We start from the raw sequence: 72,089 nt of genomic DNA on the forward strand, positions 1-72,089 counted from the left end.
AGAAAAATCTGAAACTATTACAGACTCTCCTGTTGCTGGAGCCCCTCAGCCAGTTGAACAGGCAGAAAATAAGCCCTCTGGAGAGGGGAGACGAAATACCAACTTTGTTCCTGGTCGGCCAAACAGGAGAAGGCCGCCTTATAGACGAAGAAGACCACCAATGAGAAGAGTCCATCCACACCTAAACCCATTCTACCCTTCATTAAACAAGCCCAAAACAACTGTGCCCCCACCAACAACTACCATACCAACAACAACCACAACCACAACCACAACTACTACTACTACTACAACTACTACTACTACTACACCTACCACCACAACTACAACACTTGCTCCAACCACAGCCACAACTGTTGAGACAGATGAAGATGAAGGTGAATTTTATGAAGAATATAATTACAAAGATAGTGACAGTGTGGATGAGACAGAAGAATCAAACACTGAAACCCCTGAAAAATATATCCATGTAGGTAGTTCTGTAGATAAATATAATTTACCTAATCCAAACACAATTGTTACTCCAAAGCTACAAAGTACCCCTCATACAACTAAATGGACTGATGAGGAAAAGGACACAGAGACTGTATACCTAAACGAATTAGAGAGACAGAAAGTGGAGATTGGAAAACAGACTGAAGAAAAGGGCAGAGATAATAAAAATCTTGCAGAAGAGAGTGAGAGTGAGGTTATAACAGCAATGGAAGGGCAAAAACACCACAAACTAGACACAGAGGGCAGTGAAAGAGACACAGAAAAATCTAAAAAGGAGTGGATTACACAGAGCTACAATTCAAAGGATAGCATCCGATTAACAACCCAAAATAGACCAAGACCTAACACTCGACCTTCAATGGAACAAAATACACCAACCCAAGCAAAAACCTCATCTTCCAAAGTCATTACTTCACATTCAACAACAGGCAGAACAGGACAAGATGTCACTCAGATGGAAAATACAGAAGTGGATAAGGCAAAAGCACAGCCTGAGATCCACAGTTTCCCCATTATAGAGCCAGTTCATCCCTGGCTCCACCAGTACAACCAGGAAAGAGAGCGAACCACCTCTTCCAAGATATCCCAAACACACCAAGACAGAAACACCGGAAAACAGAGTAAAGTGAATCCGGACCGGCATTCCCAACTTCCCCGCGTACCCCCGACCTCCCGATGGCCTTCACATCATCATCATCATCATCCTCATCCTTACAATCCCCTTTACCCTTCCTGGCCAGGTCAAAGAACATTTCCTAATTCCAGGCATGGTAAATGATTATTATTACATTTTGTTTTGAATTAGGTGTAATGACCAAATGTGATTGATAAAAAGCGTAACAGATAAATCGAAGAAGAGAGATTATTATATTAATTTGATCAGCTAATATACTAAAAAAAATGCTATTTATGTTGACTTTTTTATGTTATGATATGTCCTTGTAACCCTAATTGGCATGCAGGGAAATATATTTGATCAAAGGATTATTTTCTGCTCCTAGGTACTGGGTCACACCTTGTGCCCACGCATCGACCATGGCCTTTGCCTCACCCCTGGGTTCACAGTCAAGTTGTCACCAACAGACCAGAGATAACAGCTCAAACAGTGAAGCCCACACCTACAGTTTCTGGATCATCTGGAAACTCTAGATTGACAATCTCTAGTCCCCACCCCAGGCATCATTTCCATCAAAATCATCACGTTGATAGCAGGACCCAAACCAGAGATCAACTGTTTCTATCAAGGCTGCGGAACAGATACAGACAGGTATGATGCCATGCCTAGTCTCTAAATGGTTATATAAATGTTATTATAGTTATTATAGTATACACATGTACCATAACTTTAATAACCAACCAAGACTGTTAATTTGTCCTCCAGTATGTTAGATTATAAACTCAGCACATTTAGGGGCAAATGAAAGCATTGGCATCCACAGTGTCAGCACACTTGGGTGTGACCTATACATATTTGGTAATACATACAACATCGCTATTCAAGGAATTGCACTACAGGGCTTTCACACGAACACTGCAAGTTTGAAATTGCACAGAGAAAGGACATTATTTCCAGTGAAGAGAACAGCTGTGCTCTCTCAGGCACTATGCCCATTTTCTGCAAGGTTTAGGGGCAAAAGGTCAGGCAGATGTTATGATGGCAATATTTTTACTGTAGATAAGACTGGTGGAAAGGTACATTTTTTGCATCTGTTTTTATTTCATCAGTTATGTAACTCTAGAATCTGATCCAACTGAGATTCGAGTAAAAATGTCAAGCACTGCAGAAAAAAAATCAGAGGTTAACGACTAGCTGTTGAAGAAAAACAACAGCTAGTAGTTAAAGACACAGGTGCTGGCTGAAATTGACAGAGCTAAAAGAAAAGTGAGTACTGAACTTAAATTTATCATGTGGGAGAAAAAAAATACAAAATATATATAATGGGTTGATAATGTTCCTGTAACCTATTTACTGGATGTGATAGAAGGTTGTTGTTTGCTAACACAATAGCCAAAGCGATGTATAAAGCAATATTATATAAAGCATATAAGCTTATTTCAAAGTGCTTCTTCCCCTCTCTGGCCAAAAATCAATTAGTGCAACATTAAATAATTGATATCAGGGTGAAAAAAGTAATTTTTTCCCTACAGAGAATCAGTACGTTTGGTTTGGACTACAAAGTTCTTAATAATAAAGAAAAAAACATGAAAGTTGCACACACCATAAGCAAGTTCATGATATGTTTGTTAGGCTTCTGTTAGCATAGATATAGCATATAGAAATGGTGTAGGTTGGTACAATAAATACATGACGATTTTCATTTGGGTTTTTCCAGGCACAGCTCGATCGCATTGCTCAGCTAGGGAGGATGGTGACGCCCAAACCTCGCATTAGCAACCACAATCCTTCATTCCCTATCACACCCAAACCCAGCCCTCCATCCCGACAGAGACCCTACACCCCCAAACCACTAGTACCCACTGCTTCCTACACCCTGCAACCTCTAAACCCTGCTAAACCTTCATCATCCTCATTTGCTGGTTTCATCCCGACCCCTCGTACTCAGAACCCCACCACCCCAGGGTATGGAGGTCAGCGGCCTGTTGGAGGTAGGTGCATAATTGTAGAGATTTAATTTATGTGTTTGTAATGGAAAACAGCATGTGTATTTTAATCAGTAATAATAATGTTACTTGAACTATATAATTGTGTCTGTGGCAGGACGAATCAGCTCTCAGGGTCCTACAGCTGCACCTCCTTTCCCATGGGTATTGGGAGCTGGGGGTGGTAGGGTGAAGCCCCGCATTACCACGGTAACCACAGCTAGTGTGTCTGTGCTGGCAGAGAATGATGTGGTTCTGCCTTGCAAAGCAACAGGGAATCCTGAACCTAACATTGCATGGACCAAAGTCTCCACAGGTAAAGAGAGACAGATGGAAGGAAAAAGAAAAAGAAAGAGAATTTAAATGTTTCCATCCTCACTTATCCTTTATGTTCTGCCCTTAGGTGCCACCATCCCAGCTAACACCAAGCATGGTCCTCGTTTTGAAGTCTTCAAGAATGGAACTTTTGTAATCAGAAAAGTCCAGCTTCAGGATAGAGGCCAGTACCTCTGCGCGGCCCAGAACAGGTTTGGATCAGATCGGGTGGTGATCACCTTAGCAGTTCAGACTGAGGCACCTAAGATCCAACCTCCCAAGTCCACAGAAATAGCAATCTACTTAGGAAAAAGTCTAACACTTGACTGCCTTGCTTCTGGAAAACCACCAGCCCAAATTTCCTGGATTCTTCCAGACAGAACATTTATTCGTGAAATTGGAACTGTTCACACCCTCCTCTCTCCAATGTCTCTGCTTCAAAATGGAACCCTGCACATGCATTCTGCCAATTTCTCGAGTAAAGGGGACTACAAATGTATCGCAAGCAATGCAGCAGGTGCTGATACAATTACTTATCATCTCCATGTGGCAGCTTTGCCTCCAAGCATCAGTGAAGGAGCAATGGATGCTGTGACCATTCAGCCAGGTAGAGTACAGAAATATTAAGCCATAAAAATAATCCCTAGTCTTCCTGTACCAAAGGTCATCCCTGTGATATAACTGACAGTAAAATGTTCACATCATATTTGAGTACGCTAAACTAATAAAATCATATCCAACTAGGCAGGAGTGTATACGTCCATTGCTCTGCAAAGGGTGAACCGGTGCCGGCTCTGAAATGGATACTGCCAGCTGGTGTCCATGTGAAGCCATCACAGTTTCTGGGACGCCGGCTCTTTGTCTTCCCGAACGGGACACTTTATGTGAAAAATGTTTCACCAGCTGATGCAGGGGGGTATGACACCTACATTTCTTTAAACCTACTTTCATGTGGTTGAATATGTGCAGTTACTCTACACAAAGTCAAGGATCTGGTTTTAGTTGACCTACTTAGATAATTAGAATTTGTTCTTTACTTCACATAGATAAATAATACTGTCAATTTAGGTGTTACCCTCTAAACTTTGATGTCAGACAAATTAAAGTTTGTGTTTTTTAAAAGTAAATTTTTTCTAAAGCTTGTGAAATTGGCAGTATAAGATATATACATTTTTTCTTAACCAAAGTTTAATGGGATGCAGTCATGGTAAACCAGTACATACTAAAAATGCTAGCATTACTTTTGACATTTGTGAACTTAATGTTCAATGTTCGGCAACACACAATCATACATTCATGACAATAGCTTTGGGGGGGGGGGGGCTCTTGGGATGGCAGCATAGATTGGTCCACCAATTTGGTCCAGATAGAAATGTCTCATCTATCAACTAATGGATGGATTACAATGACATTCTTTTTTCTTTGGGAATCCTCTGATTTTGCTGTCATTTTTAGTGATATTTCTCAGCAACTAGTGAATGGATTGCCACAAAATTTGGTACAGATATTCAACACCTCAAACAGTGCTCGTGGTGCTAGATTTCAACGTCTATTGGATGGATTCAACGTCTCAACGTCTATTGGAGGGATTGGCATAATAGTCGGCACATACATTTATGGTTCCCAATTGATGTATCCTGATGACTGTGGCTCTGTCTTTACCATCAGCAGGTTCACACTTTTGAAGTATAATCTATAAAATCACCAGTATTAAAGTTCAACTCTAAGTAGGGAGACTTTTCAGTTAAAAATCCCCATCTGTTTGTCATGGGGGATTTTGAACTGGGAGTTTAAAATGAGTCTGTTTACAATTGATTTTTCCACAGATACGAGTGTGTAGCCACTAACACTGTAGGCATTGCCAAAAGAACTGTCCAGCTGGAGGTGAAGATAGATTCCCCGTCCCTCACCTATCAGCCTCCTCCTCTTCCCATCCCTCCAACCCAGCGCCATGCTGTGCCATCCCGCAAGCATTCTGTCTCAGCTATGTATGGTTCTGCTGTCTACCTCCACTGTCCAGAGTCTACTGGATCCACAAGAGGGACCATCTGGCAGTTACCTTCTAATATCATCATAGAACACAGATACAGGTAACTGAAATGCTTAATTTTATTACTTTACTTTTTTTCAATTAATTAATGACAAAATTCTATATTGAACCTATATATAGATAATTAAAGTAACTGCTGGCTGCTTTTATCTCAAACTCCCACCCCCAACCCCACCATATCTGCCATCAGTCCAGAGAGACCTATTAAAGTTTTCCGTAATGGGACTCTGAGAATACTTCAGCTAACGGAGCAGGATGGTGGAAATTATCTGTGTGTCTTTCAGCGGCCTAATGGGGAGGACATGGAGCTTTTCCAGGTATGAAAAGGATAGGTAATGACTTCAGGCAGGTTCATTTTTCTGCCAACTGTTTTCCATTATTCTCTGTGTCATTTTTTGGATGAGAACACATTTTGTTCATTAGGAATTTCTGCCTTGTTAATGACTATCAAAGTCAATGTTATAAAGAAGTCTAACTTGTCTTTACGCCTTTCCTCAAGAATAAAAGATGTGGTCACAGTTGACAATAGGATTTTCTTTTTTTTGTGGACTGACAAAAGCTGAACATTCAGTGATCAAACTTCAGTATGTCTCCATATTTTCACACACAAGTATACAGCTGATTTGAATGATAATTTGCATTATCAGGTGGAGGTGTTAATGACACCTCCCAGAATTGAACATGTGAGGACTGCACAGACCAGGGTCACCTTTGGAGAAAATTTTCAGGTAACTATGGAGAGCTTCCTATAAGTTTACTAAGTGTTTAAAAGTTTTGTTTATTCAATTTTATATTTTTATACATTATACTTTTAACAGGGGTATCAGGGTCTCATTTCCTAAAAGTATCTTAAAGCACCATTTTGCTCACTAACAAGCTGTAAACACAACAATGATATATTAACACCTTATAGAGCTGATATTGTAAAGATTGTCCATTCATATATCCGCCGCAAACACTGATCAATATTAGCATTAATTTTGCAGTTGTTTTTCTGTCCACCTGATAAAAGTATAACTTCTCATTCGAGTTCTGTTATGGCCTGGCTCTTTAGCAGTTATGCAATGATCACCAGCTAGTCAATAGCGTCTAGTTGATGAGGACTGTGAGAGTGAACCAAACCAGTCTGCAACAAAAACAGTAATCTGAAAGACAGTAAAATGCTCTGTGGGACTGAGGGGAACTGTAGTCAGATGATACTATGAACAACCTGTTCCATATATAGACATTTGACCAATTGTTAGTGTAAAAGTATGAATAATATAAATACACAGTAATCAAGTGAGTAAACATATAACCCTGCAAAGAATTCAACTGTGTCAGTTTGTTTAATTATTAATGCAAATAACAACTTCAAGCACTACCATCAGTATCATTAAGATGAAGATAAAAAAAACATTAATTCATGTACTTATTTTTGAACCTCATCCAATGGCTCTCTTGCTCTTTTGTCTTCTCTCAAGGTTGATTGTGTTGCAACAGGCCTCCCAGATCCAGAAGTTTCCTGGAGTCTCCCGGATGGAACCTTAATCAACAATGCCCTTCAGTCTGATGACAGTGGTCTTCGCAACCGGCGCTATGTTATTTTTGGCAATGGAACTTTACTTCTCCAGCAGATGGGCAAAAAAGACGAGGGTGACTACACCTGTTATGCTAGAAACAAACTGGGCAAAGATGAAAGAAAGTTGAGTGTCAAAGTGGAACCAAATGCTCCACAAATTCAATTAAAATTACAATCACTGGTGACAGTAAAACTGGGAGCATTGGGTAAATTGAATTGTCAAGCAACTGGGGAACCTACACCAAGAATCATGTGGATATCACCCCGAAATGATGTGATACCAACATCATCAGACAAATTTCAGATTATGGACAATGGGATGTTAGTCGTAAAGAAAGTGACACTTGCTGATGAAGGAAAATACGTGTGTGTGGCACGAAATTCTGCAGGTGATGATGTTAAAAACATGAAACTTGAGGTTGAACCTCAGGAACCCTTTATCAATGGCATAAAAGGGAGGAGCAACACAAAGATTTGGGGGATTTCCTACCAAACAGCTCTTTTGGACTGCAGGGTGGAAGGGAAACCTGAACCAAGAGTTTGGTGGCTTACTCCTTATGGCCACTCACTCCAGACACCCTATCTCGGTGGTCGCTTCCAAGTCCACCGAAATGGGAGCTTGGAGGTGAGAGGGGTGAGGAAAACAGATGAAGGGAGGTACACATGCCTGGCCAAAAACCATCAGGGTGAAGCCTCACTGTTAGTTGAATTAGCTGTGGCATCCGTAGCTGAGAAGCCAAGTTTTGCTGTTCCCAATATTGAAATCGTACCAATGAAGCAAGACGGTGGGGATCTGAGCCTTGAGTGCCCTGCTCGCGGCAAGCCAAACCCAGAGTTTTCATGGATGCTACCGAATGGGACAATGTTAATGCCTGGTGTTAGACTACAACGCTTCAACCATCATCTGGGTAATGGGACTCTACAGATCTCTCAACCTGTTGCAAGTGATAAGGGAGTGTACCGCTGTCTAGCAAAAAATGTAGCAGGACAAGCGGAGAAACGTTATGCACTGGAAGCGGGTAGGAAACCGGTGATCAGAGGATCCACAGGTATGTCTTGTATCTTACATATATGAAGCAGCAATCTCTTGAGTTTGGAGCATGCTGAGACTAAAAATCTTTTGGGAATCAATCAGATATATGGCCATATTTTCTTAAATGTATCGTATTTTTAGTTGTACCTCTACTTTTTGCAAGGAATCTACTTACAGCACCATTGTATTTTACTTTTTCAGGTGGGATTAAGATCACCTATGGCCACAACATCAATTTACCTTGCACTGTGGACAGCTGGCCACAGGCATCAATCATGTGGACCCTACCCAATGGACTTGTTTTGGACAAGCCTCAAACCATCGGTCGAGTATCTTTCCTCCCCAATGGGACCCTCCAGCTCAGACAGGTTGCCACCTTTGACAAAGGGACATATATCTGTAAAGCCTCCAACTCTTTTGGATCGTCAACTCTATCCTACCCACTTGCAGTCATGGTTTTTCCACCACACATCACCAGTACACTGACCTCCATCACCAGAGTCAACAGGGGATCACCAGTGACGTTAAATTGTGTTGCGACCGGTACTCCCAAGCCGGATATTTCATGGACGTTGCCTGGACGCACCACGTTGGTTCCACATAACCGGTTCACAGTGCAGGGTGGGATCCACATGACAGAGGAGGGCAGTCTGGTAATACAGAACCCCGTGCTCACAAACTCTGGCATTTACAAATGCAATGCTAAAAACGCTCTTGGGACAGATTTTAAATCTACATACCTACAAGTTGTCTGAGAGACAGTCACCATGCTTTATTTTGAATGAAGAAACTCTCACAGCAGAAATCAAAGACAGGATGAGGATTTGTCCATCAGGATTTAAGTATCTGTACAAGTGCTACAATGAGGATGTCCAACTGCAGTCAGCTTGAGGTATGAACAATGAAATGTTATGCTTGGGCTTTACAACGAATCTTCACCTGAAGTGCTTTTGGTAACTGCAGTTTGTCAAGTTGTGGTGCAAATATTACAGAAGTCTTTTAAACCTGGACTTTAGCTGATCATAGTGCCCTTTCAGGTGTGCCTCTCTGGCCTTTACACACCGTAACTTCACTTTTCATAAAGTTGTATTTTACAGTACAGAATTATAGTTAACAGTACAATTTTACTTTAACTTGATTTGATTAATTTGATTTGTTTGTTCTGGACTCTGCTCTCTGGGGATTGGTATATCTAAACGTTATGATATATATACCCCTTGGATGTAGTATTGTCTGTCTGCTGGTCAATTACAATTTAGAAGTGTGATTTCAAATGTACTGTACATGATAAATTATTGAATGTTCATGTTACAGAAAAATTACTTTTAAGTGTTCCCGCAGACATTTTATTTTGGGGTTTACAGCACAGTTGAAATTTTAGAACTTTACAATTTATCAGCAGTAATGAAGGGTGGAGTCATAAATCTTACACATGTAATATATGCTCCATATGTCATATTTCTTTTAATGAGCAATTACATTTTTCTATGAGAATACAAATATCCCTTATTGCTGCTCTACGGTGTGTACTGGCAAATTGTTTACTGTATGTATCAATGTCATTTATTCATGCTCATAATGGTATGAAAAAAATATTTTGTAATGGCTACATTGTCAGCCAGCAGTAATTAATATTAACAATATTAATAATTGAAAGGCACCAATACAAAACAATGTATTATTTCAGTAATGAATATGTAAGTTTATTTATAAGTAAAGAAATAAAATATACAAATATATATTGTTGTTTTTTAGCCTTGCTAACACTACTGCAAACTGTGGCATCACTCTCACAGTCTGTTACAGTTTAAATTTATTATGATCAATTATTCATACAATGAATTATTTATTACCACCTTTGGAAACGTGACATCACGTCTTTTTTCGGAATGGAGTACTGGAAAGTTTTGTGGCATGGAAACATAATGTGACCACACCTTAAGTCTTATCTTTCAGTCAGTTGTCTCATTTTTCTAAGTTAAAGTAACACAGCCTAATACAGATTTTATATTATGAGTATTCACAAATGTTTCCCAAATCTTCTTTCAAGGTGTAACTATGCTACAAATTGGAGTTTGTGTGGGATTTCAGAAGTAAAGCAATTTTCTGTCTTATGTTGGGTTTTCAGTATTGAGGTCATAAATCATAAGTATCATGTTATACAAAAAACAGCCAAAAGAATACTCAAGTAAATTTTGTGTTTACAGGAATTTGTGATTTATGATAGTGTACACCACTCTCTGGTGCTTCATGAACACACCAGTTATCATTTACTGCTATTTCCTTAAAGGATGTTCCCAGCATGCATCATATTAAAGTAATATTGGTTGCTGGACCGTTTGGTGTTATATAAGTTGGATTTTTTAAATAAGGTTTGACCAAAAAAATCCACGGATATGGCATACTGATTTTTATCCTCACATAGACTTGATCTCTTATTTTATCCATTAATATTCCTGTTTCAGCTTGAATGGCAGCTGCTGTTTATCAGGTGATATTTCCTTGTGTGTGCAAACCTACTCGGCAATAAACCTGGTCCTGAACGGAAGAAGGCAATAAATCACCTGTGAGCATTATTTGTTCACATCAAATAAGGGGATTGAAAATTAAAATAAAATAAAAACTTTGTTGATTGACGTTGACAGATGAGAAATAGATGTTATTAGACACAATTATGTAGCATCAAAAAAACGTGTGTGTGAAACCAGGGCATTGTGTGTGTGTGTGTATGTGTATCCAGATGTGTATGTGTATGTAAATGCTGTTCTATATTTCACTGTTGGTTTGTGTTCACCAGAATGTGAATGTCCTTTTGAGATTCACTTTCAGACAAACGGGCCTTTCACTGAGAAAGAAGGGAGTTTTGTCAGACACAAGTGTTAGGATTGTTCAACACATCGCATATGTGTGTGTATGTGAGAAAGAGATTATGTGTGTCTCTTTGAGAAAGGGAGTATGTCTGTGAGGAAGAAATTGTGTCTGTGTGTGAGGGATTGTTCAACACAGTGAGTGGCGTGCCTGCCTATGTGTATGTGTGTGTATGTGTGTGTTTGTGTGTGTGTGTCTGTGCAAGAAAGACATTGACTTAGAGAGGAAAAACAGAGCAAGTGTTTGGTATTTCTGTCTGCATTTCAGTCTGATATCAACAGACAGGGAGTGTGTGTGTGTGTGTGTGTGTTTGTATTTGTATTTGTGCACAAGTGTGTGTGTTTCTCTTTGCTGGAGTCAAAATGGAAGCAAAGCAGCTCAAACAACCGGCAGCATCGTGTACGGTGAGTGACACAGATTTCCTTTCTCTTCTTTAATATTTCTTTGCATACCTCCAAAACATGAGTTTTTCAAATATAATGAAAATGCAATCTGATTCTAGATATGTCTCTTAATCTAAATTAAACATAATTTGCACCATTTAAAGATTGGAAGATATTTGTGATGCTGATTACAGTGAGAAACATGCTAATTGTGAGATTAGGAAGAAAGATGGAAGGAAAGAAGCTATCTTGTGCTGCAGTGGTAATATTATTTTAGCCATGCAAGCTGCGTGGGTCTGTAGAGATGGCAATGTTGGTCTGCTAATCCACCACTTTGATCCAGACCGAAATTTACCACAGCAATTATTGGATGGGTTGCCATGAAATTTTGAGAGAACCCACTAATCCTCTGACATTTCCTGTTGCCATGAGGGTGATGTAGTTTTTGACCAAATACCTGCAATACTAAAGATATTCTCATCAGTTTCAGCATATCACACTATCTGAACTTAATCTTTTTCTTGAAATATTTAGATGGAGATTTATAACCTATAATTACTTTAAAATTCAGATGTTCGAGTCCAAACATTTGCCAACATGCCACAAATGTCAAATTCAAAACTTCCAAATGTGCATGCAAAGGTCTATGAATGTCTATGAGTTGGCTTTTGTTCTTTAACTTTGACTAATTTGACTTAATTTTTTGCTAAACCACAAGTTAAGAAGTATTTCAGCAGATACACTGTCACATGTTGAATGAGATAACTATGTATTATCCTCTATTTTGAGGTTATTCAGTCTATATTCACCAGCAGTTTTCCTACCTGTTTGATAGCTGCACATCACAAACTAATGAAGATGTTTTGAAGATTTTGTGTCAGCCCTGTGCTCTTTGTTAGCTTATACCAAGCGCCCACTTTATCAGCCAAGCAAGCAAGCAGACAGGCTGGTATTGATTCTACATTACAACACCCTCTTGGTCTGACAGAATAAGAAAGGACAATAACAAACTATACAATCAATATATAATCTCAGAAGAAAGAAACTGTGACTGTATATAACAAGCACTGTGTTTTCTCTGCTGTCTTGTTGGGGTATCAAAACTGTTCTAAGTCATTATCTCCATAATGATCCTATATTAATATATTCATGTTGGTTTGATTGTCTTTATTGCTAGTATCCTTGTCTTTCATGTTAGCTTAATCAGGTCTGGAATCTGGCAATACTACAATCCCTTTGGATTAAGGCCATTTTGGTTTATGGAATGTGATAATATGATCAGCTGATCAGATCACATGACCACATAGTGTGAGAAACTCTCTTTCACTTTCTGTCTCTGCTGAAAGCCAAGAAGAAATGTTTCACTGATAGGTAAAGTCTCATTGTTTATATTGACATGTGACTCTTGTGGTGTATTTTAATCATCTTGCATCATTATAATGGTGCAACAGGGAACACTTAAGTGCAGAAGTGGAAGAAGAACTCAAAGCCTTTATTCAAGTCATTTTAGTAGTAATAGTCAAACATGTTTAAAGTAGCAAAAGCAAATGTACCTTGTGACTGATATACTATTGTTCATTCATTACATTATTGGATTGTTTATCTTAATTAATGGTTGAGGTTTAGCTCATTTTACGATTAGTTAGGGTTAGTTTAGTAGTTTATTTGGTAGTTTAGTCCTCTTGTAGTTCTCATCCTAAGGGTATGGTCCCTTCAAAAAGAGTTGCAAATTAAATCTGTGCAGTCATGAGATGATTAATGAAGTTTGAAAGAAAGAAAACATGATTCTGCATTCATTTTTTGACTTAAATCTTTGCTTATATTGGATTTGATTATTTTCTAATTAAACCATCTAAGAAGTCTGGAGGAGAAATCACTCTTTCATGGAACTGTAAACAACGAAATGTGACCAACCCCTTTTTGAGGGGTCCAAGCCAAAAAAGGTTGAACTACTGTTTTTATTTACACTGTATTTTATAATCTTATTGCGTATTATAAATATTAATGTAAAATCTTAACCTGAAAAGTGAAATAATAGGTTGTAATACTCTAGTGCAAGTACCTCAAAATTGTACTCAAGTACAGTACTTGAGTCAGTTACTTTCCACCACTGCACGGTACTCACTAGTATGTTCATGTAATGACCTTATAATACTTCATGGGTTTTATATCATATTATGATATGTTTGCTATAATAGGCTATTTAAATGGAGTTGTAAGTATCTGAGTGAGTCACTAGTGAGATCATAGTAATCTTGAGGCACTTTCTATCACATTTGAGTTTCTGACTGTATCACTGTATTATTGCACTTAACAGTTTATGGGTAATTATTTTCCCCCATTAGCATCAGTTTTCCATTATTTTCTATTTATCTCAAATGCTTCTCCCTTTAAGGCCACAATCAGCTGCTGAAGGAGAGCATCGTTGGTATTGTTGCATCTCTGGTCTCCTCCTTCCTCCCTTCCTCCTCCTGTCCCCTCCCTTCACTCACTCCTCCTTCCATCCGTCCACCCCCTCTCCTCTCCACACACACACACCGACTTGCGCATCGCCTCCTCCGGCATAATGACCAACGATTCACCGGAGGAGGAGACCCGAGCTCCGGGAGGAGGAGTAGGAGGAGGACGAGGAATAACACGAAAAAACCGAGCGGACGACAATGTCACCATCCTGACATCCTCCATGGATTTACACAGAGTCAGCCGGAGCCGAGCCAGCAGCAGCAACGAAGCCGCCCCGAGCTTCACATCCTCCGTGGATCTGAGCACCTCCTCCCTGGAGCTCAGCATCCAGACGCGGATCTTTAAGATCATCGTCATCGGGGACTCCAATGTGGGGAAGACCTGCCTCACCTTCCGCTTCACCGGAGGAAGCTTCCCCGATAAGACCGAGGCCACCATCGGCGTGGACTTCAGAGAGAAGGCAGTGGAGATTGAAGGGGAGACTATCAAGGTAAAAGCAACAGAGGGGTTGGATGTTGATTAGCGGTGTTTCCTTGCTCCCACCCCCATCCTCCTCCTCTTACTCTTCCTCCTCCTCCTCCTCCTCCTTCTTCTTTTTGTTGATCAGCTGCAGCTCAAAGTCTGCCAGTGGATCACATCGGGCCTATTCTTTCATTTTACCCTCACACTGAAACACAGCTCTCTAGCCTATCACATCATATATGGGACTATTTGATTATCCAAAGTACAATTTTGTGTAGTGAAGGAGAAATGTGACACATTTTGTCATCTAGTCATAGTATGATGTCAACAGTAACACAAAGGAGGAAATCATAACAATGGATGTGATTTCAATGGCCAAATGGGCGTTTTTTTTATTGTTTTTATTATTTTATTTTATTATCTCCCTGCCAAAATATGTTACTAATACTAATAACTATATTTACATTTAACAAAATATGCCTGCATTTCATGTTTTAATTATTTCTCCGCTGACATCTTTCAATCTTTTATTTGAGAATCAATAAGACATTTACATATTGACCTACGGCTACAAAAATATAATCTATAATACCGCTTTCAAGTGAAATCTAGATCATTACCTATTTCTAGTCTCTCAGCTGTGCAGATTTGATGCATTTCTTTCTCTTCTCTAATATGAAAGTAAACTGAATATCATTGTCTTCGGACTGTTGTTTGGACAACACAAACAACTTGGAGATGCCTTCTTGACTCTGGGAAGCTGTGATGGGAAATGTTCACAATTTTCAGACATTTTATGGACTAAAATATTAATCAGTTTATTGTGAAAGACTAATCAATACCAACAATAATCAATAGTTGCACTCTGTCCAGCTCTGTCAACCCTAAAGCATTCCTATATGTCTGAGAATCATAGTGGAAGAATTAAAGTGGAAAACTACAGCTATGAAGGGTGGAGTTAAAACTGATGATAGTTTTCTTCTTCAGACCCATCATAAACATTCAGACATCCATTGTTGAGATGTATGTATATGTGTATCTATTACATATCCCATCAGTCACAACTCATTCTGAAAAACGCAGTGTAAATGTTGGCCATAGCTCTTTAATGGTATCCTGGTGATAGCTGAATTAAAATTGAATGATTTCAAGGTACTTGGCAGGAAGGTGATCAGATCAATATGCAAACAGAACAACAGAATTATTACAAGCTAGTTGATGTATCATGACAAATAATGTTGGTCAGGATTTGTAGTGCTGCTTATACAGTATGGAGAATAAAACTCATTGTTCTGTTGTATATTGTATACAGCTTCTCTCTCCTCGGTCGGCCAGTGAGAGCACATGATGGTCACACATGCTCCCTTCCCTGTTTTTGTCTCTGTGGACCAGATTGTCTGCAACCTCCAGATGCCCCCTAATGCTGACTCACACAAACATACACTACACATATTAGATCAGCTTGTCTGAATCATTCAAAATGCATGTCACACAAATGTCAAATCACCCTGTCAAATCAGCATTGTGAGAAAGTGTCAGTGTCACTGGAAATGTACCTCAAACAGTGTATCACTAACTGTATGACTTTCTCCTGTTTTTCTTCACTGGTAGCCATTTTGTGGCAGCTTTCAAAGCCCATAGTTACACCAAAATGGAGCAATAAATTAAAATAAACCAAAAAATATTTGTGTTCAGCTTGTGATGTAGCTGATCTAAACACAGGCATCATGTTCCTCTTCTTTTTGAAGGTAATGGTAAGATACAATTATACGAATCAATCCAGAAAGTTAACTCCATTGTCTTATATTTGGAAGTACTGTATGTTCTATTGACACACTAAAAGTGTGACCAAGGATTACATCACTGGGTGGCCCACCTGTCCATTCAGACCAGGAAAAGCCAAAAGTCATGATGACTATTGGGCATGGATGTTTGACCTCCTCACTCTGTTCTGTTGCCTCAAAGGGACACAATTGATAAGGATGTTTTAAGGACATTTGCCATGAAACTGTCACATTCATCCTCCCAAGGGAATACAATTTTTTAATATGAATGATCCCAAGCTTTGTCTGCATCTTTTGCCCCAAATATTCGACACTGTCAGGTAGTTCTGCGACAATCTAGAGAATATGTTTTGATAACGGTTTCAGTCACTTTTAAAGCAAAACATTGTTTGGCTCCATAAATGTGAGGTTTTGCTGCTTTTCCTTGTCACATTGGTTTTTGGATTGTTGGGTGAAAAAAACAAGGAATTTGAAGACGTCATATCTTGGACAAAAAGATGAATCAAGAAAATAAGCATCAGACTAATTGATAATGAAAATAATTGTTAAATGCAGCTGTAGTCTCAAGGTTATACAATAAGACTGTGGACATTAACTTACCACTCATACCAACTGTTCATACATTTAGACACAAGAGAGACACAATATCTGTGTCTCTGTGGCAGGTGAATAAATGTAGCACAAAGACTGGAGGCAACAAATACTTGAAGCTGAGGAGGATTATAAATAGCAGAACAGAGGAGAGCACTAAGTATAGATGTACAGGGTTGGCTGTCAAAATAACAAGAGTGATCCTCAAGTTCATGTGATAAATAGCTAAGATATCCTATAATATAAACTCTGACAGTGTTTGATGGATGCTGATTGGCAGAATGTGGTCCACATGCATTCTAACAAAATGGGACATTGTTTAAAAGAGATATTTAAGAAATAAGAGAAATAATAAATAATATAATTAATATGTGGGATTACAAAGACTTAATATCATTTTTGCAAGATCTGTTTTGTATCTCTCGTGTTTTAGCTCTTCTGTTCTCAACTTCCTGTCAAATTAAGGGGCACACAGTGTCCAACACAGACATGGCTTTGATGTTGTGAGTGGCATGTATGCATTAATTAAAATAGCTGTTTCTCCTTTCATATGGTAATAGCAGATAATTCACTGGTCCTTTTATTCTACAAGCCTCTAGAGTGTTGGGAGACGTCCCTGTTGACATACTAAGTGCTACTGATAACACAGCCTAAGGAGACATACAGTATATGTGACCGACTATGAGCAGTAAATCCTTCTCACCCTGTCTCCATTCTGATATGACCTTACTGTATTTTTAAGCTAAATCAATATTAGTGCATGTCTTGTGTCGAGGGGCACATTAAGGTCACTTCCTCTGTAGTCCCTCTCAGTGGCAGTCTCAGACTAAGTCTAAGTAGGGGCACCTGATAAATTCAGTGGGCCCGTATCAGCAGAGAACAATTTTATAGGGTGACTCAGGATATAAAGAAAAAAACACATCTGTATTAAAAAGGATTTTACTTTTTAAACATTTCTTTTTTTTTTTTACAAATATCTCTGTAATAAAAATGCAGGCAATATTTTAAATGTTTCATTCTCAAACACATCTAGGAAAAACATGGAACTATTAACATTTTGAGAATGAGTAGTTTCAGTTTGGAGAATGGCAGCTTGTCACTGGCAGCTTGGACCACACTGACCCAAAGACAATAGAACAATATAAAGGGGGTGTGACTGAGCAAACTAGTGAGTAGTACTGTACCAAAATCAGTGGAATAACGTCAGATACAACAACTATAGAATGTTTTCGGATGCTTTATTTTCCTAATGGCCAGCCTGCCTAAAGGATACATTCATTTTTAAAATAATGTCCAGTTAATGGCATGGTAAGGTTATCCATAGGGTACAGTGTCTTCTTCATTGGATAGGCACAATGTTTTTCTCCCATATAGGGCACCATATAGGGCACTTAACCATGTTTTTTGGTAACTAAAAGGGCACTAATCACAGCTAACCCTTTTCTCACACAGGTGAGGGTTAGAGGGCGCTTTTTATCATTGAAAGGGAAACCAATCAAGCTTTTTAAAGCATGTTAGGCTTAACCATAAATGGCACTTTTTCACTTTTTTTCCTTAGAAGGGCACCCATACAGAACCTCTAGCTCACCCCATTAACACAGCTCATTAACATAACTCATAAGGCACTGCATTACATCTTGTGGGGATACTTTACAGAGCACTATCACATTTTCTCCCACTGCAAGGGCACCCATGAGGGCACTTAATTCCAGATTGTAACTATAGCAGTTACAGAACGTTAGAATGTTTTCTTCTTTGTGTGTGCACTTTGGAGAGAATTTTATGTTTGCTCTACTGTGGTGGCACGTTAGAGGGCTCTTTCACTATATTTTTCTGTCCTTTGGGGCAACAGAATGGGTTGTTTCCTCCGTACCTTCCCTGTCTGCCTCAAGGCTGAAGAAACACAGTATATTAGCCACATGAATTCGTTTTTGAGTTGTGGCTTGACCTGAGAAGACTCCCCTCAAAATAATAAATAAACAAAAACCAAAAAAATGCAATCACTTATTTGACATCATTGACCAATTGCAGGTGACACCTCCAGGATACTGGAGGGCAGTGAAGGAGACTTGAAACATTCTATAAACTTGTCTAGCTAATCAGCACACATTGTGGGGATAGGTCCTTACAATTGTGCCTGTGTCCTTACATTTGATTTTGCCCATGTAATTAAAGGTAGGTACATGTAAGTTCAAAGTAGACCTGCCCAAGGCCTTTGTTAATGATCATGTAAGTCCATCGTGTTGTAGTGCAGTACCTTCCTGAGAACCTCTTGCCAGGAATATCTTAGCACTGTTTCCTGTTGACACGGTACTGTGCAATGTACTGGTTCTTGTAAGCCTTTATAGGCTTAGACATCTCAGTATAGCTGGATTAATATTTGTAGTTGTCATTTACCGGGATGAAATCAATTGCTAACAATAAAAAACGTAATAGCTGTGCACTAAGCAAGGATGTCTGGATTCTGTCACTCTGGATGCTGTTATTTTTCCACTGTTCATGGATTATGACCAACCAGGATATTATGAGAACCACATACAGTACGATACAGTAATATAGCCTAGGAATTTAATATACTGCATATTCACTCTCCTTCAGTCACATTAAATCATGGACTTACCTTGTCTTTGTCCACAGGTACAGGTATGGGACACAGCAGGCCAGGAGCGATTTCGTAAATCCATGGTGGAACACTATTACCGCAATGTCCATGCAGTGGTCTTTGTGTATGATGTCACCAAAATGGCTTCCTTCCGCAACCTACAGACATGGATAGAGGTTAGTAACTGGCTCGAAACATTGCAAAGCAACTAAATATTATTTATTGAGTGTAGAAAGTGTTGACTGAGCACAGTTTGAACTTCTCAGCACCCAAGTCTTCCACATATTATCCACTATTTAATGTTCTTTTTGGCATGATCATCATCTCTCCAGTTTCCAGTTTCCTTTCCCTAAGACTATTTATCAGGTGTAGGTTGACACTGTGATGTTTCCATTACAAAGCATGGTTCATTACTTTTAATGGTGCAACAATTCTAACAACTGCAGCCAGCAAGCTGACAAAGGCCCAACTTATCCAGAATTGCACTGTGGCTTGGCTTCCTGTATAAAATGAATTATGCATAATAGTTTGAGTAAATATGTGTGTAGGAGAATCTTTTCAAATGGCCAAATCATTCCAATGTGTGCTAAAATCTGTTACTACTAAAACAACTTTCACTTCCAACTACAACACTGGCACTGTGACTGCTACTCCACAGTAGTAGCCACTATTAGTAGTAGCATCAATGGTCAATAATAATTGGTAGTACAGTAGTAGTAGGTAGCAGTAAAACTGTTTTATCAGTAGTGGTACTGCAGTAGTAGTTGTAGTGAAATTAATACCAGCAGCAATAGTAACATAGTTTAATGGCAGCCATTTTAACTTGTCATAGCAGAAAAAGCATGTGTTATTATCAACGCAGCTTAACAACTACATTTCTTTTTTTTTTTCTTTTTTTTTCAGTTCCAGGTTTAAAATGTCTGCTGAGAGGTATGTAGTGGTAACTGTGGGAGTAACAACAATAGTGAAAGTGTTGTGGTAACAACTAGTAACTGTAGTGCTAGTACTAGTATCAAGTAGTAACAATAGTATACTTTTTTCAAGAAATTCAAGTTTGACATTGAGAACTAACATGTAATTAGCTCAAATTAAGTTAAATTCAAACTATACTGTGTTTAGTCTCCTAAACTGGCATGAAGTTGTGAAATTTACAGGTAGTGTTCATTCACAGCCCCTTGCTACGTTGCTAACAAGCTAAGAGTTGACTTCCAATGTTGTTGTAACATGACTACAGGTTGGCAACAAACTGCCTTACCTTTATTTTTCCATCTACTTTGTTGAATCCAAGATACTTCCACACATTACTTCTCAGATGTATATGTACAGCACAGCTTGCTAGTGCTAATAGTGGCAGAATTTGGAGTACAAGACCTTGTTGGCCTGTAGGACCTTTACACAGTGAACTTTGAATTTGAACAGATACTTATTCCTACGTTCAAACTGTAGTTAGAACTTTAAATAAAATCGACAGCCCTAGAGCCCAGGCATAAAAATAATAGTAGTGAAATGGAAAGACTGGGATTTTAAGGTTTTGTATTACCCTGGAACTGTAATGTACCAAATGTAGTTACACCATATTAATGTAAATGTTGTTTGAATTAGCTTTTTTTTCAATGTGTTAACCCTGATACAAACTCTGTAGGCTGTAATTTTTAATTGGCTGAATTGATTCTGATGGATTGAATTGACCGAACAACCAGAAAAGGTGTATTTGTAGCCATTTTGGCACTGCTTTTGTCACACTGCAGTTCTTTTAACCAAGTGAGACATATTGTACCTGCCAGAAATGACTCACTTCTTCTACTCGTAATTGCAATTAGGAAGCTGACTGTGGGATTTGTTCCACTCAGCTGCACATATTTACAGTCTGTACAATATCGCCTGAACTTGGCCGTAGTTTTTATAGCTACAGTATATTCTGTTCTGTTCCAGGAGTGTAATGGCCATCGGGTCTCAGCGTCAGTACCTCGAGTCCTGGTGGGGAACAAGTGTGACCTTGTGGACCAAATACAGGTGAGTATACTTAACCAATATATCCACAAAAGAATATAATAAATAATGTATAATTCTAAGCTAAATTAAAGCTTACAACCAAACACTGGCACTTTCCCAGGTGCCCTCAAATATGGCGTTGAAGTTTGCTGACTCCCACAACATGCTGCTGTTTGAGACGTCTGCAAAGGACCCAAGGGAGAGTCAGAACGTAGACTCCATCTTCATGTCCCTGGCCTGCCGCCTGAAGGCCCAGAAATCCCTGCTCTACAGAGATGTGGAGAGAGAGGATGGGAGAGTGCGCCTCACACAAGAGACTGAAACAAAGAGTAATTGTCCTTGTTGAGGAAAAGGAGGAGTGGGAGGCATAATGAAAGGGAAGAGAGAGGAGTAACTGTACATGTCCAGGAAGAGGAGGAGAGGGATGATGGGTTTAGGAGGATGATGGGGGGTTGAGACTGACACTAAGAGCAATGTGTTTTAAGGAAGAGGAGGATAGAGGAGAGGGAGAAGGTGGTAAAACACGTGCATTGGACTTGAAACATCAGCACCATTCTTGAGGACCAGGAGGGAGGAGAGAAGATGAGGAGGATAGAGAGAAGGAAAACAGAAAAAGGGATAGAGGAGTGACATGTTGATTAACAATTCTGGAATGAGACGATGTTGCCTTTTAGATTGCATCATTTGTTAAATTAATTTAAACATACACACAAACTGAGTATACTTTCTGTGTGCTCACACTAGAAACATATTAGTCATCTGGGGATCCACAACAAACAGGTTCAAGCCTTGATTTAAGGCTGTTATTTCTGGTCGTTATCACAGTCATTATTAACAGCAACATTACTGAGGCAACATATTGAAACTTTTAAATCACAGTTTTACGTTTTTCCTCCACGAGGCTTGCTGCTTTATCATCATTGATTTTGACTGTAACACTAGTTTAGAAAGCAGTATTTCCTAGGTTATTATTACTATTGCCTTAAAAAGCTGCCTGTATCATGGTTTTAATGACCCAGTCGGGCAAAAGTAGCATCAAGAGTTAAGGTACTACCACTTGAGATAATCTTAATTTATACATTTTTTAATCTTTTTGGGTCAATCCTTCATAAGTACGACAGCTGAGTTAAAATCACTGTGAGATTACTAATACTTAGGAAACCTTTGGAAAGACGAGAATTCACATCTTCAACACAGTCAATGCCAGTACCATAGAGGACAATTAGAAACTATAACATCCAGATAGATTCTGATTGTAAACAAAAGACTAAAATTGCCGCCTGGATATGATACCCCTAATTCAGAGAAGTTTCAGGACAGCTAAAAGGACCTACAAGTACACCTTGACAACTAGGGTTCCTGAAGACAGAACATCTAGAGGCTACCAGGCAGTTGGTCACATATTGATTTAGAGGCTTTAAGATCCTCTTACCCTTATGTAGGAGAAATGCATTCTCCTGCAAGGAAGGGCCGTCATGGCAAGGCTCCTCTTTCTCATCTAATCCTGATGTAAACATATCCTCTCCATGCTTTTTCTTTGGCAGAGTGGCTTATCCAGCTTTCCGTTTGTGCATATGCAGAAAGACTTCAAGGCAGCCAGTCAGCCACAGCTATTCCATATTCTATAACTACCATTTTTCAAGGTAATGGCCTTTTGTCTGTCTTAGACGATTTGCCCTCTACATCAATATCACTGCCGCCAGATCCCAAGAGGGCAAGTGATGATAGAAAACTGTGACCCTTGTATACTACTATACAAGCTGAGCCAGGATGTAAAGTATGAGTGGGCTCTTATGTCCGTTGTCTGTTTAAAAAAGAATGAGTTCATGGATAATACAGATGCATGAAACACTGTAGAAAGCCATATCCATTATTTACTGTACGTAGTGATACAGTATGTTTGACATTGAGATAGTTCCCAGAGCAGATTGTGGGTTAAGGAACACACTATACTCAAGTCAATGTTGGAGCTATGAAGCCTTTGTGTAACAAGGCACACTCTCCATAGATTACCCTAATAAAGTCTAAATTAAATGCTGTAGCCTACATTTAAGCAACGCTAATAATATATTTGGAAGCCATATGTGAAGGAATTCAGATCAGTGAGCATTTAAGACCAGGGCTCCCTCCAAGCTGACAGTCTGATGACCTAATTAATTCATCACACTGAGCAAATAAATCTCTGTGCAAACTCGAGTGAAGTCTAGAGAGTCACCGTATGCACCGTATTAGGTTTTGTTGACCGCTCTTCAGAATTTTTTTTCACTGTTTCAAACATGTTTGTATCAATAGCAGCAGGATGAAGCAGCCGTTACACAGAAATCAAATGAGATTACTGTAAAATCCCAGGAAGAGCTCTATTCATTCTCATTGTGTGGGACTTGAAAGGGAGATTTAACTTCCATACATGCAACCTAGAGCTATAGGTTCAAAAAGAGCTGGGCATAAAACCAACAGGGATGATGTTTCATTCATCCATTTTCTAAACTGGTTACGCTGTTCAAGGTTAAGGGGGGGACTGGAATGTATCCCAGCATACACTGGGCAAGAGGAAGGGCACATCCTATCATGATGCTACAAGTTTTCATCTATTTAGGACAAATACTGTGGCTCTGTTAACAGTTAGGTTAGTATAATGGCTAAATGAAAGGTCCAGTGTGTTGACTTCCGAGGCATTTAGCAGAACGGACTAGGCAGAAATGGATTATAATATTCAAGTACATTTTAATCAGTTTATTAACACATAAAAATAAGAAGCATTGTGTTTTCCACAGCCCAGACAAACATTGGCTGTAGAGAGGGTCTATTGCATTTTGCGGCCACAATAAGCTCCCCTACATGCTTGGAAGGGCTTGGGGAGGGAAGGGGTATTCAATTGGTTGCAATCTGCAGCCTCACCACTAGATGACACTAAACCCTACACACTGGTCCTTTAAAAGCTTCAATACAACAGATACACCAGTACAAGCCTAATTGGAAGAAGAATGTGCCTGCATTTTCTTCATACACTTACTGGATATGAATAAAAGGACATTTGACTTGGTTTCAAATGATTTAAAAAACAAACTTTGAGCTGTAATAACTTTCCCTTTGTTTTCATTTGATCCACTTGTACTACATTTTCTTTATTACACTTTAGAAGTGTGATTTATAATGAAATGGTCAGGTAAATGATTATTTAAAAATCATTGCAGTCCCAGAATTTATATGTCACAGAAAACCTTCGCTTCCTTTTCTTTATCAAACATTTGAAATCATCACAAATGTGTATTTTATCCAGGTCCAAAAGTTATAATACTAATGTACAGTATGTATGCTTGCCTTCCTTTCCCCTGTACATATGTTTTATTTGTTATAATGCTTTTGCTATTGGTTTTATCATTTTGAATAACTTATGTTCTTAAAGGGATACCTTGACATTTTTAAACGTACCGGGTTTTTTTGTTTATCTTCAAAAGGTTGCATGGTTTCTGTATGTGGAACTTACAGTCTGTATATGCTAACACAGCTTGCTTAATTTAAATCAAATGCAGTTCTGAGATGTATCAAATGACAATGTGTAATGTCAGAGCATTTGTCATAGTGATGTACCTAAAGAGAACTATTAGCGACTCTGCTTTATGGAGCTTTATAGCAAATTTCAGCTCTTTGTTAAGCTGTCTGGCTTTATTTATTGTTTTGGTTCACTCTCAGCGCTATCATAGTGTCATTTTCAATCGCAGCAGGTAGCAGTTTTCAGAGAAGAAGCTCTAAAAGCCAGTGTACACCTGCTCAGTACAAAATGGCAAACAGACACTGCTAGCAACTAGGTACATAGTGGAGCATTTAGCTGTTAAAAGGTAGATATTTCCCTCAGAAGTAGGTAGAATGCAAAGATTGAGAGAATATGTGACTAACATTCACCAGGTGGACAGAAACACAACTCCAAATGAATGATAATGTTGCTCTGTAAATACTGGATGTGTAAAGAAGCAACTGTTTGCTGAACAAGTTCAACACATCAACTTAAAAGGTGATGATATGTCAGTGTTCACAACTTGTTTCCGCTGCCGGTCAGAAAATCAGTTATCCAGGTTTTAAAATGATAAAAACATAATATTTGTTATTGTAGAAATTGAGATTCACATTCAGATGTTCAGAGACCAACCAGGAACATGGAGATAGTGATGAAATGTAGTGTAGATTCTATTTCACAGTTAATCAATTTAACACAGAATTAAAATATGTTTTCATTTACACTCCGTTGAGTTTGATGGGACACCACAAAGATAAGAAGGCTGGGTGAGGTTAGCCAGAGAATAGGAGTCTTTGCTCAAAGACACTTCAACTGTACCTTCATCCGCAGAATGAAGTACATTATGTTACAGTTATCTTTTATCCTGTTCCAACATAACATAAAATGTCAGATTATGAGTCAAAATACCAAGTTACTCCTTTAACAGAAGCCTTAAGAGTGGTGTTACTTGATTTTATGATATTGTCATAATTTTATTATACTTGTTGAATCTGAAATGACAATGTCTTTTTTGCTGTGAGTCTACTATTGTTTGACTGTATCAGACTGTCTTCTACTCTATGTTTCATATGTAACATTGTCATTGTTACAATCTCACAAAGGGACTTCTGATAAAACTGCTGAAGAAACTTCACTCGGCTCAGAGCCTCTTTTTTATGTAAGTGTGCTATTAAAAGGTCTGAAGGTCTGTCAGGTATATTAACCACTTTGGGGAAAAATACTTGATTCTCAACCAGTTCAATCAATCTACAGTCAATGTTTCTCTGAATGTTTAAACTTGGGTAAGCTGTTGAGATCATGTATCCACTCCTATCATTAACATGATGAGATTTTCAGAGAAATGTCTGTTTTGTCCATATACTAAATTTTGACCTGACTTATTACAGTTGCTGTTTCCCCCCCCCCCCCCCCCCCCCACACACACACACACACAGGATTTCATGTCTGTTTTTCTGTTCTCTTCTGTCTTCCTCTCCTCCCTGTATCTTATTTCACCCTCCATGTGTCACCCTGCTTTTACTGCTCTCTCATTCTATCTCTTGCCTAATCTCTCCATACTTTATCCCTTTAAATCTTACTATGTCCGTCTCATATCTCACTGTAAGCGCTGCTTCAGTGACTTTCAATTTCTTTCTCTTTCTCCGCCCTCCATATCTCATTCTGTATGCCTCGGCTTCCTTTCTTTCTCCTAACGTGTGGCTTGTTGCTGCTGCGTGTCTTTGGCTAAGAAATTAAATTCTCAAGCAGATCATGTGTCCATTAATGGACGTAGCAGATGAATGCCGCTGTCTGTGGGGAGATTTTGGGCAGATCAGAGTGGTAAAACAAAGATGAGAACATTAACATGTTTAAGTCATTGTATATGTAAACAGCTCTTAATAGCTTGTCAAAAGTCAAACGTTTGGACACACACACTCATTTCTTTAATTTTACTCTTTTCTACATTGTAGAATGAAGACATCAAACTTATAAAATAACACATGGAACTATGAAGTAAACAAATCACAATGTCTTTCACATTTTTGATTCTGCAAAGTAGCCACATTTTCCTTATTTATCAGTTGTTACAAACAATCCCAAGAACATGAATAGATATTAACAATTTGTGGTTTTGAGACATGTTATAAACATATTTATTTTGAGATATTCCGGAAAGCCTGGACTTTTTTTTGTGGGGAACATTTCTTGGCGTGGATGATGTGGTTTGGCAAGTCAGATATCAATTGGAAACAGAACTCTGGTGATTAATAGCCCAAAAAGTTACAAGAAGATTGCTGGGAAAAAAAGGGAGTAGAGAAATCTGACTATAGGGAAGTCAAATATTCCAAGATCAATATATGAATACTATTACATAAGAGCCAGAGTCATGCATAATGCAGACATGCGGTGACAAGAAAATCCAGGTAAGTGATATTAATAACCAGGTGTGAGAAATAACACTGATTACTTACCTTATGCAGAGAAAATGGTCGCTATCCTAGGTGCTGAACCCCCGGTGGAAGGCTGTGGTACCATTCTGCTTCCCACGGTAGGAGGTGGTGGTGTGAGGGACATTTCCCACCAAGAGAACATTTTTGTACATTGTACTGTAGCATGTATGTATTTATAGTTTTTAAGGAAGATCTTGCAAACATTGCAGTAAATAAATAAATACTGTGAAACTGGGAAGAGAAAAAAAAGGACCGACTTAGTAATAGTAACTTGGATAAAGGAGATGTTTCCAGTGTTTTGGGGCCACAGTATGGAATCCACCTTGAGTGCCCCACTACTCTGGGTTTACTATGGGTATAAAGATCATAGATTTACATTCATTTATTGCTGAAGTACAGGCACACACAGACTACAGAAAAATATAAGACAACCAAATCACCTGACACCATATGTAGACATGGGCCTACAAATGCCATATTAGCCCTTACAATGATGCTCCAATCTGAATGCACCGCAGGGTTGCAGGGAAGATGGAGCCAATCTAAGCTGACACTGGACGAGAGGCAGGGTAAACTCTGTACAGGTCACCAGTCAGTCACAGGGACAACTTCTAGAGACAGACAACCATTCACACTCACATGCAAATTTAGAGTTAACAATTAACCTAAATATCATTATCTCCATCATAAATTGCCTGTATGAGGACCACATGTAAAACCATTACAGAGTATAAATACACTATCGCACACATATACCAAAAAAGACATGCCCAATAAGCTGTTCCAAGCAACCATTCCTACAGTTGAATAATCACATATAGCACCAGGTGAGTTGATGTGAAGGTATAAGGAATAGCACTGAGACAACTGATTGCATTGCATAGGCTATAAGGAATTAGAATTAGAAATTACAGGAATGAAAACATCAGCTGTACAGAGAACGACACATCCATTATTGTTTGCATTAATGGACAATAAAGTTTCTTTATTTCTTGATTTTTATTTTCATTTCATTTAAGGCATTTTTGGTTTTCCAGCTCAGAAACAGCAGATACATTTATAAAAGACCATATATGTATATATATATATGCATATATAGTCTCTCTCTCCTTGCTGCTCTCCACACCTCTAAGGTGCTGAATGATGTACAGCAATGGCTGTTCTTTTCTTGTAATAGTCTTATTAGTAGGCTATAATGATGAATAAAAATGTAATCAAGTGTTTTATAAATGTGGTACATGCAGTCTCTGACCATGAAAACTACTTACTTTGTATTCATTTTTTTAACGTTAGTGTCGACTGTGGATAATCAGCATATTTGGTGACAGAGATTCTGTGACCTGTAGTGTTGATAAGATAAGATAAGATAAGATAAGATAAGATAAGCAGCAAGTGAATAGCAAAAAAACAAAACAAAAAAAACAAAACACAGAGCACCACTAGAAAGAATAAGGAACAATAAATAATAAGTAAGTACACAAGCAATAAAAAGACGATAGTAGGCCTAGTTTAAAAAAATGAGTAACATTATACACAAGAGTAATATTGGTGCTGAATGATAATACACCTGAGTTTATTGTTATTGCAATACTTCATCAGTAAAAATCCTACATTTAAAACCTGTTTTAAAAGTATATAAGTATTATCAACTCAATTTACTTAAATAAAAGTATTAATTTTGCAGAATGCCTTATATATAGTATTTTTCAATGTGATGTACTTGAGTAAAGAAAGAGTCCAAGTTGACCTACTTTTTCTACTGGAGGTCAAAAACTCTGATGGGTCACCAAATACGGTGTAACACCGGCCCAAGCTTGATAATATTACCTATTTTTAGATGAGGGTCAGTGCAGAATGAAGACGGATAACTTTTATTTACATGCATACAGTTATTCCTATGTGTTACCTGTGGAGAGCAGCAATAGGCTCGGATGAGAGTAAGCAGCCTCAGATGTGAGCAGAGGAAGAAAGCGGAGACGTCACATGGAGAGATGCGGCCAGCAGTAGCTGCTTCACCACTAATCACACAACATTAACACAACCAGCCAACCTAGCCTGGCTACATGCTTCAGCTTTAATTTATCGCACCTCAGCACAATTTTAGATTCAACGACAGTGCAAAAAACCGGGTAAACACATTACGGTCACACACAGTTACCGTGGCCTCCTCTTGCACTCAGCTGGCAGGATACATTGCCTTGGCTAGCGTCAGGCTAGCCCGCTAGCTGGCTAGCTAGCTACTCACATCGCTAGCGGTAGTTAGCTAGCTAGCGAGCTGTAGTAACTTGCGTCATGGATGAACTAGTCGTGGAAGTGCGGGGGACAAGTGGGGCCTTTTATAAGGTAAGCTGGTGACTTTTATTGACCTTTTTTCTTTTCATTCAACACACAGTGCACAGACGTGAGGCTAACTGCTATGAAATAGGACTAGCTGTGATACCTGGTGGTGTCTGCGGGCCTCCGTGCTTCTGCCCAGCCTCCGTAAACCTGTAAACAAAGCTAACTGAACGGCTGCCACATAAACTACTGTCTTACTGTTCATAACGTCGTCGCTTAAAAAATAGGGCAAAAAGAGCAACAGCTATATTGTCGAAATGTTAGTAGTATTGAGGTGATGTGATGGTGTTGAAATGAGTGAATGAGTGAATATTAGCAGTGATTGGTTGGTTGTATATCCACTACTGTGTTTTTCTAACTAACTTAATTGAAGGTAAAGAGCAGTAGGATGTGTTGTTTACCTCCAGTGGACAGGTGTTTGTTTTATTAAGGCCGTCCAGCTGATTTGGGTTAATCTAGTACACATTCAGATGGAGATTAGAGTTGATAAGTAAGGTTAAAGGACATTTTAGGGTGGTTAACGTTTTGTATTTGTATTCGTTATCATATTATTTCATAATAAAATTGAGCACAGGTGGAGTATGGTGTTTCGTAAAGTAGGAGCTGGGAGTGATGCTTTCACGGTCACTTAAACATAGGCTGATATACAGGAATGATATGTTGGTCAGTAGGGGAAGAAGTAATAAGCAGCAATGTGAAAAGTTGGATGTTACATTCAAAAGTTGCTTAATTAAAAGTAAGCAAGCATTAGGAACAGAATACAGTGAAGTATCAACAGTTGAAGTTTGGCTGGGACTGTTGTGAATGTAGCTCTCATCTTTCTAGAAGCATAAGCCTTGCTGCAAAGGATCTTATGTGATGAATATGAATATAATGAATATAAAGTACAGCCATCACTTACTTGACTGCAAACCTGAGCTGCACTTCACTGTAGATCCGTCTGTCAATGCCAGCTGAATAATTTCAAGTGCTCGACTAAAGCGTGTTCCAATGTCAAGAAATTAATACAAATCACACCTTAAAAATCAGCTTTTTCTTTGCTTTGAGACAAATGAAAGGTGGCATCGTCAGCAGTGGATGTACTTTAGTTGCTTAGTTGGGTGTGGCACTGGCTGGGTGTGCACTTTGAATACTGTATTTATTATTTGCCTGTAGTTATCAGCCAGTGTTTAGTACAAAAAGCAGATTAGCCAATCAGGAGTCAATTATTTCATCAGTATGAACTAAAATGCACCTTTTCATTAGTACTCAGACTGATGAATGTTACTGCAGGCTGCTGTCTAATAATCATCGCCTTTGTGATTTAAATTAATTCAATGTGAACTGCTGAAAAATGTGAGATATGCACAGTAATTCAGTTTCTGTCTTATTATATATTTTTAAAAATCAAGACACTATCAGTTCAGTATCTGTTCATTGGGGCATGAATACAGCACATGTCATTACCCAGATTGCAATGTTGAACTGTAATTGATATCTTAATGTTAGATTTATATAATATTATGAAGGTTTGACGAGGGTTTTTTTTGGTGGGACTACTTAATTGTGTAAGTCAGTCAAGTTCTAATGTGTCATATACTTCTTGCTCTGTGTGTGGAGCTGTTAGATACAGGGATATGTGTGTGTGTGTGTGTGTGTGTGTGTGTGTGTGTGTGTGTGTGTGTGTGTGTGTGTGTGTTTCATACAGTCACACTGTTGCTGCTCAGTAGCTCACCTAAAGTGGACTTTGCTGCCTGGGTCAAGGATGCTAATCCCACATTTGCTAAATTAGGCTCTTGTATTGGGTTTTAATAGAGCCAAACAGGAAGCAGGTTAGTGCAGATTGAATGCAAAAACAATCCTGGACATGAGTTAGAACAAATATTTTAATGTTAAAAAAAAAAAACAAAGTTAAAATTAATGTTCATGGAAGAAAAATGTTTGAACCTGAGAGCAGTTCTTTACTCTTATGCCTTTGGTTGATTGAGAGGTCTTGGGGTAACTATGAAATTCATTAAATTGCTTTTTATGATTATTTTAATGATGAATTATCACAGTTGGAGAGAAGACTAGAGAAGACTCATAGTTTGCAGGGGTTTTTTAACAGTTGTTTCACTCTGTAAGAACCCGTATAGCTTTAAAAGAGCAGTACAATGTGAATTGTTGGAATTTTATGCATTTAAAAGAACACCATCATTAGTACTGTCATGATAACTACTTTTGTTGGACAATATATCGTCTCAGAAAATATCACGATAAATGATATTATAGTCATTTGAAGATCATTTTATACCACTGATATAATGATAATATAATAGCCTGATAATTACGTTATTGTATGATGAGTTGATCACCATTTGCACCTTCTAATAGAATTAGAGCTGATAATGTGCCAAAATCATCATCATTAAAAAAAACTATATATTGTTAAACTTGAAGTATTTTTTAATGGAAACTTATTATAAGCTACTTCTGTTGTGTTTTTAGTGGTGAGCAGCATACAACAATGTCAAATCTTATTCTACATGATGGTGTCTAAACCATGTTGCTCACCTGTTAGATGATCCCTTTTTTTCCACCTCATCCCAACACAGATGACAGCTGGTAAACTGAGAACTTGTCTCCTGACCTCTCACTTCAAATACTGTTAATCACTGCAGAGCAAAGTGAAGGCAGGTCAAGCAAGTCCTAATGTCATCACAGTTTAAAGCTCTCACTGATTCCTCAGGGAATCTGAGAAGCTCCCCTTCAGGAAGTTTTTGCTTCATTTCATCCATTACTAACTGTTAGGTTAGCTTGCCAGGCTAATGCAACCCATATGCATCTCTCTCTCTCTCTCTCTCTCTCTCTCTCTCTCTCTCTCTCTCTCTCTCTCTCTCTCTCTCTCTCTCTCTCTCTCTCTCTCTCTCTCTCCCACTTTCTCTCACTTTCTCTCCCTCTTCCGCTTCCTTCGAGGCATCGCATGTCCTACTTTGCAACACATGACATACACAGACACAGACTTGTGTGTGGGGGGCGGGGGTGTATGTGTGTGTGTGTATGACGGCGGAAAGAGCCAAATCTGACCCAGTACCCTGAATAAAGGTCTGAACCCGGTGTGTCCCCTGCAAAGTGGTGTGTTTTTTTCAGCCCGTTTTCGGCAGAAATGGCTTCAGATTCGAGTTGAGCAACAGAATTGTGATTCATTCACATGCTTGATATCAGTGTCAGGCCTCGTTGACTATCACTGACTAACACTGCTGACTATAACTTGGGCTATCTCACCTCTGTGCTCCCTGCAGGCCTTTGTGAAGGATGTCCATGAAGGATCAGTCACTGTGGCATTTGAAAACAAGTGAGTAAACGCACACCAACACACAACATAAATCAGTGTAGAATGTCACTGTTTGACAGAGATCACAATTATTTTTCGTATGTGCGTGTTCTCTTTTGTCCCAGTTGGCAGCCAGAGCGTCAGATCCCATTCCAGGATGTGCGATTTCCTCCTCCAACAGGGGTCTGCAAGGAGATTAATGAGAGCGATGACGTCGAGGTGGGATTGGTTCAATCATGTCAGAATTATCTCCCAAAATGTTCTCTTGTTGCCAGATATCATTGATTTAGATGCAGTTTGAGTCAGATTTAAATCAGGGACCACGAGGGATCCTTAAGGCTGTTTGTTTTCCATGTTTACTGATTTTCACTAAAGGATACTTGAAACTAGATTTTTTAAAAAGGAGGGAAAGATGAGCATTGATTTTTCTGTGAATTGAATGTTCCCACACATCAGGTTGTTCTATTTCCTGCCATTGATATTGGTCACCGTTGGTCCCAGTAAATGCTGCATGGTTTTAAACAGAGTTAAACATTTAGTAGGCAGAAGTCAAGAGAAAATATGCACTCCTGATTCTGCTGCTAATTAGACAGATTCCCTCAAAGAAAAATAGCTGAATCAGATTCATTCATCAATTCATTCAATTCATCCAGAATTTCCAATTGTAGTTTTTTAATGAGTCTGTGGGACCCTGACAGTGTGCCGACCTCATTAAATATATTGTGTCATCTGATCTCTTTATTATTATCTTTTCAGATCCATGTAACAAGTAGATTGATGTGAAGTTTACTTGTGTGTGTGTGTGTGTGTGTGTGTTGCCAGGTATATTCCAGGGCCAATGACAAGGAGCCATGTGGATGGTGGCTGGCCAAGGTTCGCATGGTCAAAGGAGAGGTGAGACTCAGTTCACATCATTTCTAAGGTTTAGTAACACTGTGAATGTAGAATGAATGAATGGTCCGGGTGTCAAGATGTCAGTCAAATGAGAAGATGCAGAGTGCATCGTGATAATGTTAATATTCTGGTCAGTTTCCATTAGTTCATTTAGCATGATGTATTATTTAGATTCATCTATATCATACTGCAATATGGACTGACATTTCTTTTGACACATTTCTACCACGAGTTACAGAACACCCTTAAAAACATAAAATACTGATGAAAATGACTCCTGTGTGTCTGTCCTGTGTGTGGACAAATTAAAACAAGACACAGCTAAGAATGAAGCATAATCATTTTTGAACCTAATTTTTTAACTTGTGTTTACTAAATGTCTAAGTTTATATCTGTTTGTATATTTGCTGTTGTTTTATTATATTGTATTTTTCTTTTTGTTTGTAAAGTACTTTGAAGGTGCTCTATAAATTTTATAATTTTATACATTTTTTCTATTTAAATATTATTATATTTTATGTACTGATGCAAAGTTGATACTTGTAATTTTCCCAGCACTGCTGTTGTAGGTTTAGCTTTGGACATCATGATGTATATCTGGGTCAGTCTGACTCTGTCTTTGTCTGTCTATGTGTCTGCAGTTTTATGTAATAGAATACGCTGCCTGTGACGCTACGCTAAATGAGATCGTGACGCTGGAGCGGCTACGGCCGGTCAACCCGAATAAACCAGCCACCAAAAGCACCTTCATCAAGATCAGACTGGACGTACCCGAGGATCTACGGCAGATGTAAGTTTAACTACATAGACGTATAACTACATATACTCCCTCACACACTTTTTATGTCCATCACGTACGCTTCAGGGCATCTATATTTGTACATTTTGGTTTGAACTCCCAACAGGAATTACGCTTGTCACTCAATAGGATTGCCAGTGCACCCACTCACAGGCCATCCCAGAGTCCAGTAGTGGTTTTCAGTTTGAGTCCAGCTGGTCATTTTAACTCTTAAGCTACAGCTTTTAATTCTGTTCCTGAAATAAAGAAGTCCTCTTTAGAAGACTAACACAGCGCCTCAGCTCAAAATACATCTTTAAGGAACTGCAGGTAGAAGACAATAAATTGATCAGGAATAATAACTGAGAAAGAGTCAGTAAGTCAGGATGGATCAATACAAACATGTACAAAACAATTCAAATCCATGTGTAACTGTGGGTTCACAGGTGCTCCAAGGAATCAGCACACAAAGACTTCAAAAAGGCCGTGGGAGCGTTCAGCGTCGTCTACGACTCAGAGAAAAAGCAGCTGGTCATTTTGGTTAGTCAAACATGTTTTTCTTTGTGGAGCTACTTAGATATAACACAACCCGAAATCGTATCACATGAATTTGTGGATATAACCCATCATTAACACGTCCAACATGATATAAAAATGGGCTTTGATTGTTTCTTACAGTCGGTGAATGAGGTGACTACAAAGCGGGCCAACATGATGAGCGACATGCACTTCAGGAGCCTCCGCACCAAACTCTCTCTCATGCTGAGGAACGAAGAGGCCAGCAGACAACTGGAGGTAAACACACACATACACACACACACACACACACACATACAAAGACACACACATACATAATCAGGCTTACAGAAACTATAACTTTAAAATGTATGAAAGTGATCTAGTGTGCATGTATGTGATACAAAGTGTCATGTCTCATCTCTCTCGTTGTGTGTCTAAAGAGCTCCAGACAGCTTGCATCACGCTTCCATGAACAGTTTGCAGTTCGGGATGATTTAATGGGTCTGGCCATCGGGACGCATGGGGCCAACATTCAGCAAGCGCGCAAAGTTCCCGGGGTCACTAACATAGATCTGGATGAAGAGACGTGCACCTTCCACATATACGGAGAGGTAGGATGACTCCACTGATTCATAGTTAAAGTGACACATTAATAGAGGCCAGCAGAAGGCGGAGAGACATTTACTTTCCAAGCTTCTTTTTTATGTAAAAGCTAAACCTGAGCAAGGTGAGGAACTGTATCAGCAGCTGATTGTCTTTATTATGTGTGTGATTGTTGGTTTTAGGACCAGGACGCTGTCCGTATAGCCAGGAGTTTCCTGGAGTTCTCCGAAGATGTCATCAAAGTTCCCCGGAACTTAGTAGGTAAGTAAATCACTCAGTTCAGATGGTGAGATTATTGAGTGATTAATCTGATTATTAAACTTGTAGAAGGCTGTAGTTGATAATGTTTATGTGCTTTAATAGGGAAGGTGATTGGAAAGAACGGCAAACTGATCCAGGAGGTGGTGGATAAGTCTGGCGTGGTGCGGGTTCGGATCGAGCCAGAGAATGACAAAAAGCCCGCAGTGGCAGCAGCGGCAGCAGCAGCAGCAGATGAGGTCAGTGGGAAAAGAATCTTGGGTTTAATATGAACAACTCTGCCTGCTTACCATATTACAGAGATAAAAGTAGCTTTTTATCAAAGTCACGCTCAATCCTCAGTTCTCCTCAATTTCCAGTAATCAGTAAAATGAAGATGAATTGATTTCAGGGTCCTCCTTTCTCTGTTTGACTCTCACTTACAGGGAATGGTGCCATTTGTATTTGTGGGGACCAAGGAAAGCATCTCCAATGCTACAGTACTGCTGGACTACCACCTCAACTACCTGAAGGTTTGTATAATAGCAGCAATAATAAACCTCTCATATCTGCTGTTTTAATTTTACATCCCTACTGCCAAGAAGAAAAAAAGCTAAAGGTAATGAAATAAATTCAATAACATGAAGTTTAAAATAGAGCAGGTGAGATGAGTGCTGCAGTCAAAGATCAAACCAGCTGTTTAATTTTTAATACCATCTTCAGGTATCACATTTGACTTCACCAGATATATGAAAATGGATTTTAAAAAAATCCATTCATGCAGCTTTTAAATATTTTTAATATCTCAAAAATCATTAGAAACAGCAATTCTTAATAAATGCGTTTTTTGTGATTTTCCTAGGTTTTGGGTGTAAACATCATACCCTGGTGTCAGAACCAGGATAATCCCTTATTATCCCTAGTTATTAAAAACCCTAAAACTCCCCCATCTAAATGTGTAATAATTGGTCAGTGAAGCAAAAGAAAATATGATTGCATATATTAAATAACAGTTCAACTCTAGAGGGCAGTTATGACGGATTAGCTGAATATACAGAAAACATGATACTGTTGTGTCCTAAATGTTCTGCATTAACATTACAGCCTGAATAAAGTTGAAACTAGGATTAGACTCTAAAAACCATGGCTCTAGCATGCAATGTAAACCCACTCATTCTCACTTCTGCTTTTGCATCGGCAGGAGGTGGATCAGCTTCGTCTGGAGCGCCTTCAGATCGACGAGCAGCTGAGACAGATAGGAGGGGGAGGAGGCGGCGGAGGGGGAACGGGCCCTCGAAATCCCAAAGACAAGACCTACGTGTTCGATAACGGCACGGGACTGGGCATGGGGAGAGGAGGCGGAGGAGGGAAGCCCTACGCAGGAGGAGGAGGAAGAGGCGGCAGAGGGCGGAGAGGAGGCAGTGCAGCTTTTGCTTCGGGTAAAATGACTACTTCTTTAGTTCTAGCTATATTTAAACCTCCTTTCATACAAGTTAAATCACCTGAAGGTTAAGTGTTTGCCAGCTACTATGAGTCATTGGTTTGGATACTTTGGCTTAGCTTGAGGTTATTTTCAGACATATCTGATGACAACATGCAGCTAGTACAAAGCTGTAAGTATTAAGTGGAAGCGCCTCTTCCTCCACCAATCATGAAACACTAAAAGCAATGAATCAGAGTTAATTCCATGTTGTCTTTCCTCAGTAGTTTAAACATGAAGGTTTGACTTGTGTACTCCGTCCCCCAGGCACCAACTCCGAGGCGTCCAACGCTTCCGAGACAGAGTCAGACCACAAAGACGAGCTCAGCGATTGGTCGCTGGCCCCCACCGAGGAGCTGATGACAGGAGGCGGGACCCTGCCCAGACGGACAGATGGGAGGAAGAGAGCAGGCGGCGGAGGACTGCGAGGACGAGGAGGGAGAGGAAGAGGAGGAGGAGGATATAAAGGTGGGTAGTAAACAATCAATTGACCTCTCATTGTTCGTTTTGCAGAGAACTCCCATTATTCAGGATTTTCCTCAGCGGGTATTTTTAGAGAGAAAAAAGGATTTTCTCAGTAAGTCACACAACTGTTTTCCTGTTATTTTTCTACCATTTAACTGGCGATGAAGTTAACTTTGAAGATAATGAATGGAGATTAGTTTTATTCATGCGGTAGAAGAAGAAAGAGAAAGAAATTAGTGTGTAGCGAGTCGAAATAAATAACGGTTTGCGATGCTTTTCATCAAATTATAGCCTGAAGAATATAAATGAATCATATAATGAGATCTCTGCAGACTCCCCTCCCCTAATAAATTCTCATTATGAGTGTTTGCTTTTCAAGGAGATCCACATTTATATTGGAAAAAAAAATAACCCACCCTTGACATGAATCTAATTGTGACGCACATCAATTTAACCCCATGTTTTAACCTGCTAGCTGCAAACAATCTGCTCGTCTTAACAGCGCAGGGACATGCAGAGGTTTTAGTAACGTGACAGCATAGTAGGTGTTCTTTTATTTCACTTTGTCCCAGAACAAGTTCAGTACACACTTATTTTACCGTGATGCTTTGGGAATAATTGTGATACTTAGAAGTTGAGACGTGGGCTTTGTCTGTCACGGTTTTAGGTGACGACTTGCAGTGGAACGAGCCAAGACCTCGTCATATCAGAGACCCCAAGACGAGAGGGCAGGAAGACACACTACAGGTAACACATTGATTTCAAACCAGTTGTTCCTATAGTGATTTGGTGGTCGTTTTTATTGTAAACTGCTCCTTGTGTCATGTAAAAGAGCTTGTCTGGTGTAGCTTTGATCATATTTGGTCTTTTATTTAAAGCTGTGTGAATGTACTGTGTTTGTTTTTTTTACTCTGTCCCGTAGATACGCGTGGATGGGAACAATGAGCGTAGCGTGCAGCACTCCTCGGGGCGAGGAGGAGGGGGAGGAGGAGGGCCTTCTTCATCCCAGGGTGGCATCAGTGCCGGCGGCGAAGGCCCGTCCCGCCACCATCACCGACCCATCAGAGAACGAGGGATGAAGAAGGACAAACAGGACGCTCCTCCGCTGGTCAACGGAGTGTCGTAGATACACCACTGGAGGACCTTCTCACTTAGACACACACACACACGCATACATACACACAAATACACATACACGCACTCACACACACGCACAGGCAACTCGTCATAAAACATTGTAGATTTCTTCTGGCTTTTTCTTTCTCTGTCTTTTGTCAGACACATACTCAAATACACAATACTCATATTTCCATCAGCATGGGAGAGTTTACCGTAGTGAAGTAGACCAGAGGTGATCTGGTATCTACTGGTCTGCTCTGCTGAGGTCTGCTCTGGTTTCAGTGTGCTGGTCTGGTCTGGCATCTCCTGGTCCTGTCTGGAGTAAAAGAAACCACCTCCTTTCTTTTTTTTTTTTTTTGGACAAATGGACAGGAAGAGGAGGGGTTTGACTAAAGCTGATCTCTCACAGAGGCATTAACCCCTAAACATAAAAATATTAGCTTTTTCAACTCAAATTGGAACATGTTCTCTTTTTTTTGTTCCACCACCTGTGTGGGCATGCTGACAAGAGTAAAAAAAAAAGAAATAAGTCAAGGAAAGAACAGAACAGAAGAAACATTGAATTTCAGAAGGCAGGAAAACACATGTTGCTTCTCTGTTCACCCCCGCTCCACAACATAACCTCATTTTTACTGAAAATGGGCAAACGTGGAGAAGATCTGGCAGCAAACAGTTTGACTAGCGTCAGTGTTTTGCATAGGTGGAGAATTTGTTTGTGGTGGTCTAAATCCAGCTCACGAGACAGCATTTTCACAAATTAACAACAGGGTAGACAATTCCTTTTTTGCATCTTTCATCTGCGTTTTTAAGATGTATGAAGTTAAGAATAAATAAAGCACCCAAGTCACTTCTACATATGAGAAACACTTGGGAATTCAGACTGGAAGTTTGTAGAGGTCACTAATGATTTATTTCTTTCATTTAATTTGAGCCCTCATCAACCTGCCTTTCGACGTCAGTAAAATGGAGCAGAGTATGAAATATGAATAAGTACGCATAGGTATTTTTTTGTTTTTTTCTTTCTTCCAGCAGTCTACACGAGCCTACACACATCTCATTGAAGTCATCTGTTTTTTCTTTCCTGTTGCCTATAATGTAAAAATCCTTCAGTCTTTTAGACTGTCAAGACCACACATGAGTTCAACAGTATAAAAGAGAAACATAAATCCAAGGCACTCTGATGCAACCAAACACTTTTACTATTATAAGATTGAACAAAACATAAATTACACCAAGTCTTTATCAGGGTACAAAATGTCATGAACTGCTGTACAAACCTTGACACTTAGGGAAATCACATAAAAAGTCTAAAGCTACAGAAGCCGCAATAAACCATAACACCTATAAAAATGTGGCAATGGTCAAAGGTTTCTAAATACAAGGGCCAGAAATGCAGATAAAGCCTACAAAGTCACAATGACTCACGACCAAAGTCTGTCTATCATACAGCCATGTATCTAATCTCTGTCACACACATTCGGCACTTTAACGGTAAGGCAACATGTGTGCAGTGGTGGTTCTACCAGTCTCTCAGTACTCCTTGATCTCATTGGTTCATTGGTAAAGACCTGTCAACAGATATAAACATCTTCTACCAGACCAATGGAAGACTGTAAAGCTAGACTTTTTCTTTTTCCAAGTTCCAATTAGTTACATTTACCAAACGGGTCTCTGATGGATGCCAGTTAAATTCATACGGAAACTTTAGCTCCCAGTCAAACCTGATCAAGGGCCAGTTTACGACGGCTGACACGACTGATTACTGTCACCGCAGCTCAGCAACTCAAACGCGTGAACCAGCCGTCACCTGATGAGTCACATGAGGTTTTTTTCCTTTAATTTCTGAAAAAAAGGAGTGAATGAATTAAAAAAAAGAAAAAGTTTGTACTTTTTGTCTGCACTTAGAAAATCTGTTAAGTATATTTTGTTTGAAGTGTTATTGTAGAGGTTACTAATCATTAAGTTATACTTCGATACAATAAAATATTGGTGTAAATTCTTCTTGGATTTCCAGCTTATTCCTGGCATGCCCCTTTCACTTCATTTTTGGTAATCTTTTTTAACTTAGTAAATTTAGTTGGTTTCATTTTAGAAATAGTTGTACAGTTGATGAGGGAGTGTAACCTGTAACACCCAATACATTTTTCTTTCAGTTCCAACAATTTCAGTCCTCTTAGCTGATTGATGGCATACTCCTGCATCATTACAGTTGGCTGTAGTACAACCACCCGAGCTTTCTATCATTACCTTATATGTTGATACCACTTTATCAGGCCCTGTTCTGTGACCATGAAGGGTGTAATGAATTTTTTCATAGTGCGTTTATCACTTGAATAAGTCACAGTAAAGTTTAGTGAAACCGGTATATCAAATCAGGTTTAATGGAGCAAGATTTTCATCAAGAAGTCCAGTTTTTGTGAAATCTCCGCTGGGTTCACCACAGTCCTTAAAGAGGCTTTTTAACAGGTCGCATTTATCTTTGTGCCTTGGATTTATGCTTCTCCATTACTTTAAATTAGGCCCATTCTTTAGAGCACCTGACTGCCGTCAGTATTGTTTGTTTAAACCTTTTAAGCCCCAACTCTTCTGTTGCTTTACTTACATGTTTGAGATGTGTGTTTATATCTAGTTACAAAATTAACTTTCAAATACTACCAACGTGTCACATTTCCATTTCCTTTTCTAGATCCAACTCTAGTTAAAGACCCCAAATTCAATATGTCCTTTTATGATAACTTGATGTCACTCCTCACACCTGCATCATAGCTGGTGATCCTGTGAGCCTGTGTGCATTTGGCTTCATTCTTTCGGGTTGGCAAAATGGTGACTACACTTATTCAGGACCAGTCTTCTGGCCTCACTCTAAATGTCTGCCTCTAAAGCTCTGTGACACACTGATAAAGACTTAAACAAAAAGAGGACTAGACATTCAAGTAGCTAAAAGGACTATTTTTTCTTAACCAGGGCAGGTTGTCAGACAACAGGGGAACAAACGGCATAAATTGACCCTAAGCTCCCGTTTTGAGCCACTTCTGTGTTCTACCCTACTGCTCATCTGACACCTCAGTAAGTTACTGACTTCATACATAGCCTGCATGGAGGGATCACGAGCGTCATCATCAAAATAAATAACGTACGAGATCATTCGTTAGAGATCACGTACATTCTCAGCTGTTCCAAATTGTCCTAAATTTAAACAGACTACAGTACATTAGATAGGCTAGTGTAGTATTTGTGGATTTATGATTGAAAAGGAGATTAATATTAGCTTTTATTTGAATAATGAAAAATAAAAACTTCAAATGTAAGTAAAATACTGTCAAATAAAAAAGCGAAGCAAAAACAGTGTTTTTCAGGGTTTCTCTGAGCATTCGTAGTCATTCTTGAAAATAATATAGTATGTCAAAATACAATAATAAAATACCCATCAGTATATCAGGATTAGCAGACTAGCTGATAGCCTCAATTATAGTTGTGCTATGTGCATGAAGTAAGAAAAAACCCAAAATGATAAGTATATTTCCCAAAACGTTTTTTGGCATACCTTTTTGTAGGAATCTTAAAATAGTTTTAGGAAATATGTTTATTATTATTGTCATAAACTAGAAGCAGCGTCAAACAGCTAGCATGGCGTCGCGACAAGTAAGAGTGGTTCTAGCCTAGACTTCCTTCTCAAAATAACCTGACAGAACATACAAAAAAGAAATAACATGCTTCAGAGGGTTTTAGGACAAGAGTTTGATGAGTAAATTGATACAATTTATTTCTCTATAGTGAATGTGAAGGCAGCAAAAGGTTAGCTTAGTATAAAGCTAACTGTCTGTCTCTGTTCGAAGCTAACAAAATCCACCTACCAAGCAGCACCTCTGAAGCTTACTAATTAACATTATCTTATTTTTTAACTCTGTGTATATTTTGGGGGTAGGCCTGTGCTATAATTATTTATTAATTGGAGTAGTCGCATCCATGCTAGCTGTTTCCCGCCACTTGTAGTTTTTATGCTAATCTAAGCTAAGCTAAATGCCTGCTGTCTCTTGCATTGTGCTTTACAGACTTAAGAGTGGTGTCAGTCTTATTTAAAACTAAACAAGAAACAAATAAGGGTATTTCCCAAAATGTAAATGTGTTATAAGTGAGCATAGCGTTAAATTAATTAACAGTAGGTATCAACTTGCTGATTAGCTTAAAAAAAACGATTCAGTACACAATTCAAATTCAAAATCCAGCATTGCTAATTTTGGTCATCATCTGAACCTCGTCACATAGTTTGCCTATTGGTCTTATTTTCAGCTGTTGGACTCAAAAACAGAGTCTAAACATAAATATGTAGGAAGCTGCAAATGCTCAGAGAAACCCCACCATATTTTATGTGACATGTGCCTTTTAATTGTGGCTAGTATCACAACCTAGACATGTAAATCAGGGATGATGAGATGCTGACAATGGACCAGGTGTGTAAAGAAGGCAACTTCCTGTCATGATGTCACAGACTCACCCTGGGTCATCACTGGCAACACTGAGCATTCCTGAGCTTCCTCTAAACTCAAACAGCAAGTGTTGGTGTAAGGTATTTTGAAAGGGTGACGACTTTGGGAAGGCAGGAAACTGCTTTATAAGCACCTGATCCATTTTTAATACTGAAGATGTTGTATCTTTGTACAGTCGTACAGATGTAAGCCTGTAGCATATGACTTGGCTCAGTTAACCTATGAAATGGATTCAATTACTTTTGTAAACTTTCTCCACACAAACCCTTTTCCTTTCATTTTGTCAGAGATGAAAATGGAGACTCTGTAACCCATAGTCAAATCTTTCTCTCTATGTAGGAAAGGAACTGAAAGGAAATTAAAATATTTCATAGGTTGAGACAGGTCTTTTCTTCACCAGAAGTCAGTGTACCTTTCTAGTATTGCGATGCATGTACATCTTTATTATGAATTTTGGAGACATTCAGTAGGTTTGGACACATGTTTAAAGACATTTTTCAGTCAGTGTTACTTTGTCTCATTTCTCCTTGACCTGAGTCCAGCTGGAGTAGCCAGCGATGAGTAACATTTGATGTGACAACCGTCAATGTCACATGGGGAACATTCACCTTTAGGAAATGTCACAAGAAACGGTTATAAGTAATGAATCTTGAAACAGGCTTTTTATTCATCAGTTCATTTTTCTTTTTCAAAAGTATTATCAGTGTCAATTTCTCTATCACTAATCTGTTAGGACCTTCTTTGCTTTCACTTTAAGCCGTCGTTCACACTGCAGCCATGTTGCATTTTTTTCCTGGAAGCATTCTCTGCACTGCATCGAAAAAATGGCTCAAGTGAAAGTGACCTCTCTATTGTCAATAGAACATCAACAGTATGGAGTTGCTTTGTATTGTTAAAAAAAAAAAAAAAAAAAAAAAAAAAGGTTGGGAGAAAAAAGAAAAGAAGGGAGGGTGACATACTGTATATAATGATGTCATTATTTGTCTGAGAAAAGATTTGTACTATTGTTTCAAATGTGCACTTATCCTGATATTTTCTTTTCTTTTTTTTTGCTGTTTAATATCAGTTAAATGCTAGAGCTCTTGATAATAAACTTAATGATGTGTGAAAAAAATAGTATCCTCCATAACAGGGTTGAGTCACAAACAACTGTCATTAATAATGAATTGTCCATAGTGCTACAGAAGTTGAAAGATGAGGAGTTTTTGACCTGAGAAGAGAAATCCACCTTAAAACAGAATTCATGGCTGAAAACACACAATAAGTTATTACAGGGATCACACTGATATAATGACTGATTATTACTGTAAGATAAATTATCCTTTAAATTGTAATGTTGATTCACTGTATTGCATATGAAAGAGGTTTAGCTGCCATGGCAACAGTATATTTAGAGAAGGTTTCATTATTTTTCTGATTTGAGCTTTGGCTAAAAATGAAATTGATCAAATGTGCTTTCAAGCTTGAAGTAATACTCTACCCAAAATGTATCATGAAGCACATCTGGAGGCATGGTGGCTGTTTTAAATTGTTAGTGCTGGCTGTCATAGTGGCAGTTTTCAGCTTGGATTCAAGATTGTGAAGTTTTAATAGATTCCAGTTGTGAAATACTTTTACAACAAACTTTAACTCACTCTTGCACCATAATCCACTTTTGTGCTGTCTAAACAAAGGCTCAGTGTGTTAGAAACAGTTACACATGTTGTTCATAAGCACCAAATTTAAATGCCCCCCACCCTCTTTACTAGCTACAAAGAGAACCTGTCATTTAGCCGTATTTGGGTAAAAATATGACACGTTTAGCATACAGATGGACAACAGAGAGGTGGATTATTGACAGTAGTGATTAGAGTCATTTCCAAGCATCCACTATTTGAATCCATTCTAGCTGACAGAAAGTAGCAACTTTAAATAAAAAAGCCTACAGTGTGTGAGTATTTGATACTGAAAATATTTTGGGTGGATGAGTGTAAAATTTCATTTTTGACTTTGAAAACTGTGGTATCACCAAAGTAAAATAAACAAAACAGAAACAGCAACTCAAAATCCATTGACTGGCTTTTTCTGGAGTTTGCAGAGTCTGCTCAGGTGTCATACTGAAAATGACTGCCTGTTGTCACATGACTGATTTAGTTAACATAATGACTGAGCTACCTCCATAACAACTGAGCAAACTCTGATGTGAAACCTCTAGAAAAAGCTAGTAAGTGAAGGTTGAGTTCTGACTTTAAGCTGAATATGGAGGTGATTAGCATAAAAACTTGGAGTAAGGAGAAATGGCTAGCCTGGTTCTGGCTGAAGGTAGAAATGCACCTACCTGTCCTTCTAAGGTTCACCAATATGTTTCATCTTGTTTGTTCCATTTAAACACTAATTGACAGGTAAAAAATACCTTTCCCTAAATTCTGGTAATCCTACCACATAACTCCCCATATACCCACCAGGGTTATTATTAGTTTCTGTTTTTATTTAAATTTTAGTCCAGTTTTAGTTTAACAAGTCATTAAGTAGTTTTATTTTTATTTTGAGGAATTTACTAGTTTTAGTTTAGTTTTTCTTTAGTCTTAGTTTTAGTTTTTCAGGTATTCTTGGAATTTTAGCCATTTCTAGGAAATTGTAAAGTGCGCTATGCAACAGCTGGGATCCATTATGCTGCCCCCCTCTGGAACTAGCCCATTATCTGAAGAAGTCAAACTGAACTGACACAGTAAAAATCGAGGGAGAAAACGAAAAAAAAACAATGAAAACAAAGCAGATTTTATCTGAAATCGTGTTTCATTTTAGTTTGTTTTGCATTGTTCATTGTAATTTTTATTTAGTTTTTATAGTTACCAAAATTATTTTTTCACTGCCAGTTTTAGTTTTAGTCTTATTTTTCGTTAACTATAATGACCCTGGTACCCACAATCCTAATAAGATACGTCTCTCTTTGTGCACTTCAGAAATGTTTGAAGGCAAATGTTCGGGCTTTGGACAGGGCTACTAGGCTAGCAGTTTCCCTAGCTTCCAGTGTTCATGCTAGGCTAAGATATCACCTCCAGCTCAACACTTAGTGCACCAACATGGTATTAGTATCAGTCTTCAACACATAAGTGTATTTCCCAAAATGTTGAACTGTTCCTTTAACTGTGTAAAGAAAGCAGATATTGGTCTACTTTGTAGCACATACTGTAGTGTAGCTTTGGGAGACATTTGCGAGGTAACTGAAGTAACCAATGAGAATAATGTTTTATGGTGGATTTTCCCTTTAACGTTAAACTGATGAAAGTGTTTTGTACATGAGTCATTCCCTAAATGGACTTTAACGTGTGGAAAAATAATGTTTGAACTGTGACTTTTTTTCAGTCATTCCACAGCAATGGATAATGCCACGTGTTTAGTTTATATTCCCTTAACTTTGTAATATGCTTTTCTTTTTGGTCAGTGTACAGTTCTCATAAAGATTAAGATAGCAAAATGCTGGTAAAGAGACTCATCTCCCAAAGGCTGGTTCCTGTTGAACTGATGGAAAGAATCACATGCAACTTTTGATGAATATTGAAGATGTTGCAGACCTTGGGGCTACTGAGCCTACAAAGGTCCAACCTTCACATCAGCTCTGCTGTGTCACCCTTGAGACAACTGGGGGAGGAGTGGGGGGTGCAATGAAACTTTTTGCATCTGTGGCTGTGCTTCAACCTGCTTGTTGGTGTATTTTATCGTGCCTACAAACACCAGGTTCACAGTGTATGTATGTGAGACTTTTTAACCATTGGAATGAGATTTGGAATTGAACCTACAAAAGCAGTTTAATGGCTTTTTCATGCTTTGGTTTGATTTTTAGGGGTGTTACTAACAAATAGTAATGCTAAAACTAAGGCTTGCACTATAATAAGAAATGTGAATGAAAAAGGATGTGGGAAGACTGTTGCATGCTGACCAGTTGTGGTCACTGAAGAATTGGTGCTAAGAAAGCATTTCTATAATGGAGATTTTACTGATACATGTCCTATAACTGACTGATGACATTGATGACATCATTTTCCAATCCAGCTGTTTTCTAGTGGCCTGCAATGGGATCAAATATCTTAGTACAGTTGAGATCATGGTGAACTGCCACAAAATGATGTCGAAAAAAAGAGTGAACCATTTGGGATCCCAAAAACCCCCCACCAATTATGACCCTGAACAGCATGCACATGTTTTCCTTCCCAGGACCAAGCTGTGCACATTTTGATTCATCCTGGGACTCATAATAGTGTAAGATGTCATATGGGATACCTACTAGAAAAAACTGGGAGGGGATCCCAAATGGCAGCAATGAGGATCACTAGTGAGGATATCCAGGTTTTGCAGATATACTGATGTTCGTTCTTACGGTTCAACTCAGTTGTGCTATCTTGGTTTGTTGCTATGGCATTAAACTTTCCTCAATACAATCTTCTGTCCCCAGTACATGAGAACAGTACTAGAAAATGTGAGGAATGGTGCTACCAGAACTGTGTAAATCTAAAGGTGGATTTTGATGATTTGATTTAAAAAAAATATGAAATCACTGTTAACCCACATGAAACTTTTCATATTAGAAATTGGTGGCTGGTATATTCTGTTCACTTGTTTCTTGAACACGTGCTCTGTGGTTTTTCTTGTATATCTCCAAAATGGGTCTTCTTCCAGCCAGAATGACTGGATTAGAAGTCTGTTGTGGCTGTCTGCAGTCCAGACCCACATATGATGGACATTTTGTAAACTGTTGAAATCATTTCAGTTTGAGATCTCTGCTTTACAGAAAGGTTTTGGCAGCTGTTTTCATCATGAGTTTAAATGTTATCAACTTTTAGGAATTGAGTTTTTTATGTTTGTATGTTTGAAGTGTTTCCCTGCAAACTGTCACAAAAAATGTCTATTTGCTGGTGGTAGCTGAACAGTCATATTTCTTTGAGAGAGTGCTGTTCTAATGCTCTGGGCGTACAGATTAGGTATTTTTTACCCATGATCCCTTGGGTTGCAAGCAGAATGTTAAATTCCTGTCAGCCCAGTGTTTTGTTCAAATTTAAAAGAGGCTTTGGACTTAAATAGTAAATCCTTACTCTTAGAGCGTCTCATATGTGGTTAGATGACCAAAACGTAAACCTGACCTCATCCACAAACTTTGATTTTGACTCGAGTCACAATTCAGTTCAGACACTCTTGATCCTTCTGTCTATAATACAACTCAGTCACATATGACCATTTGGCATCCCTCACTATGCATTTGCTCTAGTTGGGGTTGCAACGTGGCTCACGTCGCAAAAACGTCTTGTTCGTCGCCTGCCAATCTGCAGCAGATATGTTGTCATCATTGCTTTGCAGAATGTAAATAGCAACAAACACTCAGTAGACACATTGTGGGCTGTTCAACAGTAGAGTCCCAGAAAGAAGACACGCAGAGAATCTGTCGGTACTTAAACCAGGGTAGTCAAAAAAGCTGTAAACCTTGTGTGCACTTTTGGGCATTTTCTTTTTCCTTTTTTGTACATACTAATAGCATTTAAGATGTTTGGGTTTACATGTCTGGTTATAGTGCAATATATTTTGTATGCAAGCAGTTTCAATAAATAAAGGTTGATCTTCCTCTGTTAGCTCTGGCTGGTGTTTGAATTTTATGAGTTTCAGGATCTTTGTGAAAATGTCAAATTTACAGATGTTTTTAAATTGAACGATTTAAAATGTTCAGTTCAGTTTCGTGTTTCTGGCCACCTGACAAATGTCTTCATTCACTCCTTTTTTAGCTGTTTTGGACTCCACACGTTCCTCAAAATATGTCTAACCCTAAATCTGCTGGGTAACCCTTCATCTGTTGGGTCACCTTAAATCTGCTGAGTAAACCTAAGTATGCAGGGTAACCCTATTCTTCTGGGTCCCTCACAATTTTCACACAATGCCCCCATGGTTCTTGATTTTGCAATTTTTTCATTCAGCCTGCCCCCCTGGCCCCTTTTGGCAAGTTTTGGGACAATCCCCCACCCTTCCCCATTTTGGAATTTTTCAACACTACCGGCCCTGACGTTTTTGCCCGCTTTGGAAAATCCTTCACAATTTTCACACAATGCCTTCACAGTGCTTGATGTAACCCTAAATCAGTTGTGTAACCCTATTCTTCTAGGTAACCCTAAATCTGTTGGGTAACCCTAAATATGCACAGTAACTCTAGATACGCAGGGAAACCCTAAATATGTTGGGTAACCATTATTCAGCAGGGTAGCCCTAAATCTGTCAGGTAACCCTAAATCTGCTAGATAATCCTAATTCTGGTAGGTAACCCTAAATCTGCTAGCTAACCCTAAATCTGTCAGGTAACCCTGTTTTGTTAGGTAACACTAAATCTGTTGGCTAACCCTAAATATGCAGGGTAACCCAACAACTGCAGGGTAACCCTTAATCTGTTGGGTAAACCTAATTCTGCAGGATTGCCCTACATCTGTGGGGGAACCCTAAATTTGTAAGGTAACTCTTAAATCTGTGTAAATGTAATTTTATTTAGACGGGGACGAAACAAAATAAAACATTAACCTTGTATAAAACAAGGAGAGATACATTGTATCAGGCTTCAGCAAAATTGCTATTTTCCACCCATAGTGCCTGGACAGGTAGGTGGAACAATAAATTAATGACAGAATTCGATGTAGACAGAAGTCTGCAGGGGAACCCTAAAAAAGTATCCTGGTGCAGACCTTCTTGATTCAGGTCTTCTCAGGTTAGCTGCTGTTGACATACATTTTTAATCTCTTTAACTCAGGGATTAAGATTTGCTCATGTGTTTCCACTTCACAATAAGTCAAATAAACCCAATTTCACTCACTGATGTTTATTATTTGTAATAGAAAACTTATTTTTTAGATGTTTTGTATAAATGTTCTTTGTGACCATGAAAGGACCAATATATTGTTAGAATCCTGATGAAAACTTTATTCATTTTAAATAATCACGGGAAGACCTTTCATCCATAAAGAGCACAATGTCTGAAGCATTAAGTGCATGTAGTGTATGCTGAACATGATGTCATCACAAACAGAACTCTGCAGTCATAAAAAAAATCCAAGGGGGGCTGAAAGGAGAACTTGATGAGAACAGTGAGAGTCAACCAAAACATTAAAGTTAAGGACCATAAAACCAAAACATTGAGCTGAAGGACACTAAAATGTTGTGTAGAGCTGAAGGGAACTCTTATCATTTTATTGAAGGGCATCAATACATGCAATACCTTTCATATTACACAATTTCATTGATCCATTGTTAGTATAAAATATCAATTAGATCATGACAAAAAGTGATGTCACAGTTCACTTTGCCAGCTTAAGACATTCTTGTGCTATGTGGGGCAGCTCATTGGACCTCAGGGGCTCCTTACCTTACACGGTAATTTCAAGGGCAAACTCCTGTGCCATACATCACAGCTGTGTTTGATAAAACATTGTGGCCTTGAACAGGATCAGTATGTTTGGTCCATTAGTGAAATGACCACATGAGAACACTCGGGATGAAAGAAGATTATTATACAAGGTTTCCTTGTGGGGCTATTGAGCACAGTGACAATCAAGTACCAAGGCCAAACCCTCCCGCCTCCCATAGCACTGCCTTTAAATGTGGAAATCTCTTTAAAATCATGAGTGGAAAAAATAGTAAATGTCCGAAAAGGCTGAATCCTGAAAAAACAAATAAAAAAGGAACTTGAGAGATAACAAATACTACCTCCATCCTTTTATGAGTAAATCTCTTCAAATTACAATCCATTTAAAACCCTGTCTTGGCCAGGTCTTACCTGCAAAAGAGGTTTTAATCTCTATATGACTTCTTGGTTAAATAAAAGTTAAATAAATCAAACAAATAAGATGCATTGTACTGCTGATGAACTGGTACTGTACAGATTATACATGTATGTTTTGTCTTTTTTGTTGTTGGGAAGTGACGAGGTGATCACCATTTTTCAGGCAGGTCATGAAAACTAATGAGAGGGGAACAGTTGACAAAACACAAGGAGTTGATTGGCTGGGAGGACACTGGAGACAAGACTGATACAGGACAGGTGAGAGGGCAAGGCAGGGCTAATGAACATGATGCAGAGCAGGAGTGGAGGGAGCACATTGTGTGATGAAAAATATGATTCAGTGGAACATTTAACTCAAGGTTCATCCGTTTCTCTTCAGAGTGTAACACTTAATATAAACCACATGGGGGAGGTGTGGTGCTGTGCTGATTCACCATCACTACCACATTCACCAGAGAGAGAGAGAGTGAGCGAGAGAGAGAAAAAGAGAGAGAGAGGGATGAACATATTGAAAATTCATGACATGCACTTCTCAACTTCTGCAAGATACACAGCAAGTATAATGAGCTCAAAGCTGAGAACTTGGTCCTCCCTGACTATTTTATCAGTTTGTATTTTTCTTTTTCAGCTCTTTTTCAGTGTGTGTGTGTGTGTGTGTGTGTGCGTGTGTGTGAGAGAGACTCTTACTCTCCGTATCACTATTTAAATAGAAATTACTAGCACAGCTGGCTTTAAACAACACTGAAAAATAAAAAAAAGAGGAAATCTCTAAACAAACGGCCACTCTAGTCGTAGTAAAGACTGCGTAATGAGTTCAAATTGAAGTGAGGGATGTAATCATGAATTTATGTGCGTGGCTGTCTGTATATTTGCCCTCGCTATAATTACATCTTCTCTGAATGTCTCTCCATCTCTTTCTGTCATTTAATTCTTCATTAACTCATCCTGCAATTTTCTTTTTCATTCCTGTTATATCTTTGTATCCGTTCCCTTTCCTTCTCTCTAGTCACTCTCTGTCTCTCAGTGTCTGACCTAGATTTGGACAGCCTTTCTTACACGCACACACACTCACACACACATACATACACACCCCAAATGCGCCCAAGGTCCCCGCAGGTGCTTAAAATCCTTGAATATTAGTTGAATTTCGATGTGATGTTTTTAATGTCCGTAGATGTCTGGAATTTTAAATTGTGGGCTTCAAGTGGCTGGAATTGATCAAGGTCACGCAACAGCACTTTCACACAATATTGCTTATATGGCCAGCAGTGTTTTATTCCCATCATGCTCTCTGGTTAACTCACACACTTCCACCGAAGAGCTGAGGACAAGTATCTTGAGTTTTTTTTCTTGTCCTCTCCTCCTCCTCTCTCTTCTCTTTCTTTCTCTCTGTGACTGCTGTTTGTACTTGCTGGGCATGATGCAGAGTAGTGCTGGCATGTTGCCCCGGACCAGACCAAAATACTCACGCACATACACATGCACGCACGCAAACACTGTCACACACTATCCAAAACAACACACACACACACACACACACACACACACACACACACACACTGCCTGCAGAATATCTTCAAATGTTATTTCCGATACATTTCGACCCCTCGTGTTCCCTCTACCGCGATCATGGGTGAAAAAACATGCAAGCTTCTGCGTAGGAGGGCCTGTTTTTTATTTTTTATTTTTTTTAAAGGACAGTGATGTCACAAAGGAACCACAGTAACAGCCACTGCTACAACACATGCTGAGTGAGAAGTTTCAACCATCTGGTCAATCATTATTCATAGCGAGGCGTAAACAGTGAAAAAAAAAAAAAAAAAAAATGCTGCCGGGCATGTGTCGCGCGATAGAGAGCGAAGGCGAAACTGTTATTAACACACTCGTGCTGCGGTGGATGGGAAACATAGGTGAAGCGGGCGCGGGACGGAGACACTAAATCAGGTGACGAGGACGCTTTTTTGAGGTTCAAAGCCAGCACGATGTTTTCGGGAGCTTGCTGCTTTGAGAACTCCTCTCTGCGACCAGGTTACTTCACCGAGGTTGAACGAGACCATTTGGAATCATTGGTTCCAAATTGCAGCAGCAACCATCTGGAATCCTGTAATGTGACCATCAGTGTAGACGCCAAGCTCATTGACAAACCTGGCCTGACGAATTTGCTACTTTCAGATGGTATCATTTGGATTTTGGGGTGAAGTTTGGATGATACAGAAGGGTAGCTTTGGTGAAGGGAAACTAACATTCAACACAACAGTGGCGCAACCATCAGGAGCAATTTGGGGTTCACCATCTTACCCCAAGGACACATCGACACGTGGACTGAAGGAGATACGCCGATCTTCCAATTAGCGGACGACCCGCTCTACCTTCTGAGCCACAGCCGCCCTTGATATATACTTCCAATAGCTCACATGTTCGTTTTTGCACAGCTTTTGATCTCATTGCACAATGTTTCTCAGCAGGTGGTGATTGCTTGGTTGTTGAGGGGGGAAAAAGCTGCTTTTATGCTTCTATTTACAATATTTTTAATGTGAGGTAGAGTGTAATGTAACAAATATGAACATGATCTAACAGACCCCACAGGATAGAAAATTATGGTTAAAGGAAGAAAAAAATAACCCCAAAAATTACAGTTATGACCAACCATAATAACATCACATGAAACTGCTGACTTGGTTAGGGTTAGGGTCTGTCAACAATAATCCCCATTTCTGTCTAGAAGTGCTTCTTAACATGACATTAGTAGTTGAGAATTGGTGCGTTATCTGCACTGTAGCTGTGCTTTGTGGTGTATTTGTGCACAAACTTTCCAGTGCTGATGAATTTGATGATTAAAGGCCAGCACTTTGGGTTTAGAAGAAACAACAGAAGTCATAGTAACACCTCTACATCAGGAGAGCAAGGAGCACATTTGCACATTTATACATTGTGTACTTTTATACCAAATACAGTAGCTTTTCAAGTGTTTTAATATTATATGCTGTGGAAAAAAAATCCCAGTGGGGAGATGAAATTGATAGAAAAAATCTATGTGAATTATTGAAAAAGAAAAAAGGAGCGAATATATTTCAGGCTGTTTGTGGCGGCTGGAGTCAAAGCTGTCTTTGTGGGGTTGTGTTTGGGAATCTTGGGCCTCAGCAGTCTATTTAAAATGTTGGCTACGGCCCTGTACCGTGCATTCACACACACACACACACACACACACACACACACACACACACACACACACACTCACACCCTGTAGCTGAACAAAGACTCCTCACGGCTCACTGGGGGAGTCGGCGCACACTCATTACACTTTACTGTCACACCTTTTGAATCTAAAGCCATCCATTTCATAGAGTTATAATGGTGACATAACCACACACAAAAAAAAAACACATTTAATGGATTCTCAAGTTTGAACCGGACTCATAAGAACACACATACAGATCTGAGGTGATCTCTGCAGAGCTGAAATGACTTTTCATGACTGTGGTTTCCTGCATGATGAAGATGAAACAGATAAATATGTCATGTTTGACACCAAACAGTTTTTTGCAGCTTTTTAAAAAAAAAAAACATTCAAATCAATTTCCAGCTGTTTATCAGTCACATTTTTTGGGGATGGAGGTTTATTTTTGTAAGATCCATGCAACAAAAATAGCTCTGCTTGTTATGAAGGGATTTCTTTTAATTTGATTTTTTGCACTGAATATCTCACTGTTACTTGTCTTGTACAGCTTTCTTCAGTGTGTGTGTGTGTGTGTGTGTGTGTGTGTGTGTGTGTGTGTGTGTGTGCTCTCTCCCTCCCTCCACCTCTGCCTGGCTGTCAGCTTGCCTTGACCACGTAGCAGCTTCCTGGCAGGCAGCCGCTTGTGTCTACTCTCTCTCTCTCTCTCTCTCTCTCCCTCTCGCTCAGTGACACACACACACTCTCTCTCTCACACACACACACTCTGTATCAGTAGCCTATGTAGAACCACGTAGCACCAGCTTTGGATTTTAACCACCAACAGCACCAGCCGGATCGGCCATGGATCTCTTTGAATTCGACTTTTTCAGAGACTGGGAGCTTGAACAACCATGGTAAGTCTTACATACGCAGGTTTATGATTTTCTCTGTTTTTTTTGTGTTTTTTAAATTTTTTAACTAAATATATGTGCACGGTTTAAGGGGATGAGCTGACATGGCATCCCCGCTTTTTTGAGGCAAAATCAAGGCTTGGATTGCGTTATTTTTTGGGGAGGGGGGTGAGGGGAGAGGAAGCCAAAGTGAGTCCCGGAGATATCGTGCAAACCGTGTTTCTTTGTCACCGTAAGCTGCCGTTGTTGCTTGAGACGAACCGGGAGGCTCAGCAGCATGCATACGTATGCACACATACACACACATGCACATGCACGCACACACACATGTACACACAACGCCGGCTTTTTACTGTCTCAGTCTCATTGTGATATATTGTGGAATGTTTGATTTGAATGTGAGATCGCACCGGCCGATGTGACAAGAGCGGTGACATAAGAGGAAGGTGGATGTGAGTCAGGTAACACACAAGTTTGATGCTGTGTTATTTATTTCAATTCAATCCTGAAAATCACATCTTAAAAAATCAAATATATAAAAAGAATTAAAAAAATAAAATAAAAAGAGTTGAGGTGAATTCATCCTCCACCTTTGTATGCCTGCTGTCAGCACAGATGACATTCACACACACACTCACACTCATGTACACACACACACACACACACACTGTCATGGACAGGTAATGAAGGAGTGAAGTTGGGTTGTGCTGATTTTTTTTAGGAAGTGCAGCAACACCACAGATGAAGTCCTTCATGCACTCATCATTGTGAGTCAAGCAGTTCCCAGTTCAGAGCTGTTAAAACTACATTTTCTTGCTCTTGTGCTCACAATGTTGTTGAATCATGTCATTAAATGAATGGACGGGCACCAAGCTTGTGGATTGTACTCCTGTCTTTCGTGCTGCTGTCTTGCTGATGAACGGAGCATTGATCTGCAGCTATTTTCATAAAAAACACAAAATGTTAACTGGTTCCAGCGTCTGTTGTGTGATTTGCACCTTTTCTCTGTTTCCATGTGATTGTGAAAGAATATCTAAAGGTTTCAGACTGTGAGACAGAATAAGACCTTTGAAGGCATCACACTGGAAACTTGTGACTTTTCTGACATTTAATAGACTTGAACGATTAATCAATGATTAATCAATGGAGAAATGATTTGCTTGCAGCCCTAATCCATACTGTGGAATATTGCATTGCCTTTACTTCCATTCCTCAGCGTGGGTTTTTTTTTTAGATGCAACAGAGGACGTACTGTAAGAACAAAGACCTGCAGTGTCATAACAAGAGAGGCCAAAACCTGCTGGTGGTGTAAAAAGACGGTTGTCTGCTTTGGAAAACATTACAGCACACTGCTTTAGACAAAAATTGAACATAAGGAAAGTAACAGTCTGCCTGCCAGCTCGGATTGGGCAGCTCACAGTTTTTGGCTTCGGTGTGTGATGGGAGCGATATGAGGCGATGTGGAGAAAGTCCGTGCATGCTCAGAGAAAAAATTTCAGAAATAAAATGAGGCATGGAAATCAAAGATGGTATCAGACACGTGTCATTGCACCTTTTACATGTGGGATATATAATGTGCTGGATTTATTTTAGGATAGACTGTAATGTGTCTTGCAGTTGTCATCCAAAAAACCAAAGTAAAGGTCAAATATAAAAAGAAATACTGGTACTGTTACTGTGTCTAGATTTCAATCCAGCTTGTCAGGCACTGGGCTCCAGTTTAGGCTTCAGTGTGTATGAATGTGATAGAAGTTGATGTGGAGGAAGTGTGTGTATGTTCTAGAAACAAGCTGCATGATGAAAAATGGTACAGACATCCGACATGTTTCACTAAAGCGTTTACATGCTGGATGAATATTGTATTAGATATACATTGTTCTGAATGCTGTGGGCCATGCAGTGTTGTGCCATCTAAATGCTGTCTGTTTGCTGTATCTCACATACTGCTAAAATAGTCAGGATGATGGTGAGAGGTTCATCATATACTGTGTAACAGCCTCTCCAGGTCGATCATGTATTGTAGTGGGAGCACAATAACTTGGCAACCGCGTCGCTGTTTTGCATCCTTCTTATTCCAGCTGGAAAATGTGAGCTGTTAAAGTGACACACACTGCTGTCCCTCAGCAGCCTCCACGGATGGGCCCTGGAGCAAGGTACTTAACCCCCCGCTGCTGGAGTGGAGCAGCTCAGGGCTGAACAACAAGCTCAGGGTGTCTAAATGTGTAACCCTCCCCTGCCACCAGTCCATCACGCTGCTGCTGTCACTTGGTCCTGATGGGAAGCCTGGGCTCGCACAGAAAAAGGCTTTATTAGATAGAGGGGGGGAAAAAATACAGAAACAAGCAAGAAACTGTAGATTAAAATGAAGAACAATGAGTGGAACGGCTGGTGGGTTAACAAGGTTGGTCTGATATGCCTTGATAAGGTCTTGTAGGTGAAGGTGTTCCAGTTTCTAGAAGAGTCTCCTTGACATTGTGTGATTGTTTGTTCACGGTGTGGCTTAATAAGATGAAGAGAGGACAGTTTTATCAAGTGGCTAAATGTTAAGGGGAGCTGACAAGGAGCTGTTTTTGTCTATCGGAAGCACGGGTAGATGTCTTGAAGAGGAAGTTAGGTTGGATGATTGGATCGACGAAGACTATTACAGGTGACCACTTTTCATTTGTACTGGTTTCTTTTAACCATGATCATTTTCATTCCCTAACCTTCACTAAGTACATTTAAAAAAAAGAAACTCAGATCCTTATACACTTTTGATTTTATTGTGAGTGCCTGAATTTAGTTTCCCATGTGGATCAACAAGATTTTACCACTCCGAACTAAAGGCAAATACATTGTTAATCAGTGTCTCTGCTTTCAGTTATATTCATTAAGTCAAGGCAAGCGACCTGAGCAATCACGGGCTTCATTTGTAACCATGATTAGCCCTGACTGTGACTGTTCATCAAAAATGCATCTAATAAACAAGGCATGATCATTTTCAGCCTTTTTTGACAGTGGATCAGTTTAAAATATGAACTCCTGTTGTCTGGAAAACTACTTGTACCATGTGCAGCATGAAATCAGATAAGTTGTTTCTTTATATTTGACTCACTTCTGTGTTAAAACAGAGTGATTTTGTTTGGTCGGGCTGTAAACAGATAGACCAGTTGCTCTTCTGTTGTATTTCTGATAAATTAACCACAGGTGTCACCAAATCAACCAGGACTGAAATCTGGAGTACTACAAGTGGAATTTGTGGTTAAGCAATGACAAATGATATTATCCTGATTAAAAGAACCACAGAACAAATTTGGTTGTTTAGTTTTGAGGACTTGCTGCCAAATTTCTGTCCAGTGGATAAGTAGCTGGGAGTGCTAGTGAATTTTGTTTGAAAGTTGTGATTCACCTTTTAATTGGACAGTGGTAAAAGTCACATATTATGAAAAACTCACTTTTTCACTGCTTGTGCAAATACATTTGGGTCTATGATGTGCCCACTAACACAAACTCTGAAATCTAGCCAGTTTTTGTGGGCTGCTTTGGTCAGAAAATGTGATTCAGATTTGCCTCCCCCTCTTACATCAAATCGTGGCTCATTAGAATGACACCGCCTCCCGATCTTAGTATCTCCACTCCACAATACCTTTGCGAAGTTAGGCCATGTTGTTTTTCTTGCAAATACCGGACCTGCTAATATTATGTCAAAACAGGGCTAAATACAGGAACTGCTCTTTTGTTGGAGGCACAAACCCCCGCACTAGAAGCTACATCAGCCCCCAGCCTCAGATGGCCAAAGTTCTGAGTGGATAAAGTTTATTTCTGATGGCAGTATCAGTTGGTAAAAACCTGTATGTGTGCACTAACCACTCACAGTGCTGGACTGGTCATTAAACCTTTCTGAAAGAAGGATGAATACCAACTGTCAAAAAAACTGCAGACAAGGGAAATGTAAGTTAACACCAGCATTTTCTAAAAAGTTACTGACATTATGTTCTACAATATCTGCAATAATGTTAATGATTTTAATTGAATGTCTGTAAGATGAACTCCATCTTATCAACACTCTTGAGTAACAAGAGCATTAAATGAGAGAATGAATGGAGATGTCCACACTGTTTCTTGCTGTTGATTTTATAGGGATTCACAATAAGTTTGTGACTTGCCATGAATCACAGAAGCCATTTCACATCTGTCTTGCATGTAGAAGGTCTGCAGTTTAAATTACAGTTGTGTTCCACTTAGGTAACCAGAGGTTAGTGACATTAGCATGTTGTGCTAGGATAAAACATGGTTTATGACCATCTGCAATTCTTAGTATGAGATACGACTTATTTTTCTTTCCAAGACTCCAAGACTTTATACCTGGCAGCCCTGCACTTCAATAAAAATGATGGCTCTCCCCAAGGAACAACATTAGCTGGTCAGCCGCTATTTAAAGTCAATTTTCCAAAGTCCAAAGAAGGGAGGATGCACAGTGAAAGCAGAGCCAACATTCTGTAAATTTTACAAGCTTTTATTGAAAATACCACTAAGTCAAACAGCCATTATACAACAAGTTAAAAATAAATTACATCTAAAGTAATTGTTGTCTTTAATTGGCCTTTATAATAAAAAAATAAAAACAAATGAAAACAATATAAATATGAAAAAACTGTTGGACGTCAAAGGTTTTCCAGGACCATGCCCTGTATGTGAATGAGGTGCTGAAGATCTCTTTTCTCAGTTTGAGAGACCAGAGAAGCAGGAAGTGATAGGCAGCCACATGTCGTGGTTCAATCAAGGACAGGTCTGAACGTACCTTTCTTGAGGGTCAGGGAATTCTGTTTGTATCCATAACACCACGCAGGTGGGCAGTACCACTTGGATTCTCTGGCCCAGAAAGCCCCAACACCAGTTTACAAAGCTTCTGTAAGTACTGGCTGAGCAAAGTGTACATGATATTTAGTCAACAGTAAATGGTGACACCCATTTAAAGTGCTTCCATCTTTATTTCATGCTAGTATGGCTTCTTTGAAACCGAACAGATGACACAAACTTTATTGCTTTTGTAGACAATATTGTTTTATTATAATTTCCTATAATTAAAAAAAGGACTGTCACACCAGATGATACACAACTCATTTTGTTTCAGAAATGTTTGGTGTTTTCTGTAACCATCTTTACGACCATAACATTGTCAAACCGCGCTACGTTTTCTTTGGCAGCCATGTTTTCTCTGGCAGCCATGTTTCTCTCAGTGTTCACGCTCCACAGTTACCATGGGAGCACAAAGTCGGACTTGTGTCGGCACACCCCAGTAAAGGGGGGTGAGGTGAACAGCAGCTCATTATCATTTAAAGGAACAGGTACTCAAACCTGCCGTTCTGAACGGGACTGATCAGTTTGAGAAGGCAGCTGTGGGGCTTGACCCTTGTAGTATTTTGACTAAAGCATGTCAGGTACATTTTATTAAGAAACCAGGAAACAGTGTTAACTTGTGGAAAAGAGGTACAATATGTCACCTTTACAGTAAAACAATCAAATACAAGCCATCCAACAAAGTGAACCTTTGGACCATGGTCCTGGCCCAATAAAATACAATTAAATGTATTCAATTGGAATTGGAGCAAGTGTAGCACATAATACTGACAGTCTGCCTAAAAGCACTGTCTTTTCCCAAAAGCAGAAGCTTTTACACCTTTGATGTAGCTGGTGACTCAATGCTAATAAATGTTACAATGGACTGAACTGCCCAAGATTATAAGGAGGATAATGCCGCCACTGGAAGATGAAAACCAGAATATAGAGAGGAATATTCAAATGGACCCATTCTTCTCCAATTTTACAATGCATTTTACTGGCATAAAAGATGACACACACCTCTCAGTAGAAACCATGGAAATCACTCAGATTGGAGTTAAAAGTCTGTCACTCGCCATTGATGTGCGGCTCGGGTTTGACAGTGGATTTTCCCTTTAAGGGGAGAAGAAGAAAAAAAAAACGAGAGAGAAAACAATCTTGAAGCTCCCCACGCCTTTGTTAAATCTGAACGAACCCACCAACACTGTAGGTCCCCTCCTCCTCCTCCTCCTGAAGAAATACCCTTTCATCTCTTCTCTTCTTTGTTGCTTTTTCTCCCTCCTCCTCCTCCTCCTCCTCCTCCTCCTCCTCCCATCTCACTCCTTGTTTCATTCTCTTGCGCGGAGATCTGAAGGCTTTGTATGATTGTAATAGGGCTTGCGTTGAATGTTACTCTGCACTGTAATTGCCCATCATGTAGCTGGCTAATCATGGCACTGGAATCTGGGGGAGATCACTTTGAATGTTAATTGACACTGATGGTGATTGGTTGAACAATTTAAGTAGTTAATTAGGGAATTGATTACACGTAATGTCAGCGTGGAATTATAAGATTCTAGCTGCGCGTTTTGGATCTTAAAAGTTCACATCTGCAGGGAAGAAATCTGATTATTAATATTATTGGTGAAGTGATTACAGGATCTCTTTAAGTAGTGTGAAGGATTTTTTCTGTTTAAGCAGCTTTTAACTGAAAAAACTGATGTGTTAAAATTAGTAAAACTGAGTCTGGGGATGAGCTCGCAATAGGTGAAGATGGGCTCAACGGGGAGAAGTGGTGACACAGTCAATTTATAGTCAATGCGTCACAGTCCAATATTCTATCTGCCCGTCAACCCTCCCGAGCTCTCAATCAGCTCAGTCACACGTGCAACATCAATACATACAAGATCATTCATCACACTGAAACTTCCACCCTCGCTGTGTGATCGGGGGGGCCCCCGGCTTGCCAAACCCCGGCTCCACTCGACGATACTTCACACCAACATCATCAGCGACTCTGAGGCTGCGAAAGGAAGCTGTGTCTCATCCCAAACTGCCAGAAATTCACAAACAAACAGCAGATAACACTGAAGGAAGGCATCTATCTGGAAGGAATCCATCACATCGCCATACTGGTGGTGCAGTTATCCCTCAGGGCTGTAGAGTGTCAGCAGGTGCGAGCCAGAGCGAAGAAGCTCATCACCTGGAGTCTGTGTGGGAGGAAGCAGTCACTGTCCGTGGTTCTGAAGTCTTTCATGAGGAAGAAAAATACAGCCATTAAATCCCTCTTTGGCTTTTTATGTGACAGAACATTCACAATAAAAACCAATAAAGTGACTGATGAAAAATGGAGATAAACATAAGAAGCAGAAATACAAAAAAAATACAGGAAGACACAAAATAGTTAAAAACCTTTTGAAAAAGGCATTGATCTGATTTCATTCATTTGGCAAGGCTGGATAAAAATATGAAGCAGTGTTAGGAGAATAATTAGTGAGTCTACAGCCAAGTACAAATGAGATGATGATGGGAATGCCACTAGTTTTTCAGTATATTGTTATAAACTGACTGACTGAACATAGTAAAATTGTGACCTGATGGTGGCGCTAGATTAGATGTTAAGGGATCAAACAGAGTAATTGAATACAGTCTATTCAGTAAGCGTTGAGACATTTCACACCAGAAATGTCAACCTCACTAGAGGAAAAGTCAAAGGATGGAGAAAATCATTAGGATATCATCCTTGGGGGACCATGAATGTCTCTATAATATTTCATGACAATCCATCTGATATTTGTTGAGATATTTCAGTCCAACATTAATATCCACATTGTATCCACACCAGCATTACTAAAAAGACATGAGACACAGAATGAAGTTAAAATAAGAGTTAATATTTTAAATCAAAAGATGTTTTCCCCTAATAGAGGTTGTAATATTCAGTTCAGTATACAAATATCCAATCACAAAACCAAATCCAAATTACCCTGGGTGACAAACTGAGAGTAATTAGGAGAAAGTCAGCTGTGTAATTGAAGACAGACATGATTAATTGGTGTTTCCTTTATTTTAAAAACTTTTCCATTTCATGTTAATGTAAAATAATCCTTGAGTATATATTCAGTTCTGTGCCAAGTAGTACTACTGTAGTTGTGGGGTCACTCATCCACTGCTGAAGTACAATTAATATTTCTTTATCTACAAATGATATAACATACAGATGTGTATCTCCAGCTGTTTATACATTTAACCTTCCTGTTGTCTTTCCATCTTAGAACTTTTTAGCTATATTTCATTCCAACGTTACAGGGTTAGGGTTAGGGTTAGGGTCAGGGTTACCTCATTAACTAACCCTAACCCTATCCCTAACCCATACCTCATTTTAGAGTTAAACAAGGATTTTCATAATCTTTGAAATCAAGTCAAAATATTCCCACCGTTTCTTTTTGGATTAAAGTCCAAGATCATTGAAACATAACACAAGACCATAAACAATCAAAAGTACCACATCTGAGACATACTAGGATTAAAACTCATCTAAACTGCTACAGCTTTACTCACAGTTTTTACACAGACATTTTTCTCACACCATCATCACTTTACTGCTGACACTTCTTTATCCACATCTTTTTTACGTATTATAAGCTTTTTTTTAATTCATATCGAGCTCCCAGAAACTATGGGAACATTTTCATTGAAAGTAAAATATATGAAGCGGGGCTGTCAGTCATCAAAGTAGTGGAAGATGTAATAAAATGCCTCAATTGGACAAATCTTATTATAGTTAAGATGGAGCGTCTGAAGTCATTGTTCAAATGTAAAGTGTATTATAAGATAATCCACTTATATCATCATCACATCCTGAATATCTTTACAGTGCCATCCCTGCTTTAAAGTAGCTGTTTGATCGTTTAGGTATAAATTGGGTGTACTGGTGTAGAAGTCAACTGCTTACCAGGTTTATTATCAGGTAAATCAACACCTCTATCTTTAGCTGGAAGTTGCAGGGTGCATTTTTAAGGTTTGCATTTGCTTCATATAAAGAGCTACGCCATCTGTTCAGTTTCTTAAGTGTCTCTTATAAGGAAATAAAATAGTAACCATCTGGATGGGATATAAAATCCTCAGCAGAACATTTATCTTTATCCGTGAAATTTCACTTCACATATGCCCATGCAGTTGGCCCCAAAAAGAACATTATTTTTGACAGAAAGTCGGAAAAAGGGAAGCAAATGAAAAATTGGCCTTAACTTAAAGACGGGAAGAAATTCAACTTTTCTTAAACTTTATCGGCAGCTATTCTGGCATCTAGAACAGAATTTTGATGGAAGGTAATGCCAGCGAATATGCTCTCCATTAACTCAGAGGCATCACTCCATTGTTCAAAAGGAAAATTAAGAAATGAATTTAAAACATTACTAATGTCTTAATTTCAAATAAGTGTTACCTGATGCATTTACAACTGATACAACTCCTTAAGAAGATGCTTTTATTTTGAAATGTTGGCCAAATATTTCCCAGATTTGTTGCCACATTTGTAGAATCAGAACAGATGAAGAGTTGTGATACATTTAAATAATATCTATCTATCTATATATCTAATATAAAAATGAAAGTGATAAGAAAATATTAACCAACAAACTAAATGTTTTATAATTAATTGGACTTAATCAAAAACCAGAATTATAACTAACATTAAATTAGGCTCATCCTTCCAACGCAATATTAGATGTCAGTCCACAGAGTTCACGTCTGAAGGAATAAATGACTGAAGATGTATCAAGTTTCCAAAATATGCGTGAACATGCAGTCTGCCATCTGTCTAGTCCAGAGTAGCTTTGAGTGCTGCGACTTCTTCAAGGGTGTTAAAGGTCTTTGGAGGCTTCATCAGCCATAATTTGCACCTCAGCAGGAAACAGTATCGCATATGTTCTGTTATATGTCGTGTTCCCAGAGCTTCGACTTCACCTTGTCAAATGTGACACGCTGTTTGTTCGAGAAATTATGAAATCTAATCACTGGCTGAGGGCACTCTCTGCTCCTTCAGAAGTCCCAGTGGTGCAATTATCGTCCACAGATATTTAAAGTTTCAAAAAGGTCCCTTAAATTTTCATACATGGTTAACCTTTCCTCCATTTCATCCATATGTGCAGTCATCATGTTTCATCACCTACTGACTTAGAATGATGTTGCTTTTCTGATACGTTTCAAGACTGATAATAATCATTGTAACATATATTTTTGCTTTGTTTGTTGGAACATGTCAGGGACAATTAGTGTCAAGGTGGTCAATTAGGTGCAATATAGCTCCAATGCCATTAGACCATGAAGACAAGCTTCTACTCTATTTGGGCCAATGACGTTTTTTTTTGTGTCCATATAGGTCAATCAAATTTAAAGGGGTTCACATTTCAAAATAAACATATGCATAAGATTTCTGTTTTTAATCCATGTTGAGAAAATGTATTAGAGGATTGTGGTAAAAATGTCAAAGTGGTGTAACCATTAATACTTTGTACCAAATAATTAAACTTGCCTAAAAACAGTATATTCTCAATAAAACACATATCAACTAGTTTGGCATGATCTTACATTATAACTTTTATATTAAATAAAGCTAATGGAATACTATTGTTCTAAATATTACATTTAATCTGGGTAACCATGGAGATCAGGAACCAAATGAAGTCATTATTAGTATAAGTCCACTTAAATACACTGTAGGTGATAAAATATTTAATATTTATCATTCTTTTGTGGTTACACCATTTGACATTTTCAGGAGCATTCAGTCTTACTTTTGGTTAAATATGTTGCAAATGTCATTTGTCATGTCATTTCAAATGAAATAAAACCAACACAAATACTAAATGTACATTTTAACAAACCTGATGATGCTTTTAAGACATATTTTTAAGATACTTTTGAAATTGCTCATCTTGCTAACCCTTATTTGTCACTGACCCACATGTTTCCAGACTTATAATAATTAGAATATATGTTTTGTTGGATCATGTCAGAGACAATTAGTGTCAAGGTGTCAAGACAAGCTTCTACTCTATGTATTGACTTGGATAAGGATTTACATTTAATAAAATAAATCCAGGTATGTTATTGTTGTTTACTAAAAATGGAAAACCACCATAAGATATTGCTTGTGTTATTTATTGTAACTGTCTCCATCTACTTAAAGTGAACTGTAAATGTAATGGTTAAATGTGAACTAAATTGACATGAGGAAGTTAAAGTTACAGTAGATAAGGATACATGAATTTATACACAACAAATCAGGCTAATGGCTGTCATAGACAAACCTCAGATGAAAAGTCCCCTCAGGCACTCAGTGGCTCAATGAGGTGCAGTAAAAAGTCACTCATCAGTGCAGCTGAAGCACTCACACTGAGGTATGTCTCTCTGAGCTGCAATATCTTTATATAAGAAAAAAAAAGCTAGCCTGGATCTAAAGTGCTTTAAAACACTTACAGAAGCCGCTGCAGCTTTATTGTTAACAAAATAACCTAAAAGTATCTTTGTTGAGATATTTATTGTTAACGGGGTGTGAAAATTGCAATTGCCTTGTCGATAGATGTGACTAAAAGCCTTGTAACAACTAATTAGACAACAGAGCAGAGAACATAACTGTACCCGATCCCCCCCCCATGAGACCGGCTCACCAGGCTCCTGTTGTGGCTGCTGATCTAATGTTTGCAGAGGCTTCGTCTTCAGAGGTTTCCACCTTTTTAGTACTCATGTTTATCTGTGTACTTATTGTTCCACAGTCCTTTTTTCCTGTCTTTTGGAGTCGTTTTCTTTATCAGAGTACAGTGCAGTGCTATACAGTGCAGAGATAAAAGAGAAGGGGGGGGTGAGAGCTGCTGTAGAGCTTTTTAATAAACCACATTTAAATCCACCACATGGGCAGAAGGACAAAAAAAAAATCACACTCAAACACCCAGCAGATGTCAAAGTTCCTGAAAAATGTAGAATAAAATGATTCTTTGCTTATATTAAATATTTTGGTTATTTAGCAGGAGATTTATTTAATAAGCAAACTATCCTCTTCAAATAATATTCATTCATTATGTTGTGAGAGAATTGAATTAGAAAAGGGTCAAATTAGTTAATGGAGAGCTTGCTTAAAAATGACGTTCCCTAATTTGTTGTTAGAACTAATTAAGAATTACTTGAATTAGTTAATTAAGTATTTGCTTTAAGTAGTGCGCCCTAATTTGTTATGAAAATTGAATTAGTAATTAGTCAGTGAAGTTCAGTGTTTGTGTCATGATGATGTTATTTCATTATGTTGTGATGCTGTTTGATGAGGCTGAGTTATTGATTAGATGTAACTGGGAGCATGTGGTATGTTAACCTGCTGATGATATAACTGAAGTAGATTTTTTTTATTGTAGAGAGAGGCATATTGATGAACACACGGATACTTCTTCTACTCTTATAGCTGCTAGTAGTAAAAATAATAAGCTTTATAATCCAAATAGAAGAGTAAAAATAATAATCAAATTCACTAGAAAACAGTTTTCATAGCCGCGCCTTGTTAAAAAGCTAAATTCAATTGCATACACAATGAAAGTCGTGACTGGGCAAATGTGTGTGTGTGTGTGTGTGTGTGTGTGTGTGTGTGTGTGTGTGTGTGTGTGAGTGTGTGTGTGTGTGTGTGTGTGTGTGTGTGTGTGTTGGAGGGGCTTAGAGAAAGGGAGAGCACAAGAGAGCAAGAGACTTGGCAGTCAACACCAGGTAGCTTCTGCCCTTGTGCCCCCAAGATACCAAGACAATACACACACACACATACATACACACACACCCCAGGTCCCGAGGTTGGCAGAGCCATCTGCCAAGAGGAGCATGGTGCTGAGGAATGATAACGCATGCACACAAAAACACAAACACACACACACACACACACACACACACACACACCCACAGCCTTAAACCCAGTGCTGTAATAGTTCTCTCCTCTCTGCTGTTGTTGGCACTCTTGATATTGCTGATACTTTGTGTGTGTGTGTGTGTGTGTGTGTGTGTGTGTGTGTGTGTGTGTGTGTGTGTGTGTGTATTTGATTCTTGCTACAACCTGTCCAGCTCTGTGTCGGTGGGATTTGGCCCTCTGAACTTAAATGTTTTAGCAGGCTCATTTTGTCCAACATGGTTATGGTGAAGAAAGTGAGATGTTGTGATGTTTTCTGCAGTCATGCACATTGTGTAAACTCATACCCAGCCTGCTTCCAAAATCATTATTATGTTATTACTAAATAAATAATTGCAGATTGCAGAGGGGAGGAAAAAAACCTCCTCCAATTAAATAAATAAGGCAGTCACAATTTCAACAGTGGGATTGTTTTACTGGCCCTGAAGAAGAAGTGAATTTAGACTGACACGGCATGTTGGGAAATAAAATTCATACAAACTGTAAACAAAGTAGCTGAATAAATAAAATATGACAGAGTATTGTAGTGGTTACAGATGATGACCTAACAGCATGCCTCCTCTCTCTACCTTCTTATCTGTTTCTAACATCTTTAATATCTTCTTGTTTTCTGTTTCTAATATCTACTATAAAAAAGCAAAAATGCTCCTATTTAAAGAAATGTATTATTATTTAGTATTATTTACAATTGCTACACATCTTATTTGATCATATTAAAGTGTTAAAGTATGGGTTCTTCCATCAACTGTTTGCAAAGGTGGCTTCCTATACGAGTCTTGAACCCCAGTCTCCCAGACCACAGAGCTGACCTGAGATCTGTACCTATTTATGCTCTCATGACACATACAGTGTCATAATGCAACCTTGCTAAAAGTCCACACATGTACACACTGTTAATTGACCTTTATTTCCTTTCTCAAAAACAAACAATAAAAAAACAAATATTTTACATAATAAATATTCATTAAAAAAAACACAATTAGTGCTTTTGTGAATACTGTATTCAGATTCAGCTCCACCGCTGCGCCTCAGTATTTTTTAAAAATCTTGGTAATGACTCTTATTTAAATGTAATGGTAATCAGCCTCCTGTTGCTGTTTTCAAAACACTGGTGAAACTCCAAGTTTATACAATGAGCTGATTTTGGGATAGAGTGACATTTTCATTTAAAGCCAAACTCCAACAGCTTCTCTTTTATAGGCCTACTGTTAAGATTCAAAAAATGACACACTGGTATAGATGAAAATAAAAAGACTGGAACACTAAACAATTTTTTAATACTCTTTTCAGTTTTTTAATGTTGGTTGTTTATTTCACTGACAGCCTGCTGGCATCATGTACCTGCACATTCTCCTTTGTTATCCATATTGTAGTGCAGGTAAATATAGAAATAATTAATTAGAAATTCATAATGGCCTTAGCAGTATTCTGTGTTTTCTGAAATATCAAAAGAGGTCAGTGTTCTTTCATTTCCTTCATCATTTGTTAATGGTTAAAAATACTTCGAACCCCCCCCCCCCCCTCCCAAAAAAAAGGAGAGAGACCCACGTGATTCCAGCCCATATAGCTAATATAAGTAAGCTGCTTGTGTGTGTGTGTGTGTGTGTGTGTGTGTGTGTGTAGCCATTTTTGATGTGATGCCATGTAGCAGAATTTTAGTTAAGAGTGTAGATCTCCTCTTCTCTGACAGTTTGATATGTACAGTATATACAGAGTCAATGAGCCCATACAAAAACAATACTGATACATTTGTAACAATATGATACATGATATGTATCACTACTAAGTGGACTTACAGTACACACAAAACAAGAGAGATAAAACAGATAAAGACAGACCTAAAGCAGTTGAGGGTGCCAATGAAAAAATGTCACATCGGCTAATCACAAAAAAAAAAAAAAACAACCTTTAAATTACTACCAGCTGGGTTTTATGAGTTGGTTTTGTAATGTGTGTTTGACTGCAGCAGCACATTTGAGAAAAAGCGAGACAGACAGAGAGAGCTGCTTAGCCTGGCAGGACAGTAGACTAAACACTGAATATGAAATTAAACAGAAATAATAAAAGTGAATTTGAAAGGAGAGAAGACGCAGAAGAAGAAGAAGACGAAGTGGGAGCGAGACAGAGACAGAGAGGGCTAATGACGTAGCTTTTCTAGCCGAGGCCAATTTACTGTGAGGTTTCCAAAGGTCATCTCCTACATGGAGGCCTGTCTGTGACAAATTACATTATTTACACCGGGTAGAAAGAGGCAGCGAGATCCAGAGAAAGGCAGAGAGTACAGGAAGAGAGAGGCGGCAGAGAGAGAGTGTGTTTGACTGTAATTGGCCGACACTGCATAAGAACCCTGAAGACATTTGCTAACACTTCCCTCTAATGATGCTCTTATCAAAGCACAACACCTGCATTTTTGACATGGGACAGCTATGTACTACATGCCATAAAGATGTTTCACTGCAACAATTTGATGTTTTAATTTTTGAGTGCAGGAAGAAGATGTGTTGGGTTCTGTGCCGCACAGCCAGCCAATCAACTGGCGGCTGTTCTGGCTTTAAATGACTCATTTTAAAAAGGAAATTAACTTTTTTTTTTGTTATAATCTGTGTAATCATCTGTGTACTATCCCCTTTACTGATTTACTGAGTCCCTCCTTCCATAAACTCTACCTACAGAAAAACTACATTAACAGACATCACACACACTGTTTGATTGACAAGTGATCTCTGGAAAGTGCAATGCAGAGACAGTTTGATTGACAGGTGAATCCTGAGAACAGCCAAAGATGGAGGGGGGAAAAGGAAAAGTATAAGTTACCACTGTAAACTCCCAAATTTGCTATAATGTCAGTGTGTTTTATTGTATCATTATGTGGTGTGAGATAATAAGGTCCTATCTTACACTGAAACATTACACGTCGTTGGTTAAAGTTGGACTGCTAAGAAGCGAAATAGAGACATTTCATTTCCCCTGAAGGAGAGGACCCAGCTCCCCTAAGACCGATTTAGTGTGTGCGAGTGTCTGTGTGTCCCTTGGGCTATCCAGAGAAGGGAAGAGCCAAAGGGATTAGTAGTTAAATGGTTTGGGATTTGAGAATGAACAGAAATATTAATATTTAGATTTAATGTCTTAAAGGAAATGTCTCAAATGAATAAAGCATATTATTTTATTAACATTCTCTTGTCTGTGTCCTGCATTAAAAATGAATGTTAAATGTAGTAAAAAAAAACTTTCTATGTCGGTCTTGTATCAGTCATTATATATGGCCAAACACAGAGTATTTGTAATGCAGGGACTTCCCACATGTTAGTTGTGTGGATCAAAAGAATAGAATAAGGAAAAATGTTCAATATTGCATGTTACAGATGCATTAGATGTATTTAAGTCCATATTTTGATGCAGATTTAATACCTTTCTTCTGACCTTTAGATGTAATTTAATCAACATGTGTCAGGTAGCTGTTTTCAGTCAATAATTGTTCAAATCCAACTGGTGCTATGTGCCCAGCACCAAACAACAGACAGTTGAAACGAGTGACTAGGTGGGGAACAAAGTGGAGAATTTAGCAGCCAGATATTTTTTTCGTGAGATGAATGAGACTAAAAAAGTGCCGAAAGGAGAGTGGTGGCCAGAAATAAGACTTCAAATTAATGCTAATGTTTGTAGACTGCCCCCCAGGTGGCCAAAACATTTGTTAATGCAAGTTTAAGGAAAGACCTACAGTATATTGATGTGTGACTCAACTGGCTGCTGCAAAGTGAAACATGAGGGTCATGTGACAGATGGAAAGAGCTGGAGGCAATTCTTCAATATTCTTAACTTCCCTAGAGCAAATGGACCAAAATGTGATGAAACTTCTTAATCAGCCTGCCACATTACATGCTCAAGTGAGTTTTTAATCCTAAAAAGTTCTTTCAGTATAAGTTGCATTTTTTGTGTCTCCATATTACATAATTTTCCCTCAGATTCAGACGTCCACCAGCTCTGTAATGTCTGTCTGGTGAAATACAACAATATCATTTTTATTATGAATAACTTCCTCTTGAAACATTAAACATTTTTTATAAGAAATCTTAAGACAATATTGACAAACTCACAATTAGTGTGATATATTAACTAACTTTGTGTGATAATAATAT

General features: G+C 38.8%; 4 protein-coding genes across 4 annotated transcripts in view; all 4 read left to right on the plus strand.

Annotated features, from left to right (window-relative positions):
• The window catches only part of si:ch211-159i8.4 (matrix-remodeling-associated protein 5), an 18,979-nt gene extending 10,106 nt beyond the window's left edge, over window positions 1-8,873 (plus strand). Inside the window, exons 6-17 of the mRNA XM_053323995.1 lie at window positions 1-898; window positions 986-1,265; window positions 1,497-1,762; window positions 2,829-3,084; window positions 3,215-3,412; window positions 3,500-4,018; window positions 4,156-4,327; window positions 5,238-5,501; window positions 5,652-5,778; window positions 6,109-6,189; window positions 6,925-8,071; window positions 8,257-8,873. The exon at window positions 1-898 is cut by the window's left edge and continues 1,888 nt beyond it. Of these exons, the coding sequence (XP_053179970.1) occupies window positions 1-898; window positions 986-1,265; window positions 1,497-1,762; window positions 2,829-3,084; window positions 3,215-3,412; window positions 3,500-4,018; window positions 4,156-4,327; window positions 5,238-5,501; window positions 5,652-5,778; window positions 6,109-6,189; window positions 6,925-8,071; window positions 8,257-8,810 (4,762 nt within the window). The 3' untranslated portion in view covers window positions 8,811-8,873. The remainder of the gene's footprint in view (window positions 899-985; window positions 1,266-1,496; window positions 1,763-2,828; window positions 3,085-3,214; window positions 3,413-3,499; window positions 4,019-4,155; window positions 4,328-5,237; window positions 5,502-5,651; window positions 5,779-6,108; window positions 6,190-6,924; window positions 8,072-8,256) is intronic.
• A 4,999-nt stretch (window positions 8,874-13,872) lies between these two features.
• rab33a (RAB33A, member RAS oncogene family) lies at window positions 13,873-21,571 on the plus strand. Its single transcript, XM_053324008.1, has 4 exons — window positions 13,873-14,259; window positions 19,244-19,384; window positions 21,141-21,221; window positions 21,322-21,571. Exons 1-4 carry the CDS (start codon window positions 13,873-13,875, stop codon window positions 21,544-21,546), a joined length of 834 nt encoding a protein of 277 aa, XP_053179983.1. The 3' UTR covers window positions 21,547-21,571.
• Window positions 21,572-29,182: 7,611 nt separating this feature from the next.
• On the plus strand, window positions 29,183-39,705 carry fmr1 (fragile X messenger ribonucleoprotein 1). The gene is made up of 15 exons (XM_053324005.1): window positions 29,183-29,489; window positions 32,744-32,796; window positions 32,901-32,994; window positions 33,598-33,669; window positions 34,311-34,459; window positions 34,894-34,987; window positions 35,126-35,242; window positions 35,407-35,577; window positions 35,752-35,830; window positions 35,933-36,066; window positions 36,253-36,339; window positions 37,008-37,245; window positions 37,554-37,754; window positions 38,419-38,498; window positions 38,674-39,705. Exons 1-15 carry the CDS (start codon window positions 29,439-29,441, stop codon window positions 38,875-38,877), a joined length of 1,824 nt encoding a protein of 607 aa, XP_053179980.1. The 5' UTR covers window positions 29,183-29,438; the 3' UTR covers window positions 38,878-39,705.
• Window positions 39,706-55,115: 15,410 nt separating this feature from the next.
• The window catches only part of aff2 (AF4/FMR2 family, member 2), a 154,108-nt gene continuing 137,134 nt past the window's right edge, over window positions 55,116-72,089 (plus strand). Inside the window, exon 1 of the mRNA XM_053323996.1 lies at window positions 55,116-55,214. Coding sequence (XP_053179971.1) covers window positions 55,162-55,214 — 53 coding nt within the window. The 5' untranslated portion in view covers window positions 55,116-55,161. The remainder of the gene's footprint in view (window positions 55,215-72,089) is intronic.

This window comes from Scomber japonicus, chromosome 8, assembly GCF_027409825.1.
Source record: "Scomber japonicus isolate fScoJap1 chromosome 8, fScoJap1.pri, whole genome shotgun sequence".
Lineage (NCBI taxonomy): Eukaryota > Metazoa > Chordata > Actinopteri > Scombriformes > Scombridae > Scomber > Scomber japonicus.

Excerpts from the sequence above, each read along its gene's own strand:
- rab33a (XM_053324008.1), top strand. The coding sequence starts at position 13,873 with ATGACCAACGATTCACCGGAGGAGGAGACCCGAGCTCCGGGAGGAGGA. Across the intron at positions 14,260-19,243 it reads TTGAAGGGGAGACTATCAAG|GTACAGGTATGGGACACAGC; the intron begins GTAAAAGCAACA and ends CTTTGTCCACAG. Across the intron at positions 19,385-21,140 it reads ACCTACAGACATGGATAGAG|GAGTGTAATGGCCATCGGGT; the intron begins GTTAGTAACTGG and ends GTTCTGTTCCAG.
- fmr1 (XM_053324005.1), top strand. The coding sequence starts at position 29,439 with ATGGATGAACTAGTCGTGGAAGTGCGGGGGACAAGTGGGGCCTTTTAT. Across the intron at positions 32,797-32,900 it reads ACTGTGGCATTTGAAAACAA|TTGGCAGCCAGAGCGTCAGA; the intron begins GTGAGTAAACGC and ends CTTTTGTCCCAG. Across the intron at positions 36,340-37,007 it reads ACCACCTCAACTACCTGAAG|GAGGTGGATCAGCTTCGTCT; the intron begins GTTTGTATAATA and ends TTGCATCGGCAG.